The sequence below is a fragment of the Conger conger genome, chromosome 7, assembly GCF_963514075.1.
Source record: "Conger conger chromosome 7, fConCon1.1, whole genome shotgun sequence".
NCBI lineage: Eukaryota > Metazoa > Chordata > Actinopteri > Anguilliformes > Congridae > Conger > Conger conger.
In genome coordinates, this window is record NC_083766.1 from 14,433,486 (window position 1) to 14,494,433 (window position 60,948).

Below are 60,948 nucleotides of genomic sequence, written 5' to 3' on the forward strand. Positions count from 1 at the left end.
ATTATTTGCCCCTCCGGTGCAGTACTTGGTGAATCCATAACAGCATGAAGTTTCCCGGTAATGCTTGACAAGGTTATGAAACATAATTGGAAGGATTTTGCACCATTCCTCTTTGCAGACCCTTTCCAGACCCTAAACATTCTAGGGTTTGCGCTTATCAACTGCCCTCTTCAGTTCAGCCCACAGGTTATCGATTGGATTGAGGTCATTGCAAAGTCAGAGATGGCCATTGCATTGACTTTGTTGTCACGGAACCGTTTTCGCACCATTCTCTGCAAACTCTAGAGACTGTCAAAGTCACTTAGATCACATTTCTTCTCCATTTTGATATTTGGTCTGAAAAACAGCTGAACCTCTTGACCACATCAGCATGCTTTTATGCATTTAGTTGCTGCCACATGATTAACTGATTAAATATTTGCATTAGCAAACTGGTGTACAAATCTACCTAATAAAGTGCTCAGTGAGTGTATGTATCACTATTATTTCTACAGTCTATGGTTTTCGACAAGAGAACTGGATGTTTTTTGTTTTTCTGCACCATTCTGTGTAAACTCTATAAACTGTTGTGCGTGAAAATCCCAGCAGACCCTGTCAAGCACCAATAGTCATTTCACGGTCAAAGTCACTTAGATCACATTTCATCCCCATTCTGGTGTTAGGTCTGCTTTTGCGCATTGAGTTGAAGCCACATGATTGGCTGATTAGATAAAAGGGCTGGTGTACAGCTATACCTAATAAAGTGGTCACTGCGTGCATGTACAAGCCAATGAGGAGGACCTCTTATGAGTGATAGCTGGTTGTAAAAAGTCAACCTACACACCCTGGTTATGTCATAATTTACAGCACTCCACACATCGATGTTGTCCATACAGAGGCACGCACACTGAAGCTGTCACATGTTTTCTCAGATTGCTTAGCGCTGTTGACTACGTGGATATAAAAATAATCCCTCCTGTGTGCACAACCCAAAATGGACAGGGAACCGTCCACAGGTATCCTGAAGATTCAACATTGCCTGAGGTGTCAAGACACTGATGTGCACCAGATAACTCTTGCATGTCTACACATGCATGCGTGACAACAGTAAACGGGTATAACTAGGACCTTCTGAATTGGCATGTACTGTATGTCAGAGATTACTCTGCATGGAAAGCATGTTCAACATCCCACAGATCTTTACATGACTGGAACATGACTCCACAGAGAAAATATCCATCCTTGTGACATGCCCTGTTGTGACGGAACAGTGGGGATTCATTAAGCAAACATAGTTTCATTAATCATACATTATCTGTGACACACTGTTTAGAACTATTCGTTTTCTACGGCGATCATATCTTTTTCTATTGATTCAAAAATGTATGTGACTGTAGTTACATTCTTGATGGGATTTGTGAAATCGATGTCCAATATTTTTAAAAACTTAGAGGTGGGAAAATTGCCAAAATATGCATAGGACTAAATATGAAGAAAGTAGGGTAAATATCAAGAAAGTGAACTTGCTCATGGCTGAAACTGATGTATTTCAGTGGGCTGTACCTTGGGAGTCATACACTTTAAATGCATACAGATAACATTAACTAATCTTTAAATCATCTTGTTGGCGCAGCCCCCATGTCCCAAGCCATATGCCCAATACATCAAATGATCCAAACAGCATGCAAATTCACGACAAAATGCCTTATGTTTTTATAGTTTAGCACTGAATATCTCAAAACTACTTTATATTTGTACACAAACTTGATGTCAACTTGTGTACAAAGTATGGTAAAGATATTGACAGCCATTCAAATTCCAATTTGAGTTTTCCCAAAACTGCAGCCAGATGTCCTCAAGTGTCCCAAAATCTATCCAAATGCAAAACATTTGCATATCTTTTTGTACAGATACATAAATGATCATAAAAACTTATTTTTTCTATTAAAACAGATACAAAATGTAAAGAAAATTAACCTTCACATGTTTAATTCACATTTCACTTACATGAGTGTGTTTTTATAATGCTCTCCAAAGTGTTCAAAAAGCTATTCAAAAAGGATTATTCAACCTAATGCTTTCTAACAAATCTGCATCACATTTAAAATGGAACTTTCTTTCAAAGTTAGGTTAACCACAGCCCTGCTGGCACCGTTTGGTCAGTATCTGTAGCAAGTCCAAATCCTGTAATTACGCATGTATGTATATTCATTCTGCAATGCGAACGCAGCAATATTCCAGAAACTGTCCGATGCCTGAATATGACACAGTACACCTTGTTGCGAACCTGCTGTTTTATTGCCCTGCATTGCAAATAAGAAACTGAAAAGAATATAAACTGCTGTTCTAGCAGAGTCTTTTTAACAGTTTGGCATTGCCGTTTCGCGGTTTTATCACAGTTTTTTGTATATTATAAATATGAATGCAACAATAATTTCAGACATTGACGACTCAACCACAAGGGGCCAGAGTGGATAGGGTTAATAAGCTATGAATTAATAAACTCATTCCCTAATTTACGTATGTAGTAGTAAGCAAGCAAGCTGTTTCAGACATGGCCATAGACAAGGCTGGTTATCTAGCTTGGTAGTGTGTTAGCTACAGAGAAAAAGAATGGGAGTGGGACAGAAAGTTTATTTTTCAGATATTGAATGCGAATGACTGCTTACCAATTTAACTAACTAATTAGACTAACTAATTCATTATTAATTAGATTGCGGGAGACCTAGTTAAATAATAACCAACCACTTTATCTAAGCTAGGAGCTATCTGCTGATATTTTGGAAGAAACATTTTGGAGGCCACCTTTTTTTTTTTACTTATTACAAATGTGTAAATGACTCATTCCAGATTCTAGAATGCTAGAGATGCTATGTCCATCAATGTCATTCATTGAGGTGACACCTTTAGCATGTAGATCACAGATATTGTCTAGTTTTTGTACAGGTCAAACAGGAACAAAATTGGTATCAATCTTATGATCTGACTTTGGGTAAGATAGCGAAAAACTGAATTTCCCAAGAAGTTGGACTATTCCTTTCAGAATGAGCTTTTATCATACAAACATGTTGTAGCCTATCTGCTATCATGTGGAACAAACTAATTAAAGATCACACATAGCAATGCAACATTAAAACTGACAAGAGTATGGCTCGGTATCCATCTGCAGACTCATCTGAATCCATCCATATTTAATCCAGACCAGACTATCGAAACCTTTTGCAGCAATGCCCAACAATTCCAGAGCATGCTGGAAGATTCAATTTGGTCCATGATGTGACTTTGATCACTACTGGAATTTTGCTGAATCGTGCAATATGACACAGGGTATCTCCTGCATGTGGCAACTGATGAGTTATGGGCAGAAGACAGCTCTGCTTGTTTCTTTATCTAAAGATACGTTCTTAGGTTTGGTATCTACACGCCATTGATATCAGATATCATACCTCTGGTAGAAAGCATTACTTGATCCAATCTATTTTTGAAGACCCCGACTTTCTGGATAAAAGCCAACACCCAACTACTGCTTCAGAGTAATGAGCATCTGGTGGTGTATGACACAAATTTCTGAACTACTACAAGGCTGTAGGAAAACTGTTACTCACCTAATTGTAATGCACTAATCAGCATCAGACTCTGGGATTTGTGACTGCACAACTGAATGTAGCATGTGGCACAACACATCATTCAGACAGACAGTCTTCTGTGGTGGGGAGTACAGCAATGTGCAACAGAAAGTGCTAAGTGCTGAAAAGCACAAAATTGTGACCCATGCTAATACAGAAGAGACCAGATGTGATCTTCCTGTGACCTTATTTTGGACATTTATGCAAAACAAAAGCCAGATTCATAAAGGCAGGCTCCAGTCCAAATCATAAAAACATTCTCTACTTTCTCCCGTCTCACCCTCAGGCAATTAGAGCATCTCAATAGGCCCACACAGTTTTTTTCTGCATAACAACACTGGCTTTGTGAGTTCATTCAAGTTAGCTCAATACAATTACATATTGAGAATACTTGTGCTAAATTGTCAAAGCATTCAGTATAGCACACCGCAAATGCATCATTGGAAAATTATGTATTTAAATACCTTGTTATGCAAGGTATTTTAAAAGTAAGACGCATTGCACAGAAATTCATGTTGATAAATTAAATAATCATAAATATGTCCCTATCCCTTAATGATACTGTATGCTATTTTAACATAATATTTGAAAATCCTTCATTTGAAAACCGGACCAATGTCTCCCCCTAGTGGGGGAATTGCCATTAGTTTATCCTTACTTCAATTTAACTAAATACACAGTCAAAATGCAGAATAACAATGCTTAAATAAGAAATACATAGTTACTGATAAATAATAAGATGCGCTTTACATTAAAATAATGAGAACTCTCTACATCTCTACACATTGATCTATTGTATTATGTAATTTAATGTATGTGTTTAATTTTATGTAAAAACATAATGTACAACCTTTTTTAAAAGAACAAAATGTGTATTCACAATTTACAGCACAATACCTTGGTTGTTGCTTTGATTTGTGTTCTGCACTGAATGTAATTGATTTCTAACCTTTTAAGATGGTATCTTCATTAGGAGGAAACGATGCTATCGTATGTTATGAATGTAATTCCCGTAGTCTTGTATTTCTATGCTAATAATATCTCAACATGAAAATCAACAGCACTGATGGACATCACAGATGGCACATACATTCTAAAAAGGTTCATTTTGCCTCTTCTTAGTAGAAAGAATTAGACTATTTGCTCTGTACTTATTATCAGCATGAAATACGTTGAACTTTGAAAAAAAAAAAAACCATGACTATAAAACAGTTCCCCTTATTTTCTTCCCATTCACAAGGCCAATGCCCTTCCCTTCTCTAGTCCATTTCCAGAGGTCCTGGCCTCTTTACAGAAATTTGACAGAGTTAACAGAGCGTGACTCTATGCCCATTACTGTCAATCGGTGGCTCTCATCCAACCTTTTTTTAAGTCCTGAAGTCCTCTGGAGAGAGAGAGAGCAGCATGCTTTGTGAGTGTGATATCACAGCCTTTCCAGGCCACTCAACCTAATAGCTCAGAAGTGGCTTGCATATTGAACTGTCAGACAAATATCTGACCACGTCGGGGTCTTTTTAACCCCAAAGACTCTAGCTTTTTTCGGTATGCCCTGACCAATGAAAGAGTGACATGAAGCAAACAATAGTTTGCTTGTTGGAGTTGGAATCAAACAGACACCACCAAATACTGCCTAGTGCATAGCCTCATATAAGCAAATGAATCATGATTATGATTCATTTTACAATAATTCAGCAAATTGAATAATTATTTATAGTCCACCTGGATGATCCCCAAGCCTTTTGGGATAATGGTCTATGGACAGATAAGTCAAAAGTGGAAAAAAAAATCATACCAACAGTTAAACATGGTGGCAGTAGTGTGCTGGTGTGGGGATGTTTTGCGGTCTCGGGACTTTATTGATCATTATTGAAGGAACCAAATTCTGCTCTGTACCAGAAAATTATTAAAGGAGAATCTGTGAGCTGAAGCTGATATGTAATTGGGTTATGCAAGCAAGTCTTCCTACATATGAGTAACTGGAAATAAACAGAATTAAAGTTCTGGAGCGCCGTAGTCAAATTCCTGTTTTGGAAACCACTTTGCTTGGCTAAAACAGACAATCACAACTTTTTCTAGCCACACTATTGCAATTATTACTTTAGCCACACTATAATCAATTAAAGTCAATAGACTGAGAATTATTAATATTCTTAAGTTCATTGTTTGATAAGTTCACTCATTACAACATTAAAGAAAGAAACTGTGATATATGAATACATACTTATTTCGTAAATATCACCTCACCGGCCCAGGGCTAAATTAGAGGACTTCCTTTGAAGGACTTCCAAGGAATCTCTTGTTTCTCAAGCCTCTCGAGTATTCTCGGGTGAATATTTCTCAGGAAGACCGTGAAAACACCTTTGGCCCCAATATAGAGGGCAGTTTCATTGATATGACCCCATTTTGTATCAGTGAACATCTAAATATAGTCTCAAAATATTTTACTATTATTCAGTACGCTTATAAACAAGGAACATGTCATGGTTGCCTCGCTTCTTTTGGTATTAACTCTTGGGATTACGAGAGGGCGTGCAGCCAGTATCGCTGATTGCACGAGGAGTTAGTAATCGCAAACAGGTGTTAGTGATCTATATAAACCGGGTCTTTTCTAAACCCGGTACTCTGTGTTACATTTCACGTTCTTTCTTTCACAAAACCGTTAATGAGAGCAAGTCGAGAACTGGAACCATTTTAAAATTAAAAGGATTCCTGCACTTTCCCCTAATGAGGGCTGATGTAGATTTTGGGGAACCTGTTTAGGGGTTTCTATCTTAGGGTCTCGCTGCCTAGCACTTTGGCAGTTTGATCACTCCTTCCGCAATATACATGGTATCGCGGTAGTGGAAAGACGGGAATGTTTCCAAGTAAAACGAATCCCGATCCTTCCTGTTGATCGGTAACAATGTTTACGGAGTTGTGTTCTTTGCCATGTTTGGGTGGTTACTAGCTTGGAGACTCACCGCCTGACATTTCCGCCGGTTGGTCTCTCTACCTGAGATTTGTTTTAGCCTCGTGTATCAGCTGTTTCCCTTCAGGGTTAGTTGTAGGTGGAGTCTGCCTTGCGCATTTTTGTTTTGTTTTGACATTTTATTTTGTCATTTATCCGTCAAAGTAGGCTACAAGCCCGCGGGAGAACTGCGTTACTTATTCAATTACTGACGCAGAACCACCCTTTAATTTGCGCTAGCGTTTTCGCCCTGGGCTGGGGTTATTTATCCTGACTGTCGCTGCGCTAATACTGCTTGTATGTATTTTCGGTGTTCACCTTGGACTTCTCTGTTATAATAAAGAGCTGGGGGCAAGAGCCTTATTCGGTTAGAAGTTTGTTGTTATTTTTAGGTTATTAACGCAGCCACATATACAATGGGCTGTTCTGTCACGGTTAGTTGAGTGGGTTAACCATTTCCTCACCGGTAGAAGTACGGGAAGGTGGCTTTATGCAATTATTTTAGTTGCAAGTTGGTTACGAAGCTATGGTAGCGTTATGCAGAGACTGCACTCTTAAAATCAACACCGCACAGTGGGTAGGGCGATGATGCCACAAATGAAGGCGGTGCTGTGGGTAGAGGCACTCTGAACACATTACTGTTCCCTGCGCTATGTTTGGGGCTGTATGTGCCTCTGACTACGCACAATGCTGTGCGTAGCACATCAGCCACTCTGAGCACACTGTCGGTTAGAACATCCTACTTACTCAGTGCTGTGTGTAGAATTGTAAGCAACACAGCGTTGCACCGTCTGTAGTGCTGTATGCCATACGGTTAGCGACGTAGGCGCGGCCCGTATCTTTGGACTTGGATAGGGGGTTGTACCCTTCTCACCTCGTTTTGGTAGCTCTCTCACTGCTAGCAGGGCTAGAGGTGGAGTTCGCTGGGTGCGACCTGCACAGCTTTCGTCGTGACCGGTCATGTCACCAAGTTAGGTAAATGTTAGCTGGAGGTCTGGTTTCCGCTCCAGGACGGGTTGCCCTTGAACAGACAGTTGCGTTATCTACCTGTTGTAACTTGCCTCGGATGTGCGCTCCTGGGATTACTAGAGGAGCGCGAGGCGGACGGTTATTTGGTTGATCTTGGCCGTGTGTCTGAAGTCATCCGCTTTATTTATCTTTCTTATTCTCGTTCCCTTGTTTTCAGGGTAGCTTTATGTTGTGGAACCGTTTACTTATATTATTGCACTTTACTACTAGTGGTTACCTCACGGTCTGAGTAACTTAAGCATCCCCTTCACGGTCGCACTTGGTCCTTGTACCGCACTCTTTCACGTTTCACAAAAGCACCCCTTCACGGTCGCGCTTGGTCCTGATGGAGGTTGCGTATTCGACAACTTAAATCAATGGACCTCAATCAATATATTGTATACACGATGTTGCTATTATGATTATTGTACTTGTATATAGCAGGCAAAATGCCGCATTTTACGCGTTACAAGTCCATAATATAATTTAAATTCCATGAGTCCTTTTAGTCTCCAAATGTCCTTTTTGGAAAGCTGCCTAGACATAGCTTAGAAAAAACAATGCAGAATGCTCAATTTCGGAAATATTGCCATCAAATTTGAAAGGGGATTTGCCCATTGTATTGTATACAAACGTGCCAGGCACCGCCACTAAAACAAAATATTTTCAGTGAGCAAAAAATCTTCCACTTGCACTGTGTTTGAGCTTCTATAATTTTGTTTTAGAAATGAGTAATTCTGACTCAAAAACAAACAACAAATGATTATACCTGTAGTCAAAAAGGGTCAATAATACACCCACTGATCACTATATTAGGTAGACCAGCTTGTTAATGCAAATAATGAATCAGCCAATCATGTGGCGGCAACAAAATGCAAACAAAAACATCCAGCAAGCAGCAGTTCTGCGGGCAGAAATGCATTGTTAGAGAGGTAAGAGGAGGCCAGACTGGTCGAAGCTGACAGTCACGCAAATAACCATGTATTACAACAGTGGTATACAGAAGAGCATCTCTGAACACACAATACGTCCAGCCTCTTAAGTGGATAGGCTACAACAGCAGAAGACTAATTTTATTTTGGCTATGTCATTTTCAAGCTTGTGTCAAGAAAAGGGGTGATACTTAATGGGTTAAAGAATCAAGTAGTAAGAGGCAATCTAGTAGTAGGTTTCAGCCTGCAATGTAATGAGTACAGATGGTTTTGATATCCTCTCTCCATTCAGTGCCTGAATTAAGTGACAATGCTTCTAAGTGAACAAGTTTTGTGTTTGTTTGTAATAAATTACTATCTATAAACAATGTGGTACATTAATTTAGCCTGTCACCATGTGTATTTCATTTTCCACATTAATAAATAAGTTTCTGATTCATTAATGTGTTTTAAATTATTATTATTTTTTTATTGTGTACCATTCTTCAGGCCCTAAATAAATCAACATATTAGTAATAGTAGTAGTAGTATCAGCCTTTGATATGTGATGGGTTTTTCATTTCAGGTTGCTGGTGACCTTGTAGTACCTCTCACTACCACAGAGTGGAGATACTGCATTGCACCACATTTTGAATGTTTCACTCTCTATCCTGTGCAATCTAAAAAGATACAGCAGCAATTGCCAATGTACAAGCAGCTGTTCTGCCAACCATGTATTTATTCTGACATCAATAAGATGGAGCAGGGAATGAAATTGAAAACATTTTGAATACGTCTGTTTTTACATTTTACCGTTTTTCTAGTGACATTTTGCAGACTGATCTTACATGTTTGATTTGCTATTAAGATGGACGAAAATCGGTCAAATATGATCACTTTAAGAAAAGAAAGACAAGGAATTGTGCAGTGTTAGAACCCCTAGTGAAAAAAGTTAGGTCATCAAAATCAACTTGACTCAAACTCTTTAATTAACTCTAAATCTTGCAAACCTTTATCCCCACAGTAACTAACTCGAAGCCAAATCTTAATTCTTAATAAAAAACAAAGAACAACCAGAAATACAAGGAAATATGTAATTTATTCACTGAAAATATATAATAGAAAAGGCAATATTGCTAGATCACAATAATGAAAAAAGGTCATCGAATGCCTTGAAAGTTCCTTGAAATACCCCTAATCTTGCCTTAACCTGCTTGCTGTTTTCCCTACTCTATGTGAACTCTAACCCCAATTCTAAGCTTAGCCCTAATTCTCACATAGAAATTATCTCAAAGAAATTACTAATAAAAAACAACTTGGATCAAAAACAGTCTAAATATACTGCATTCAAAATAAACAGAAATGTGTTTGAAGTTATTTTACTGAAAATACTGTAAAAGGCTATTTTGTTAGGCCCCAATACTGAACAAATCGGTCATCCAAATACAGTACTAACCCTTTGCTCCTAAACATAGCCAGTGCTATAATATTTACACACAGTATCCCCCATTTACCTGAAGTTTTATCCTAACTTGAGGTATTCCAACAATATTTACAGTTTTAGTGTTTTAGAAAAAAAATGCAATTCATTCTTCTGATTTTGAAAGCTAAAGGATTTCATTTCCATTTTTTCCTACTTCAAGTCACTTCTCCTATATCTTGCCGAACATATAACATTTACAACTGTTAGACTGACATTTTGTAAATCCCCAAGCAGAACAAGTGTGTAGGTCCATTCAATCCATTTCTTCTCTTGAGTCTATACAGTATATATTTCAAATACAGTTCATATTTCAGTCCTGTTGCATTGTGAATGTATTCTTTCCAGTGAACTTTCTAAAACAATTTTTTTTAAGAAAGCTGAGCAAATATAAAGTTGGCTTGTTTGAGTTTGCATTTGTTATGGTACTTTACCAAATCACGCAAGTTCCCATTGCATGTAGCATGTTTTAGGGTGTGAAGGATTTTGGTATTCATGGCATTTTTACTGAGGCCTCTCTAGTTTAATCCTTCATATTTTCCCACACTAAAGCAAACATTGCAAAACTAAACAAATTTTACTGTTGATGCAAGGCATATGTGAGTTATTGCAAAGACCTAATTTCCCATCAACACACAGAAATTGACATTTTACTCAGTGATGTTGCTCCTATTTTCCAGGGCTCCCTTGTAAGCCATGACTACTTAAAATGAAATTAAATGATTAGCATTGGTTATAGACTTCAATAACATTTTATTGGTGCCAATAGGAACTTATTCGACAATATAGTCTATACACTAGGATAACTCAGTTTGCATTCTTTTGGACTCTTACCCTGCCCATACGCAAAATGTATTCAGTGAGATGCACTTTATAATTTATTCTTAGCAAACCACTTAGGTTTTCGTTTACACAGTCAATTATAAAGGGGAAGGTCATGCCACGACTGCAGGTATATGTTAATACAAAATGTTCTAGCCCAATTCCTTGCTTTACATTTAAATCATTGCTTTCTACCTCTCTACATAATAAATATAAATCAACTCAACTGATCAATAGGTACTGTAGGCAGCATACATTTTCAATTTTGAGTAGCTTTTACACATGCACTGCATATTAGTATTCAGCGTGTGTGTGTGTGTGTGTTAAAAATACATTAGCACATGACATTTCATCAAAATATTTATTAAATCAAGCTGAAAATGAAGTAAAACAAGAATAGAGGGTTAGAGTGGACCCATCTGTGCTTAAATTCTGCAGTTCTGTACAGGTTCTTTGTCCTGGGAGGAGGAACTAATTGAGAGTGAGTGCACAAACCAACAGTATGTGTAAAGCTAGCTGTAGTCCTCAAAGGTTTGCACAGAAAGTCATTTAAAATGAAGCCAGATTTCCTTGGAATGATGATTTCTCCTTAACGCTCCTCACGCACTGCTCCGGTCATCGATAGGCATTTATTTAAATTGATTGTCGATTAGCGTTCCTTTCATTTTCGCTTTCTTTGCTTCCAGTTCAGCCTGTTGATGACAAGAAACATAAGAACATAAGAAGCTCAAGAATTGCATTCCTCTGCTTATTAAGTTGTATAAAACTTTCCTTTTCATTGAGCCAAGTTTTTGTTTGATTATTTAGCCTGAGAAAAATATTGTGAACAAAGAAATCTGTAAAAAGAAACGCAACAGGTGAGGGGTTGAGATGGCAAGGCTATCTACAAATTACTTGCAAATGCATACAAACTCAAAGCGTATGCCACTTATGGTTTCGAAAGACTTGTGGGACTAGCGAAGCAGTTTAATGCTACCTGCATGCTCATTTGCCATAGGTTCATTTCTTCCAAAAGCATCTTCCAGTGAGTGGAAAATGTTATACATATATGCTGGCAAAAATTCCATGCTAATCAAATGAAAAGAATGCGGTCTTCAGGGCAAAATGTCTTATTCAAGATATTAACTTACAACTGTAAAGGCAATACCTCTAAGTGGATATTGTTTATTTACCATTTAAACCAATATGTTCACAATAATTCTTCAAAAAATATTCTCACCCACCACTGGTGAACACCTCATATACATATATAGATACAATAAAGCATTCAATCGTGTAAAATGAAGGGTCGCATAATTGGCAGGTTAACGAAAAGTAACATTTTTCAGGCAATCAGTTACTGTGCGAAGAGGGGGGGGGGAGGGAGTTTTCGCTCATGACTTGTGTTAAAAGACCAAACTCAAAATACACCTACGTCAGATAAATGTACTTCCTTCATTCCATTATAAGAAATGCATGAAGCTTATGAAGCTTATGACGGTTAGTTGACTTTATACACACACACATATATGAACAGAAGTTAGACATGTAGGAAATAGACTGGTAATTAAAGCTTAAGTCTAATTCTGGGTCCATTACAGAACCTCGGATAAGAAACATCTGTCAATGTATTTTATCATTTAGAATGAAAAAGATGAGGAAACAGGAGTCAAGCAATGATCACATTGTCCAAATTTGTGTCATTACAGGGTTTTACTGTATTAAATTTTCCATGATCACAAAGTAGAACTATTTATAATGATGTCTGACACTTCCAGTTAGGCAAGGTTGTAGCAAATTAAGTACATTATGAAATTGTGAATGATTATGATGAACGTAATCATTCTGAATACGAAAGATCATATTGGGAATAGTAAAGATGAAAGGTCACATTGTAAACAAATCACATTGCGAGCACGAGGAGATCACATTGTGAATGTGAGCTGAGATCACATCGTGAATGTTTGAACATGGAGATCGTATTGTGAATGTGTGCAGCACGTGGAGCTTGTCGTGAATGTGAGCAGAGATCATGTTTGAACATGGAGATCATGTCGTGAATGTGAGCGGAGATCACGTCGTGAATGTATGAACATGGAGATCGCATTGTGAATGTGAGCAGCATGTGGAGATGTTGTGAATGCATTCAGATGAAACCTCACCAGCTCTTGCAGTCTCTTCTTGCTCATGCCCTTCCTTTCAAGCTGCTTCTCAATTACTTTCGCATTCTGGGCATACGAGTCAGCAACTTCTCTCTGTAGGAATAACAACATGGACCCAAGTTATAAACAATCTCACTAATGCACAGATTTGTGCCCAACCTTGAAATGTGAATCGGACCAACCTCATAACTAATGTATCCCACAGTGTAAAAAAATAGGACACAAAATGGTGATTAAAAACCCAACCTACATTTCAAGATTGAAGTGTCACTTTTTCTATATGTGTATGCATGAAAATAAACAAAAACTAAACAAAAACAGACAGTAAGATAAGAAATGAATCATGATCATGAATCAAGTGATCGAACATACCGCCTCAATCTCCTCCTCTTCCTCATCAATGGTGGAAACGGTGACAGAACTGAACTTTCCCATGTCTTTGGTTCTCTTTGTCATCATCACCTAGGAGGGATTAAAACAGTTTCTAATTAGAAAGAGGCAAATTGTTCATTACAATCCATGCACCTTTAAGTTGGACAAAGAACAACATTCAAATTAGGGAATATTGAGCCACAGATGTTTTCCTTTTGTAACTCAACCTTTCTTCTTCTTTTTTTTTCTCATCATTGCATTCTGGCTTTATCATACTAGCCTGTTGAGATCTGATGTACAGAATGCCTTTAAGAAGAACCTGAACTCCTTCAGAAATGTCCAGGTTTGATACTTCAGAAGTCAGATACCTGCTGATTACAGTCCAGCAGGAATCCAGCAGTTTTAACAGTCAACACCCACGTTTAAATGAATGTCCAGCACTGTACAGAATACCAAACAAGTGTATCAACACTGCACTTAACCAACAGAATGTACATTTGATTTAATTTGGTAATTATTATCAAAGATATGAATGATCAATTAAATATCCAAATTCAGTGATAGGCAGAGTAACCTGTTGTATTTTTTTTCTCGCCACTGTTCGAGGGTTTTTCCTCCTACTAGGGAGTGGTTTACCTCATATGCTATTTAGGGGCTTAGGACTGATATTTCCCATTTTTCTTCCATTCTGTTTACTACGTAAAGCGTCTGTGAAAAGCACAATACAAATAAAACTGAATTGAATTGAATTAAGCCTAGCAGACACAAATCTCAGCTAAATCCTACATGCCCAGCAGATTACTTGGATACAAACGTTTCAGGACAAACCTGTTGTAGGTCTGGTCATGTGGCAAAAGCGGTAGGTCACCTTATCTTTATCGAAGCCGTGAGCACATAATGTCATGCCATCATGGGCCACCTAGCTGTTTATAGATCACTCTTAAATGATGACACATCTCCTGAGTCATATTCAACATTTGCTGGGGAAGATCCCAGCAAAATAAACATTTAGCCAACAGTACAGCCATTATCAGAACGGCAGTCAATTCCCTGCCTTGTGCAAATGTTAGCAGAGCTGCTTTTTTCATTCAAAAAGGCAGCCTTATGGTCCATAGATGAACATGCATCTATGAACCATACTGCACAACCTACGTTTGGCATCTCTGCATGCAAGCATTTATATTTCCAACTACACTGTGATTCTCGATTCAACAGATTTAATTTTTTTATTATTATTTTAATAAAAATGCTGTGTTTTTTAGGGGTCCAACCACAAAGTGTTGGAACCCTAGAACAGAATGGGCAAATCAAAAATTATAACTGAATGGTAAATCGTGCAGTGAATGTGAAACTAGGCCGATATATTCACTACTCGGTAGCACATTTACAGAATAAAGAGTTTTTTGGACTATAAGTAACTCAAGTTTTCCAAATAATAATACTCATTAACTCATTTGAAAGACATTTTCCACTTCACAAATTCTGAAAGACTTAAAGTAATCTAAATCCTCTACATGCTTAAAATCCTGCAATAAGTTACATTCTTTTATCAACCAGTACATGGTGTTGCACATTTAAAATTCATTCTTTAGTTAAGGTATAATCCTCAATTTCTAATGCACAATGTGGAGGCAAACAGGTTCTTTGCCTCTGTGGAGCGCATTACAATTATTTAACTGCACACCTCGGTGTGGATTATTCCGTTTATACAATGGTCACTTGTCAAAAAACAACAAGCATTTACTTATTTTTGTTAATTCAACTTAGAGGTACCATTTCCCTGGGTCAGACCAGTATATCTGGAAAACAACCACTGCCTCCCATGGAAACATTACTTCACAATTGAAAAAGAAAGTTGAACTACTGATCAATGCACATTTTGCCACCTCTCAACTCCGGTAAATGAGTGCTATTTTTACTATTCTACCAGGTATCTATTTAAAAATTGATCCCAGAAAAATCCATGATTTTTGCAAAGAGAATTATATCAACATATTGTCTCAGAGGTTTCATCTACAGTATGTAAATGTCTTCCTCATAAATAGGCCATTAGTAGAATGAAAAATTAGGCTAATCTGTGAGCGTATAGAATGCGGCCTCTTTCCAAAATTGCCATCGGTGATATGGTGTGCAGTTCTTAATTGGTGAACAACGGACCATAAATTAAAAAGGGCAAAACTGTTTAATATCTGGTGCATCTATGGCTGCACGGCAGGTTGTTTGTGGGGGGAAGGGGGGCAATTTTAGCACCACAATGTTGCCACGATATTCACCTATCTTGAGATCATTTTTATTGACATCGACAAGCCCTAGTACAAACCATATTCAACAAATTCTACAGATTTGTTCTTGTTTGGAAATTAAGTTCAAGAAATGTATCAAGGAGAAGGGACATACCCTGACTTTTTTGGGAGCCTCTTGCTTTTGGCTGTACACACTGGTATTCCCAAATCCCTGGCCAAACTTCACCACAGCACCATCCACAATGAACGTAACGGGCGTGTTTTTCAACTGATGCTGGTAGAAGAGAAGTAGACCACACCTGCAGGTAAAAACATGAAAATATGCAATACAATGAATACAGTGTTCTGGAAATGTGCAGAATGAATCTACTCTAATGTTAGCATGAAAAATAAAGATATTTTAAGAAAGTAGCAGTATAAAAAAATAATAATAATTTAATTTAAAAATTAAAAAAAGAACAGCAACGGCAGCATTTATGCTATAATGGCAAAATCTGAAGAGATTGGTCTATTATCACTATTGTAACATTTGATTGGTTACATTTTATTCATGTGAATCAACTATGATTCTTTGGCAATATTGTTTCATTACTGTCATGCCAATTAAGCTCTCTATTTTATTTACTTGTTTTATGAAGCATCCCAATCACTCAAGCTGCAACTGCAAGCATGGATGTATAAGCACAAGAGTGTTTGTGTGCGCACGCGCACGCACACAGACACACACATATATATATGAGAGCAATGTTGTTTCCTAGGTTTCAGAAATTATGAAAAAAATTGAGGGACTGAATGGTCTGCTATGCTCATTAATAACTTATAGAATAATGCCAAAAACAAACAAAAAAATCAATGATCTTTGTTCATCGGAAACCTGATCTTGGCAATGGTAAATGTATGCATAATATCTGTTACTCAAATGGAGACTAATTAATTAAGTGAATAATTTGAATCGCATACAGTATCGTGCTGAATGAGTATACTTCCACATCAAAATGGTGAAATGTTTTTTCACCCTATTTTAATGTCTTAGGATAACTGATAGTGGGTCCCACTGATTTTCATCCCATTGGAATCACACTCGGATGCTCAACAAGCACAGAGATTAAATTCTAGATGGTTGGGTGAGCATTCATCACCTCGTAGTATATTGAACTAATGTGAAAATATACGGTTGTTTTCTGGAGAGCTGGATCACGTAAAAACAATAAAATCTATGCCAAGAGTCCAACTTAAAGAGTTTTGGAACAGTCGCAATAAAATACCATAGTAGAAATGCAAAGTCATTGGGACAAATAAAATTATCTTGAACGCATACAGACATATGAATTGGGATGTATTTGCAAAAAGAAGGAAAAGAGAAGAAGCTACTTACTTTCCACATTTCTTTCTAAACTGCCGCTCAATTCCATCTGGTCTGCACACAGAGCAAGAAACTCAATGTTATACACAGTACAGTATTCTTTTATAAATAACTTGTCAGAGTACACTTCATAGCATCGCCTGACCATAACCCCCACAAATCAAGTTAAGTGACAGTGGCAAGGAAATCTCCCGGGATAGCATCTAGGAAGAAACTTTGGGAGAAACCAGGCTCAAGAGGGGTTGCCCACCCTGCCCTGGCCAGTTCAAACTCAATTAACAGATCTCCAGAACAAAAGTAGATGCATTTTTTCTGAGATGAGATGAATTCTACATAGAGAATAATCCATAGATGCGAATTGACAAAGATTTAGGGCTTTTCTTTACAAAGTTATGGACTTCAAAAAAAGAAAATAATTTTGTGCCACAACAGGTTTTTCATTGTGACACCCTGCATATTTTAAATGACTCTCTCTGGGAAAATTTAAATGGGAGTATGAATTTCTGAACTTTCTGAGCTTTTCTCTCTTATAATTGTCTATCAACACACAGAAAAAGAAAAAAATCCAAGAGGTGCTGTGGTGCAACCTCCTGGAGTTGCCTTGGAATGGCCCTAGTCCATTCACCTTCAAGCTAGTGTATGCACTTGACTCAGTGATTATTTAAATGGCATGTACCTTTTGAGATAAACATTCTCATCCTCTTCTACATTACAAAATTTGTGAGCATGCTTGGCTGCATCAATTACTCTTGATTTGTCCCGTGGTCTCATGGGAAGCTTTTCCAGTTGGCAGTCTGGAATAAAGCCACATTTTAGTTGTAACATGGGGGGGGAAAAAAAAAAATAGCTGACTGTGAACAATGGTAATAGCATATCCGCATTCCGAAAAATAGACAGTAAGTTAGTAACTGATCACACACATCCATTTACATCTTGTCTTTTTATGACCTATTGATTCTCAGCAGAGGTTAATTTTGCATCTGGCACAATTAGGCTAGCTGAAATAATTGTGTTAAATTACACGTTATTATGTCAGTTTAAGCATTTGAAGCTTATGTCAATAAGACTTGCAGAGCACAGAGAAATGTAATCCCAATAAATTTTTATTTACCGTTCTATGAAGCAGTATAATTTCAATCACTTCATTAGAATACAATAACAGGCATGAAATAATCGTCTTGATAGTCAGTCAAAACATAATGAGCAAGTTATATTTTAAAACATTTTAACTTTGAACGTTTGACCATCGCTAGGGTTAGCTAGTCCACAGCTTTTAAATTAAAATGTATACTGATACTTAATTAATTGTCAATTTCCCAAATACTCTCGAAGCTGATCTTAAGTGACACAAGTAGTTAGCTAAAGGCAACTAGTTCAATGACAAGCTGGCTTATTAAAAAGCATATAGACCATTAGAAACACATAATTCAGTCGGAAAACTGAACCATAATGTGGACTACAGTTGGTTGATTTGTAAGACAGTGCTCGGGAAACAGTAGCTAGCATTAGCACTGTTAGCTTTTAGGTCAGATCCGATAGCATATCAAACAGTTAAATGTTATTCACGATGAATGTACCATATTCATCGAGAACAATTTGTTGACAATCAATAACTAGCGTACTAGCTAGCTGGTGCTGGCATTCATTATATAAATAAAAGAGCAAAAGCGTTAGCTCATTAGCTAACTCACCTAACACGAGCACCATCTGGCCACAAAGACAGTAATAAACGTGAAGAGGTTTTTCTCCGTCATCGTATTCCTCCCGATCTCGAGTGTCCGAACAGACAACACTTCGCGACACTACTTTCGGCATTTTCTCTCAGAAATGAAACTTTAATTAAATGAAAACTTCGTTTGGGAAAGCCTGCCTAGGTCGCTACCTAAGTGTCCCAGCCTAAACCAAACATTTCCCTGTGTCGATGGATGATGACGTAGTTTCTATTTACGCTCTATGGGTGGGAGGGGCCCAGGCAGTGAAGCAGTCGGAAGAATGGCTGCTGAGTGCAAACGCTTTTTGCCCATTAACTTCAATGTAAAAACTGAAGCTGATTTAACAAGCAAAGAACAGCTGACGTTAATCGTTCCATTTCTTTGAACGATACATTACATTATGTGTAGCCTAGTAGTTAATCTAGTCTCCAATCTCTGTGCCGCATGGGGATAGACTACCTGGCAGAAAAAAAGCCAAAGTCCCGGGCCCTGAGAACCCCGATGACTGCCTTGCTAGGGAGGTAAACCCTGCTGAAAAAAACTGCTCAAGCTATGTTTTGAAACAGCTGGTAGCTGGTATTTCAAGCTGGTCATCGCTAGATTTAACACCAGGGAAACGTTCTGCCTGCAATATAATCATGGGTTCTTAGTCTCCTTCTATTTCCGGCAGACTAGACGCCCAAAGGCATATTACTGCCTCTTTTCTTGCCTTTTCTTGTTACCAAATATAACATTTTGTATTTTCCACTGACATTTTAAATCCACATTTTCCTGCCCAACCTATCCTATTCTACTGCGTCTTGTGTTTGTCAATTATCTAAATCACAAACATAAAACCAAAAGTAATCTCTGGGCTCACTTTTAACAGATAATTTAACAAGGAAATATAGACAATTATTAACATTAGAATAGATTAAACCATTACATTGTTTCAAAAGTACACTGACAGTTCAACAATATTACACTTTTACGTTAAGTTTATGTGACTGATTCTGTTTACGAGTGCCTGCACTGCACCAAAATAAATGGGACCTTTAAAAATTATCTACCCCCATTGAAGGTATTGATAAACATTTTATTATGAGAACCTCACCATGAAATGTGATGTTAATCGATCGTTATTTATTCATAGTTGTTCATAGTTTGTTCATGGTTTGCTAAAAACAGCTGCTAGCATCCTGAGGGTCTTCTATAGCCATTTCAGAAGTAAAAGGGCACCAAAGAAATGAGCGCTGACTACCTTTTTTAAAATAACCCAAGAAGGGATTTGTTTGCGAAATTAAAATGTTGTTGAAATTGTAGCCACCCCCTGTGTTGACATCATTTCATCAATTCCGATTGATTGTTCATTTTGCAAAATAGGCCCTCTGAAGTGCTTTCTGACATGGATAGACTGGTAAACCTCGTATGAACAAGAAGATTTTTACATGTACCCAATCCCATTGAGATTAATTCAAATGCAAAGAGTTTTAATATTGCTTGTAGGACAAGACAAAATTAAGATATCCAGACTCTGATGGTGTTGATAGGTCACAGATATCAGGAAATCATGGCATGCAAAGGATATGCAACCAGATACAAAACATGACTCTTTTATTTTACTTGTAAACCTGTTAACCTGTTTCAAACATTGAAATGGGGGACTACATACAAAATGTATACGTACATAATGTATACAAACCAAAATGTATATACATAAAATATATATATAAAAGCTCTGAGTCTGCGCTTTGACCATTTGTGAATTGTTTGATTAAAGCATAGAAAATAAAATATGAAATCAGAAAAAGCAAGGTGATTCCAAACTTTTGAGCAGTAGTGTAAGTCTTCATCAAGAACTTCTCTACAGTGTGGTTAAGCTTTTTTTATTCAAATTGGTGTTTTTTAAATGACAGTGCACCTTGTTCATTTTGAGTCCAGCAGAATGCCATCTGCTGGTCGCTGTTCGCTGGGCTATGAAATATATTCTGCTGGCTATATCACCAGTAAAAGTAGTTTGAGCAACAACATTGTTACATGCAGATCTGCAGCCAAGATTTTGTATACGATATGGTATAAAGCATTTCAGTTTTATGAATGGGTTGTTGAGTGATTGAGAAGGGGGCCCCCTCCAACAAGTGCGATTATATGGAAGTGATTACACATGAAAAATAAACTTCCATCAAAATAATTAAGTGTAATAAAAAAACAAAAAACAGTATCACATACGGTATGAAGGGCTGAAAGTATTAAAATTGGAATATCTCCCAAAAAACACCCACAAAACTGTGACCATATTTTGTGTGCATTACATTGGGAAATTGTAACATATTTGGTTGATCTTTGGCTGATAATGAGAAGGAATTAAATGATAGAAAATTATTTGTATTACCTTTTAGAATGTATGCATTTTTTTGTATTCTTGTGTTATGTCTTATCATAGTCTGTAATTTAGTTTTTGTCTCTATTTGTTTGTGTATTAGGGTAGAGTAGACTATACAGTGTGTAACTATAGCTTGGTCCATTTGTGGGATATGGGAGGGGAGCCCACACAAATGGGAGTGTTTATTATGAATAAAATATTAATAAAATTAATTGAAAAATTCCATGTGGGGCACAGCTCAGTAGCATAAATACATTTCCAGCTAGAAAGATGTCTCTTGATAACTGCCCCACCCTGGCTCCGCAAGTATCCTCCACTGCCAGAACCTGCAGGTTCTTTCTGTATAATATACGCCGTATCCGTCATCTCCTGACTGAGAAAGCCACCCAGCTCCTAGTCCAGGCGCTCGTCATTTCCCGCCTGGATTACTGCAACTCCCTCCTAGCCGGTCTCCCAGCGTGTGCCATCAAGCCCCTCCAGCTGGTCCAGAATGCTGCAGCCCGCCTGATCACCAGTCAGCCCATGCAATGCATCCATAAATTGAAGAACAACCACTTCTCTGGTGTTCTCCCGGTGATGAGCTGTGTTCTGCTGCCATCTGTCTTCCGGGACGCCTCTTGACAGTAGCTACACTGCAAACCGTAGAAATATGCAATACGTATTTCAGGGTGTTGGCATGTGTGTAGCAACTGAATTTGTACGCTATATGGATGTCCTGCTGCTGATTTGTGTGTGTTAGTGCATCTGTTCAAGCTGCTAGATGCCACACAAAGTTTTGCAATAAGTGAATGGCATCAGTGGAATGACACATGAAATAATGTAATGAAGAAAGGAAAATGATGGATGGCTGTATGCCATTTCTCTTCCACCTGGGGATTAAATTGTCTGAGAAGACTGAGGTATTCCATTTGGCTAATGTCATTTAAAGCCATTGAGGTAACAAATGCTAACATACAGAGAATGACTACAATAGAACATACCGTAGGCATTAGTTACAAGGCATCGTGTGTCACTACATAAGAGTCCACACTGTACTGTGTGTGGTGCGTATGCAGGCGTGCGTGTATGTGTGTGTGTGTGTGTGTGTGTGTGTGTGTGCTTGCATAAGTGCAAGTAACTGTTTGCCTGTGTGCTCAAGAGATCAGAAAGGCAGAAGCTTGTGGAACCAGCGAGAGCAGCACCTCTGCCTTCCCAGCAATCTTTGATCTGGAATTAACAGAAGGCTGCAATGATGGCTTATCTCCTTGTTCTCACATATCTAGCAGCTAAGATTACCATCATAGGTGAGTCATTTCCTTTCATATTTTCTTATACAGTTATTTTATAATTCTGCAATATGTTCTTGTACTACATGTGTCCCTTTAATTGCATTTGTTTCCAAATGAAGCAGAATAATTAAAATGACTAATTCCTTATGTGATATGCTAACCATTTCTGTTCATGAGTACAAAGTAATTTAAAAAAGAACAAAGTGATTAATATGCAATAAAATAGAGTGTTTCCTATCATATTTTGGGACAATGGTAGGAATAGTATACCCATCAATGCTAAATAATTTAGTAATTGGTAAGATTTAATAACTGAGTTAAATGGGAAATGTACACTGCTGTGTGTTGTTTAAATAGCTTATAGCACTGGACATGTTGTATTTTCCAATTGACTCATGAACTTATAATATTAAGATTCTGAAATTGCATATAGTATGACAGATGCTTTTTCTTCTTTCCACTATATGAAAAAGGAGAAAAGGCTATTCACACCATGTGAAAACAAAAACGAAAAAACATTTACAACCTACAGTAAATTGTGTGGCCCACAGATGGTTGTAGCCATTAACAACCACATACAATGTTTCCGCCTGCAGTTTCATTTTGTTACAAATGTTGGATTTACAAAAGATAAAAACATTTAATGATTCAAATTGCAGTCAATTAGCAGTCAATCGGGGAATGCAACAAGCAAAACTGTTTGTATCTATTTTTTTTTTTTTTTTTTTTTTCAAAAATAATACTGGCAGATTTTAAACAGTTTTGTGAAACAAACAAAGCTGGCTGGATGAGTCAAATGTTAACCATCAGCAGGGACAAGTGCGCTGAAAGACCCGAGAGAGAAGTACACTTCCAAGTGCGAAGAATGACCACAGAGATAAGAACTTGGACCTTGTAGATTAATCTGATGAGACAAATGAAAGTAGCAATGAAACTGTCTCAGCAAACACAATCCTAGTAATAAAATAAGTATACACTTATGCAGGAACTAAAATAACAGCTTACATAGCCAAATGAATGTCGCAATAAAACCATCTTAGCAAACACAACCCTTGTGAGAATAAAACATAGTCAATTAAAGTAATGAATGATATGTGTATAAGCACCAGCTACAGTCACAGACTGCAGTTGTATCCTAAATGTATTACTGTGATCCAGTGCAGTACAGGAGTTCATAGAGTGGTCACAAAACTAAAATTAAGGTAATTGGTTGGAACAAAACCAGCATGTAGGTCGGCCCTCCAGGACCGGAGTTGTGCATCCCTGCTGTATATGCTTTTCCAATAATGTGGTGCTCATTGTGATAAAAAAATGTATAAAGCAGCACTTATACTTATGATCCGAAGCCTAATTTACTGAAAGTAATAAGGCTTCTATGTTGCTGAATGAATTATGCAACTGCACATCAAAATAGAAGACTTGCTTTTTTGAGCTTATCAAATGTACTATATGTGTAATTACTGCATACCTATTTGAAAAACAGAGATATTTTTAGAATGTGGGAGGAACTGGAGGAAGTGCCCTCATATCAATATTAATAAATATGAATATGAATACAATGTTATGTAATTCATGCATTTATGCATGATGTAGAGAAGTTTGCAACATATATGCAAAAATGAATTAATATCAATTCACATGTCGATCAAGTTCTCACCGTTTATTTCATCGTGTAGAAATTACAGCAATTTGTATTCAGGAGCTTGCTTCAACATCTCATCTGAAACATGGTGTCTGCTACAGCACAGTGTCCCCATCACTGCATTGGGGCATTGGGATGTATTTGACCAGTGAAAAGATTGTGTCCTACTGGCCCACCAACACCACTTCCAGCCTCGACATAGTTTTCCCCAGAGGACTCCCATCCTGAGAGTTCTCTCTTCAACATACAGTTGCAAGAAAACGTTTGTGAACCTTTTGGGATTGCCTGGATTTCTGCTTTGATTACTCATAAACTGTGTCTTCCACCAGTCAGCTATGGGACGCTCCACGGCTCATCAGCTCTTTCGCCAGCGTCAAGAGGGCAGCTTTGTATCAGCGTATTCTTCAGATTTTTTACTTTGGTGAACTCCAGGGACTGGAGTAACACAGCCCTCCGCAACATATGTGTTCACAGGCTTTCTGAGCGATTAAATATCAAACTTTTATTTGAACTTGGCCATCAGCCATCTTGTCTGAATTAAAAAATAAAATTATTACATTTTGAGGGCACTAGAAATATCCTACAATGCACTGTAAAATCTAGTGAACAACTGTGGTCACAAGAAAGGATGGATATGAGTGGACACGAACCACAATGCTTTGCGGCACTATTTGTTAGCTAGCTAAGATGCTATAACGTCTTATAGACATTAACGTTATTTTTAACAAACAAGTAGGTTACATCCATTCTATCAACTACAAGTGCTGGTTTGTGGTTATATGCAGCATCCTGTAGCCTATGTAATGACCCTGATCGTCTGTAAAAGACATCGTCTGCTGTTCAAATTCACTGTTCATTTAGTAAACTACCCCCAACTCTGTCAAAGGCTCTGACCCCGACGTCATCCCGGGTCCCATCCAAGGCAAGAATATCTCACCAGACTGTCCCTGGAGTCATCCCCAGCTCCGTCCCAGACTCTTTCCCTGACGCCTTCCTGGGCCCTGTCCAGGTCTCTGTCTCTGGATCCATCCCAGAATCCTGCCCTGGCTCCGTTTAAAACCTTGAGCTCAGAATCCTGCGTCTGCGTCTGCTCAGTCCCACGTCCAGTCTTCGGCACAAGTGCCATCTCCAGCTCCCCCACCGGATTGGCTCCATCCCAGGTCTCGTCTTTGGCACCAGCGTTGACGCTGCCTGAGGACCCGTCTCCAGCCCCTGCATTGGCTCTGTCCAGGGCTCTGTCTCCTGATCCATTCCAGGCTCCTGTTCCAGCACCATCCCAGGTTCTGTCCCAGGCCCCCTGAGGTCTAAGGTCTCATCTCAGGCTCTGAATCTGTCCCCTGCACTGCTTCCGCACCAGGACCAGTCTACGGCCCTAGTGCCCTCTCTGACTCAGGTCCCGTCTCTGGGCCCTGTGTTGTCTCTGCCTCAAGACCCGTATCTGGCCCCTGCGTTGGCTCTGCTCAAGGATCCGTGTCCAGCTCCTGCTCTGCTCAGACTTCAGATTCTGGTCCCTGCACAATCTCAGACTCCGGGCCCCTCAAGGTCCAGCACACTGAAGCCCCTGGGTCATCCAAGATTCCATGGTCGACTGAAGTCCCGCAGTTGCCCAAAGCCCTGTCGTCCCCTGAAGCACCGTGGTAGCTTGAAGCCCCATGATCTCCTGAAACTTGATGGTCGCCTGTAGCCCCTTAGGCACATGAAGTCCCGTGGTCAGCTGAAGCCCCGTGGGTCCATGAAGCTCCATGTTCGCCTGAAGCCCCGTGTTCACCTCAAGTCCTTCGGCACCTGAAGTTCCACAGTCACCTGATGCCCCGTGGTTGCCTGAAATCCCGCAGTCACCAGAAACCCCTTGGGCACCTGAAGCTCCATAGTCCTGATTGTTCCTGTGCCTCTGTTCTCTGTGTTGTCCCTGGTTTCCCTTGTTCCTCCCACCCTCCTTGATGTTATTGGTGTTATCATAGCCCAAAGCACTACGTACAATTTCATCCAAAATCTCTCCGTGATGACGTAAATGGGGGTGTGGTCAAGCGACCACGCAGTCAGTATCAGTATGTTTTGGAATGCCTGTTATCAACCTCTTCCTGGATTTTCTGTCTTAGATTGTGTTTCTGTACCATTGCCATCTTTTTGGTCTGACTGCCTAGTTTTGGACTTTGGACTCAGTATTATCTTCTATGTACCTGATCTCCCCAGATATACCGGCTTGCTGGATTTAAACCACTGCCTGCCCTTATTAAAGCCGTCTTCACTTTATCCCTGAGTCTGTGCTTGGTTCTTCTGCCCCAACCTGACAAGTCATGCCACAATGTTTTTTTTGGACAGCGGTGGTTTCCTTTGTGGTGTCCTTCCATGAAAACTATTCTTGTTCACTGTTTTTCTGGCTGTTGCAGTTAGCAGAATCTTCTGGAGGTATTTTGCTGCTACCTGCTGGATTCCCTTTCACCTCTTTCAACATTGTACTCCTTGGGAGAGTAGCAACTGTCCTGAATTCTCTCTATTTGTATTGATCGATGAACACTCAGGTCTTTAGCAATGCTTTTGTAGCCTTTTCCAGCATCATGTATCTCTACAATGCGTCTTCTAAGGTCTTGGGAAAGTTGTTAGGATCGATGCATGGTTCACACTAACCGATCTTTCTTGATTAGTAGTTAGTAACTAGGCTTTGTGTCCCTTTATTTAAAGGATAAGGCACCTGTGCAATCATTACACATATATTACAGGAATGGAATTTGGCAGATGCTCTTATTCAGAGCGACGTACAGTTGATTAGACGAAGTAGGAGACAATCCTCCCCTGGAGCAATGCAGAGTTAAGGGCCTAGCTCAAGGGCCCAACGGCTGTGGGGATCTTATTGTGGCTACACTGGGGTTCGAACCACCGACCTTGTGGGTCCAAGTATTGTACGTTAACCACTACACAACAGGCCACCCCACAACCTATCTCATCTTAATTGAAATACATCACTCCAATGAGTTGTCATTTTGAGTCATTAACACAGAGGTTTGCTTAATTTTTAAGTACAACTGTTTGTGTGTTATTAGTTCAGTTGGATTGTATTTATCTATAATTTTGACTTAGAAGAAAATTCGACCACATTTTATGAGTAATCAAAGCGGAAATCCAGGTAATGCCAAAGGGTTCACAAACTATTTATTGCAAGTGTATGAAACGCATGTTCAATTGGATTCAGATTCGGTGAATGAATTGGTGAATTAATTGGCCAGTCAAGAATTTTAAAATAAGTGATTTAAGGGAACTTGGCACATTCACCAATTCTTCCTTAGGTAGGAACATTTACGAGGTCCCAAACTGTTGTACGAGGCATGGAAAAAGAGCATTGCAGTGCATATCAGTGCAGCTAGGGATGGGGATCATTAAGATATTATCGATTCAATGCAATTATTGATTCTGCTTATTGATTCGATTTTGATTCGATTTGTTTGAAAAAAGTATGTTTTGGAGGCTGACTAGTGGTTTGCATCTTGCAGTGTAGCCTCTGTTGTTCTATTTGTAGTCTTTGCGATTACTGAGCTCACCAGTGCTCTTTTCCTTCTTAATGTTCCAAAGACTTTGATTTTGGTAAGCATATAGTTTGGCCTGTGACAATTCATTTTCTTATTTCTCAGCCATCATGACTTTCATTGGCACAATTATGGTCCTTGTGTTGATGAATGCCAATAGCATACTCCAAAGGCAATCAAAAGCATAGAATCAAGACCAGACACTGAAAGCTATATTACCTGTACCTGTGCAAAGGAAGCAAATTAACACACCTGACTAATCATAAACACATGTGAAGCCATTTGTCCTAAATATTATGGTGCCCTGAAATGGAGGGACTATGTATGAAAGCACTGTAATTTCTACAAGGTGAAAGCAAATGTATAAAAATACCTTTTCATAAAAACTGAGAATCTGCACTTTAACCATATGTGAATCTTTGTCCCAAACATTATGGAGCTCACTGTATAAATCTCTTAATAAACATAATTAATTTGCAGTAATGTTTGTGGGTCATCCTGTAAGGCACTGCTCTAGTGCATGGATGGGCTACACGGTCTGGTACTGAATCTGGTAAATACCCGATCTGACTCGCATCTCCCAGGTATGGGAGGGTTTTGGTTGGCTGGGGTGTTTGCCGCACCTGCAACTCATGCTGTGAAGTTGAAGTGTAGGATGCATATTAATATGAATACATTGTCTATACATCCTGAATAAATCACATAACAATTTGCAAAGAAAGCTATTCTATATTTTCATTGTTTTCATACTTTACATTTCTGAAAAAAATATTTTCTGGTTGTGAAACGGTGTTAACTGGATTAACATTCAGAAATAATAGCATGCTGTTAATATAGTTACATTTTAGCTAACATAAAGAAAGTGCATGGTTTACATTCTGTAGCATTCATAATGGTGTTGCCAAAATGGGAACATCAGGGTAAATACAGTCAATTCTCTCATTAATCTAATAATACCCTGTATAACAGTACTTATTGAGGTAATGTCATAAAAATGGTTTGTGAAAGTAAGATGTGTGTGTCTGCTGCCATGCCTATTTCCATCCTCCTGGTGCAGGGTAAGTCCTGCCAGCCCATGTGACTGCAGAGAGAGGTCTTGCGGCTGTGAGGTCACGCGAGTGGTGGCAGAAATGTCAAAGTTGTTGAGGATTGCTTCCATCAGTCATGTGACCTGACAGCATCATGACCTGTGACATCCTGGAAGAAAGCCGGTGGCATCACCAGTGAGAAGCCATTTTGGATCGTCAGCAGAGAGGTCCTTATCAGAGAAACAAAGTGGTTATGGAAATGCCTTCACATATCTTAAAAAGAAATCCCCCTTCTCCAATTTCTCTGGTACAATATTTGGAAAAACATTGCTTCATATCAGCGGGGACTTGCTTGACAATACAGAGACTTTGATAACATTGCTTTCAGTAAGAAAGAACATTGGTCTGCATTTATCTTGTGCCTTTATCCAAAGCACTGTACAGTTGATAATTTTCATTCACCCATTCACACATTCACACATACACTGACACATGCGATCAGCAGCCATGCAAGGCACAAACCAGCTCATCAGGAGCAAATGGGGGTTCGGTGTCTTGTTCAGGGAGGGATCGAACCAGCAACCCTCCGACTGCCGGACGTCTGCTATTACCTCCTGAGCCAATGTTGCCCTGGTTACTTCAAACATCAAAGTCAACACATCAACGACCACAGTGTGGGATTTACTTTTTTTATGATACAGGCCTGTGGGAAAAAAGTAAATATGGTGTCCTGGCCAAATATTTACAGTGGGAGTGCTTGTGTGTTCCGTCGTATCTCACTTCATCCAGAACATCCGCAGCGCAGAGAACAGCCATTATGAAAGAGTGTTGTAGCCATTCACTGTACAGAAACCATTTTAATGCTTCTCCCGAAATTAGATACTACTACATTGCCTAAAGGAGAAATTGTGTGACTGTGAGGTGCCATGGAAAATATACTGGAGATTGGGACAATTGGTTAGAAACAGACAATGAAGAAAATGGATAGGACGAGAGGATTTTCCATTGAAAATAGTCAAAATGTGTGGGGGCGTCTATTTGAACTATTTAACTATTTTAAAAGCATAATCCTGTGACTTCAATATCTTGCTTGAGAGTTGACATAATTCACTTTTCATATAATATTTTACTGTGCATCATATCTAGGACATGCATACAAATATCTTAAAATATCATAAATGTGCCCGTTACACATTGTGCCTTTGTATATCATTTTGAAATCCAGCAAATCAACACCTCAGGGGCTATAACGTTGCACGTCTGTTGTGCCTGTATTTGATTGATTGATTTCTTGTTTCTAATTACAAAAAATAACCAACTGTAAAGACCTGTGATATATTACATATGATGAATGATAGGATAGTTATCTTGAGGGAATTGTAAAATTATTTTATTCCATAGTTTGATAAATATTTGTTCTCTAAATGATAAATATATCCTATTCCCTAACGTCTGCTTTCTATGTAGATAGTCATTTATATATTTTTTATATACAAGTTTGATTGCAGATTTGCAGTTACAATTCAGTATGTTTGTGGATGCATACATCATGTCATGCTATTCCATGTATTCCACAACACTGAAGATGAACCAGGTTTACATGGCATATTTGTAAAATAATATAGTAATGTCAGTACTAGCACATGGAGAATTTTAGCCTGTAATTGGAGCAATTGTGAATTATGGAATGAGATGAATGACCACACATACCATTGTCTCATAATCACACAAACATTTGCATTTATTTTTTGTATACCAATCATAATCTTGCCTGGCTGGCAACAGTATATGTATAAATGGTGCCCTCCGTCATTAGTCACAATATTACGACAAATTTGTAGCAATAGCATTTGTATAAATGATCACACTGTTTATAATTGCTACAATTACTGTTTGTTTTATTCAGCCATCTTTGGTCTTCTTTATCAAGGGTATGAATAATTTTGAGGACACTGTAGAGGCAAACAAATACGACTTCATGACATCCCGGCCATCACCCATTAACAATCAACTACCATTACCACTTATGAGACTCTCCATGGCTGCATTAATACCACCAATTCTTCATGCATTTTCAGCTATGACCTGACTAACAAGGGGGATTCATTTTAATGAACGGATGCTTATGATATAAGTAGCTTCTACTTCCACTGCTAAGAAGGGGTTACATTGAAGTTCCCATGGTCCTGTGCAGTTGGGGCCCTACATAATCTTCACAGCAAGGTGACATCAAGTGGCCACAGAGCTCATCATTTTGACCACTATTTATACCTCCAAATATTGCTTGGTATTAAATTATTTAATACATAGTATTTTAAAATGTTAAAACAGATTAGGAGTTTGTGGGATGAACATTGTGGTCACCCTGCATGATTTACAGTTGCATGTGGTCCCTGGCCATGCTAAAGGCAGCATTAATGATTACTGATTTAAAATCAAATGTTCGAATATACTTTGTAGGATTTTGCTCTCTGCAGCCCAAATCACAACACTTAGACTGCATCTCTTTACAGAGACATCTACTGAAAGGCTGTATCCACTGGGTATTTGTCCCCTGGGTCAGTTTCCCTGTGGAAACCTCTCAGTGTGTTTGCCCCAGCCACGCCACTGCAATGGTGTGCAGGATTGTCCCAATGGAGCAGATGAGGAGAACTGTGGTGAGTGCTCGCCCTGGAAAGCTGATCACCTTAATATGTACAGAAGAGTTGCTTATTAATCATTCATTCTTTTGGATATTAAATGTATAATGTTCAACTGAGTTTCATAATATTTCAATATTGAGGAATACGGGCAACACATTTTCCAAAGAGGCAATTTATTATAATTTTTTTAATTATATGAGATGCTACAGTTTAAGTGAATTTTAAAAGGCAAAAGGGGAAGTGTGTAGGGTACAGTATATGGACCAGAAAGATTGCATTGATGTTTTCGAAGATGCTTTGTCAAACAGACTTGAGTGGATGTAAAGGGTGATGGTCGATGAGTAATTTATCTGCAGTATCTCAAACAGACATGGTTTAAAGATAGCTACTACTGTTTAGCCTTTGCCAATAAACTCTGAGTACCATCATCCAACCTAAATGGAACAGGGACTTAGAGCCCACAAAAGCATTACAGAGAAACTGTCACCAGCCAATGCAATAACTTTTTTTCTACAAAGCCCAATGGAAAAAATATATGCTTGTTAAAAAGTTGTGTTGTGTTCTTTATTTTAACGACAACAGACCTTGTTGAATGCGTGATGTAGCAATTGGCTGGAGAGATAAATATATTTTTTCAAAAATGCTGGGTGCACCTTGATATACAACTCGAGGTTGCCCTTACATTTCCAAACCCCCATAACTTTAACCATTGTAACCTACAATAAAACGTGAAACGTTTGAAGTTATGAATATATCTAGTTTACTGTATTTTTTAGATTCCAGTTTTGTGGAAGTTAATGGACTGTTCTTGAAAATTAAGCCTGTATTAAAAAATATGAGCTGCCTACTACAAGAAAGGTAGTGAAAGCATATGTTGCAAAATGATTTTCTTGAAATAAAGAAATAAAGAATGAATCAACTGATTTAAAACTATTTTAAACACAATTTTAACAAGCACCGCTGCTGAGATACAGTACTAACTCGTCTCTGGTCGTAACCAATGAGGGTCCTTGCTTTAATTCCCACTTTCATGCCAAAGCTGAGCTGTGTCCATCCTGGGTAATTCCCAGATCGAGAGCAGGGTCGCGGTCCCACGACAGATACGGATGACTCTTTTACACCAACAGCAAACATTCCCAGGTCGTTGCTTTTCTGTGTGAAAGGGGTATTAAAATATATTTTCTTTTGTGACTAAATGAACGCAGGGGAAAGTACACAAGTACACAAGTCTTTAAGGGCAAATGTTGAATGAATCCAGGATTGTGATCAAAATTGGAATTGTTAACTCTTGATTGTATTCAAATGCACACACACACACACACACACACACACACACACACACACAAACACTAACAGCCCCACAGACTGACTGAATTTGAATTTGAATCTGAATTTCTTCTATTCCTTCTGACAGTTGATAATAGTGGATGGCCTCACCTATTTGATGCTTTTCTGAAGACAAACATTCAAGAGTCAAAGGAATGCTGTGAGTACAACAATTAGCTGGAAGATATTTTATTTTCCGTGCAGCTTCTAATCTTAAATCGTGCCATTTAATAATAGATATTTTTAAAATTATTATTAGTTATTCTTATTTTTATGATGATGATTATTATAATTTATGATTATTATTATCATCTGCCTAACACATGAGGCAGCATGCATCATATTGTTGTCTGTGTGAAATCTGAGGTTGCATGCATCCTAGGAAATAGTTCTAGCTAAAAATCATATTAAACACATTGTTTTTAAAAGACAAATTGGGAAATATATACATACAGTGCATCCATATTCTGGGGCCTCTTCCACATAGCAGGGTTACTGAGTTAGCCAGATAACTGCACTGAGTAAAACCCAGACCCCACCAAAACGCAGTTCCAGGTTATACTTTGCGCAGTTTCTGGCTAACTGCTTTGTGGAACAGGGCCCTTGATCATAACCTCACTGTACAAGCTGCTTTGAAATGAAGTAAAGTGTTGTTTTCAGGCACAACCTCTTAGATGCCCCAATACCAGCCACTGTACAACTGACAGGTCATGAATAAAACTAAATAATATCTGAAGAATAGATCAATAGATGTGTACATTTTTTAATTTCTTATGTAGATTTTGTTGACTGATTGCTAAAGCATGATACTGACTACTGACTGCTTCTAGTGCTATCAATGTGTTGCAGTGTTGGACATATTTCCAGTACGGTGCCACTGCACGGGCAGGAGAGTGAACTGTAACAACAAAGACCTCTTGGCTGTGCCTGCTGTGTCTAATAATGTCACCGCTCTGTAAGTATGAGATGCCCTCTTCCTTAGTTTTCATCACTTACTGTAGTTTCATAATGAATGAAGAGAAATTGGATATGCCACAACACATAAGTATAAATTAATCAATATCAGTTGATGGGATGCTCAATCACAGCATTGTGAAGCTGCATGAATAGCTCATATGATACCATGGCCAATACAAATGACTATAGCTAACTATAGCCTATAGCCAACAAAAGCATGCACATTCACCCTGTAGTAGTCAAATTTGTGGTATCCAGAAAAATACATGAATTATGCAGGATGGTAGCTAGTTACAGCTATTAACTACCTAGCGAATGATACTCAGCTCATATGAGCAGAGAAGTGGATCGGGATCTTGGGCAGCCTGTAGCGTAGTGGTTAAGGTACATGACCGGGCTACGCAAGGTTGGTGGTTCGATCCCCGGTGTAGCCACAATAAGATCCGCACAGCCCTAGGGCAAGGCCCTTAACCCAGCATTGCTCCAGGGGAGGATTGTCTCCTACTTAGTCTAATGAACTGCAGGTCACTCTGGATAAGAGTGTCTGCCAAATGCCATTAATGTAATGTAATGGATCTTATACTCCAGCCATAAGTTGTTACTTTGTATAATAACATTGCCAAACATAATCAAATTCTTAGCTAATAATGGCAACTACCTAATGTTACTGAAAGCTGTCCAGCCATTGGACTCCCTAGAGACCCTTTCTTTCACTAACCCAGCAGCTGTTCAGCCAATCATTCATGGGTCCTCTGCGCGCTAGCCTATAACTAAAACATAGTGACGGTAGCATTGAAGCTACCTAATGGCTTGACTTGCTTTTTAATGGTGTCTTTGATAATGCTACCATGAGCACAACACAGATGAGCTTATTGTTTTCACCTTGGAAGTTCGAACCTTTACAAATGAAAATGTTCACCTTTTCCTGAGATTCAAACTATTTTATTACCAAACAAAAAAGTGACTGCCCTACTGCACTGACTAAACATTACCAAGCTTATCAATTTTTTTTCAGCTGAAGCATTTGTCTTTACTGTGCACCGTGGTTTAACTGCTGACGTCCAAAGCTCACATGTAAAAAGCTTCATCAGTGGAACTGGAACATTCAAGTTTGGCAAAGTGAAGGTGCTGAGTCTGGGTGGCACATTCTGTTAAGATTGTGGCTGGCAGCCCTGCCTGGGAACGTGCAATTGGCCCAAGTATAGCCCAGGGAGAGTTTCAGACAGACAGGATGACAGTTTCTCATTACACACCAGCGAGTCTAGAGTCTATCAAATCCTTTGTTTGTCATCTCTGCTAAAATACTTTCTAGCATTGGAAATGGAACTCACAACATCTCTTCATAGAGGGGAGCATTATTACAATATCTCATTAGTGAAAGAGTGCAAAAAAGTTAGCCTGTTGAAATCTCTATTTGCATGTACTGTAAATTCTTTGTCATATTTTCCAGTTGGCAAACTATATGTTTTATAGTAGTTGTTCTTTGTATTGCCTGTAGGGTGACATAACATTTTTCAGAGTTAATTTAAAGTTCATTTTTAATTTGATTAGATATTTCAGGAGACGGCCTTAATCACCTTGAGCACCAATAGTTGAGCACCTAATTTATATATCCTATCCTATTTGGATGAAGAATTTTTCTTTATCTCAAGCTCCATGCTACCATGAAAACGTTGTGTTTAAGAAGTCAGTACTGAAGTGCGGGTGTGCAGATTTCAACTAGCCTAATGATCCCCTCAACAGTTCTGTTGCGAAACCATATAAAAATAAACAGAACCATTTTGAGGATGTTCTATCATTTAAAGCTACAGTACCAGGCAAAATCATGAAAATCATAGCCATCCTTGGCCCTGTCCATGGAGAAAGAGATAGCCCACCCCTGCTTCTCCACCCACCTCATTCTCACACTTCATGTGCATTTCAGTGTTTCTGTCTACGGCTCCTCTGCAAGCAGGATCACAGGATCACAGACTCAATACAATAAAAATGTCAGCTCCAAGTAAAACAATGGAAACTTTAGCAGAGCTCACTGATAACGCAGTAAAAACATTTTACATATAGTCACCAAGTTCAGTCGCAAACTGAAGTTTTGATTTTGCTAAGTTCACTAGCTAGTCAAAAGTAGTGGTTCTCAATAGAGGGTCCATGGCATAAAAAGGGGCCTTGGGATGATAGACACACACACATTTCTTCCCCATTCTGACATTTGGTCTGATAAACAGCTGAACCTCTTGACCACGTCTGCATGCTTTTATGCATTTACTTGCTGCCACATGATTGGCTGATTAAATATTTGCGTGAACAATTAGGTGTACAGGTCTACCTAATAACGTGATCACTGAGTGTACCTGTATGTAGGCCATAGGTGCAGATTTTTGTTGAGATGCTTACGGCTGACAAAGCCCATCCCTGGGCTAACATTAGAGCCAACTGTGCTTCGCCCCATGCGGCTGCCAGCCGCAGTGAGCACTGGCACAGTCCAGGGGTGCGTTTCCAGATAACGGTGTCTCTTAGTGCTTTACGAAGACTCTCTAAGGTATACCTTACTAAAGTTGTTTACTTTTCTACGTGTGTTCCCCGAACTATCACTTAGGCGGTTGCGTAAGGGATAGCTTCTACGTGAGACGTTACTAGGCCCATCGACTCACTCTAAGATCGATTATGCACTCCATGCAGCGACTGTTTAACTGCGTTATGAGAGAAAGTAGTGTTATTTATGGATAAAACACTGAATTTTTTTTACATAAGATATGGCGGGAAAAAATAAGCGGTCCCACATTATTTTCCAGTTTTAGGACTACGGTGTCCAACAAAACCAAGAACTATGGTTAAACATCGCTCCAGCACACACAGAGAGTGGGAAATCGTCAGTTAATGAATATCATTTAAAAGGCAATTAGGCAACATGTTCAATAAAGTGCAACATGTATCCTTCATAATTTACAATTGTATTATTTGCATGAAAACAGTGCCATTAATGTGGTATTTTAGTAATATTATTAGCCAACTGCAACTGTAGAATTATTAGTGTACATATTGCTTAACAGATTGAGATGTAACTAAGAGCTGATTTCATAGGCTTGCGGTCATAACAGTGGTGGCCACTAGCGGAGTGAGCTGACACCATCGCTAAGGTATAGCTAAGAGTGGTCCAGACCAACCTTACGAAAGTACGATGTACAGAAGGTATACTTAGCTAAGAACAGGTACAGCTTAAGGTACAACTGATGAATGACGTAGCGTTAAGAAGGCTTTGGGAAACGCACCTCAGATTCTTTACCAGACTGAGAGGCTCTTCCATCTATTAGAGCATGACCGCAACAGAATGCGCCACCCAACAGTCTATTTTTCTAATGATAAATTAATGTTATTTTGTATCCCTTTAGTGAGCTGAATGGTAATCGGATCATTTCTCTTCCCTCCGACCTGTTCATCAGATACACAAATCTGGAAAGACTGTGAGTGTTCCTCTGTGTACAACAAAGTTTGTGTATGTGTGTGTGTATGCATGCTTGTGCATGTCATTTTCCACATTCCAAGAATAATCACATAGCACAAAAGATTAGCATTCAAACCTAAGAAGATGTGGGTGTGACACATTAATTGGAATAAATACTTTCAAATAACTTTTAAAAGCAATTTTAAGCAATTTGTATTACTTATGGATATGATTACAGGAGATGTGCTTCAGAGCATGTGTGCAGTGAGCTACATAATGTTTTGGGACAAAAATATTGTTTGGGATGATTCACAAAGTAGCACTTTTTATTTAACACATTTTATTCTGGTGTTGCTCTGCCAAGCCTGTACTGCAGCTTCTGCTTGTTTTATGGACTTACATGTTCTCTTCAGCAAATGAAATGCATGTTCAGTCGGATTCAGTTTGACTTGACCACCGTGTTTCACAGTTCACAGATGAGGGAGGGTGCATTGGACCTGGTGCAGCACCTTAGCATGTATGTGCTTTTACAACCACATTCTACATGGTGTATAGCATATGTATAAAAATACCTTTTAATAAAAGCCGCAAATCTGCACTTCTGAATTGCTTGTTTGGCAATTTAAAACTGTGTAAAAAGCAAGTAGAAAGCAAGATCAAGAAGAAAATATGTATTTGTTTCAAACATTATGTAGCTCACTGTAAATGCTATTGTGCTGTCATCTTAGGTTATGAAAATTCTACTTGCACATATTCAGTTATGATTTAATTGAAATAAGTAACACTCAACCACCTGATACAATACCTGCATGTGAAAACAGTAAGCTCAGTCTGGGCCTCCTTTGAATTTAAAAGTGCACTTATATATTATCAAGGCCTCTGTGTGATCCAGGCTGGATTCAACAGCTCTTAGGATACTGAACAGAAGGATTCTCAATAGTGTTGCTACCTTTTAAAAATTGCTGGATTTTTTAAATGATAGTGTTTGTGGTGCCAGGGAACTAATTTGCAATTCACTTATTGGGCCATAGAGAACTTCAAAAGTCCAGGCCTGGTCTAGAGATAATAAACGGAGGGACAGATTTTGGGTTGTCGGCTGTGTGTGTGTGCATATGTGTCTCTGTGAGTGTGTCAGCGAGTGTGTGCGTGTGTGTGTGTGTCTCAATGGGGGTGGCCTAGCAGGCCTCATGCTGACATCCAGCTATACAATCCCAAACTTTACAACAGACCTGGCCTTTTTACTTTTTGGTTTGAATTGGAAGTTAGCATCTTCCTGCACCTTGATCTGGTCTACTTTTCATCACTGGTCTTTTGGAATGTCTGGCTGTCTTCAGGTTTCTTGTGCATTTTAGGAGGAAACAAGCTGTTGTCTGTGTCTGTAACCTTCATTGCTTTAAGGTAGATGAACCACATCTGTAGATTAGACATGCATATCTTGTGTAACTAAATAAATCTCTTAATTTTCACCTGGTTGCAAGTTGAGCATTTTGATAATGGTTGATCCAACAGGTTGCTCTGCCTATCACTGAATTTGGTGATGTAATTGATAATTCACATCTTTGATCATAATAACCAAATTAAATCAAATAAACATATTTTACATGTTGGTTAAGTGAGGTGTTTTAACTGTTGACACACTTGTATTCAATATTCAGAGTGCTGGACATTTGAGTGAGGGTGTTGACAGTCAAAACTGCTGGATTCAGGAATTTAATAGGTGACAAAACAAACTTCCCCAACAGTTGTTTCACCCAGAAAGCACTTAGATTCATTGCCACATCTATAATTTGGGAAAAAATTAAAAAAGTACTCAGGTTGTAGCCTGGGTCACTGCACATCTTGACTTTACCATGACTGATAACATGTATTCTCTGTGGAAGATGGTGCCCTTTATGGGCAGAACCAACAGCCACTATTTCATTTGATCAGCCATCTCATTACTCTTAAAAACGCAAGTGCACAACATAGAAAACGGACTATCGGCAGGCAGGCAGCAGACTTCCTTAGCTGATATCAGGTTAGGAATACAGACAGAACTCAGGTGGCCTGCCCTGTCTGGGAAATCGGTCCAGCTGCATTAATCCATTGTTTGCTAACTGCATTTAAAATGGATGCCAGTTTGAAAGCTGTAGGTGAGCTAAGCAACAGTCTAACTTCAGAGGCCTGAAAAATGTTTGGGAACCTACTTCCAAAACATTTCTGCCCTGTACATGAAAATACACACTCCATAATATTCTGTAATCATCTGCAAGTAAATTGCGAGACCAAATTCAAAATGACCTGAATTCAGGGATTATTTTTTTCTCTCTGAACATCCAGTATGGATTGTGGTTGTAACAATTTCCTTCACAAGAAAGATTCTGGAGGGCGTTCATTTTAGCGGTCAACTCTAGGCCTAGTTGAGATGGAATTATTATGATGGTGCCCAATTAATATCAGTTTTAATATAAAGGTTGGATGGTTGACCTGTAACAGCAGAAAACAAAGATCTAAGGGGGGAACTTCACTGCTGCAACAACTCTCTGCGTGCCCCCTGTAGGACTGGGTTGCACTTGCTGTAGGCTACTTCAGTTCAACTGTAGCTTAGTTCTAACTTAAATTCCCACGAATACTCTGATTTACAAAAATAAAAGCGGTGACAGCGCGGAGATAAGCTACAACATAATTAACAACTAGTCCTAAATAGTAGGGGTGATCCGAGTATCCGTTTCAGATGAGTACTCGTAACGACTTTTTTCAGAATACGAATGTTGTAATTGGATTCATTATCCGTCTGAGAATTGGCCTGCTTTATATATTTATTTTTTACATTGGCTACAGTAGCTGCACATCAGTGATAAATGCGTAACATAAAGTTAACACTGTTTCGTGATAGGCTAGTTCCTCCCTGGTTTCTCCCCCTTAGATCAGTAAAACTATTGCCTGCTGTTATTTTCCTCACTTGTCTCTTGCACGTAGCCTATGGGGAAGACATGACCCATTGTAAACACACAGCCATGTGCTTCAAACAAGCTACGGAACAAAGCTATCTTTAGACATAAATGATCCAGGATTAAAAATGCCTACGTTATTTGTAAGGACAGAGGATGTGGTCACGATTTTGTGGACATTATTTTAGCTAGCGGTAAGGTAGTATATTTTTTTTAGTAGTACACAGCTTTTTTCTGGTGGTGATTCTTGTTATTTAGTTATTCACTTTTAAATGTGTTCACAAACCAGGTAGCTAGGTACTGGGATTGCGCTGTGACACGTGATTTGTTGGAAATTTTTCAAGTTGATGCAGTGGATTTAATTGATTTTACTGTAGCTAGCTAGTGAGCTTGCTTGTTATCTTCTACCGATTTTTCTGGTGAGATTACCTGTGATCCGAAGTGCTCTGAACACACTTTAATGTGTGAGGATGTCTGAAAATCCTTAATGTCTAGCCGTTCTTTGTCTGCCTTTAACTAATTAATGCTTACGTTTCCGGTTCTTCGTGTCATTTGAAATAACCTATTAACCTAACCCAAACATTTCAAAACATTAATGGCGGCACTTTGTATGGAGTAAGCTTTCTATATGGGTCAGACTTATTGCATTCCCTGGTCGGGATTGTTAAATAAATCTATTGTACTTGTAAGTACATTAGGCTGACTGTAGTGTGGGTGATGGATAGACATCATCCGATAGCAAGGTATGGGGTAGATTTGTTCCGTTATTTACTTATTTTGAAACGTACCAGTGTATTGAATTGGGTGTATTGCCTCCATTACCTCTGTATGTGGTTGCTGGTACACAAGTTTTTGTAATTTACGGTATGCTATTTGAGTGATTTTTATCTGCATTATTTTATGTAACGAACTGTCATGTGTTGCTTAAGAGTATAGTGCTTTAGGAAAACGTGGGTGTGTGTTTAAAGAGGCGAGTGTGACAGCAACAAGGATAGTGGTTCTGATGGGAATGGGAAGGCTCAGACAAAAGTGTGCATTGTAAAATTGTTCACGCACATACACACACCGTTTTATATAGACGGTTTCGGTTTTTAATTAATGTTAAGATTAACCAGATAAAGATGTAATAGAGATTTACCTGCATAACAGTCTTGGTTTCAATGTACTGCAAATTGCAATGAAGTAAGGGGGACTGTTTAAACGACACCACTTCCATGTTATGTCACGCCCACTTCCAAGTACGAGTAACGAGTTACAGTAACAGATAATTTAATTGGCTTACTCGTATACTAATGACTTTACACCCAAATCAGTTAGGATATAACCACAGTTAGGTATCATGGTGCCTCAACTTTTGTTGGCTGACTTTGTAAAGTACCTCACTAGTTTGAATTTTACACTTGGGAAAACTGGTCCTTGGGATACATTTTTTTCTGGAGTAAGATCTTGCCTATTGCAAATCCACCTTGCTCTTCTTTCTGTTGACAACTTTAGGGTTTCTTCTCTGTGATGCATGGTAATAATGTTAGGCAAACCAGTTTAATTTGAGCAACCATGAACTGCACAGAAATGAACGATAATGAGCTGCCCTGAGATTTTCCAGCACAGTGGAAGAGTCAAGGTCACATGATTTGTGACATGTATTAAGAACAATCGTGTGTAATCCCAGCACTTGAAATTAATTATCTTGGCCCATTCCAAGAATCATGCTTATTACCATAGCTTTATTCACATGATGCACTCTCCGAATGAGAATTAGAGATAAGTGGGATTTAAATGAGTGCCTAAATAGAATTCATCCTTTTCAAATACACTATGCTGCATGAGAACTATGGCCCAGTGCATCAATTTTAATATTGAATACAGCAGTATTTCCTTTGACTGGACAGCCTGCTTTTCTTAGCATTTGCATGAAATTTGCATGTGTGGAGAACTTATTCAGGATTTTTTTATTTCTTTATTTTTTTAATTTTATGTACAGCGCTGCCGTACAGTAAACAGCAAACAGACTTTATCTCACCTTATATGGTTGCCTGCCTCCTGATAAGTGGTTTCTAAAATTTTGTATGTCATTGTCTTTTCAGTCACTTGCAAAACAACAGCATCAAAAGTATATCTAACCGAGCATTTTCAGGGCTGTACAAACTAAGAAAACTGTAAGTATTAAATCTATGTTTTCAATGAAAATCTTGGAAAGTTCTAATCCTTGGTTGAAAGTTATTATTTTTCCTTTGCAAAAGTTATTTGGTTTCAGTTTGTGGCAGTACATTCACACCAGTGTCAATGTCTTATACCACATCTCTCATTTCCCTTTGATGTGTTACCCTCTTAAAATGTACTGTGATTAGATTTCTCAGTCAGAACCGGATTACCAAACTGAAAACTGGAATTTTCAGGGACCTTCGGAACCTAGAATGGCTGTGAGTCAACTACTCTCAATTCCTTTCACCAGCATATTCACAGAAGTGGCATTCTAAGAATGTAAAACTGACTCATGTCTTGAAAACCAAACATGAAGAAATTGGCAAATAATATGTATTGAAATTTACAAGATGCAAACACATTTGCTAAAGGGGGGAAAAGGAGACCACAGCAAAATGTAGAGTGTGTATTAGCATGCAATAATGATGACATAATTGGAGAAATTGAGTTTCATTTGGAAAGAAAAACATACAATGACTTACAAGTTACTTACAATGACTTTTTGTACGCAATGTGATTGACCTTTGCTGCCCTGGCAGGTATCAATACTTGTATGTGCGCGCACACACACACACACACACACACACACACACATTGCATGAACAAATTTGCCAGGCTTATCTCTCTCTTGGTTTCATGAATTTTTCAATTGTATATCTTATGTTGTAGAATTCTGGATGAAAACAGAATTGCATCAATCAGACAGAAATCATTTGAAGGACTAAAATCATTATTTTTTTTGTAAGTATGACAACAAAATTATCAGCGTGAAAACTGCATGAATATCTGTGCGTGTGTTTGTGAAATGATTTGTTATTTACAATAACATTCTTTCATATGCAAATGGTATTTAATTTGGCTTTAGGTCCCTACTGAATAATTCACTAAAACACATCCCAAGGAAATCCTTCTGCTTGGAGATGCCAAGGTTAAACTGGCTGTGAGTATGAAACAAAATGCATCTCTTGAATATAATGTTCATTATAAAAATCAAAAGACACAAAGCCATTAAATAATGACAAGTGACATTAGATTGGGAAGTGCAATTCAATATTGATAGACAATGCAGAGCAATTCTCATGAGCATGGTAGTGCCTGTGGCGCAAGCTAGTTTTAAACATCAATTCCAGGATGTATTATTTAAGAAAGAAAAGCATGATAAGATAAAATGGAAAAATGTTGATAATTCATTTCTGATTGTTGAATTAAATGTGTTTTTTTATTTTGTATGTGGTTGAAAACTGATTACTCTTCACTACACTTGTGAAAGCAAATGAAAGTAAATACCTAAATGTATTTAACTTTAAAAAGTGAGAATATATTCACAGGGAATTGGAAGGCAACAGGATTGCATCATTAAAAGGCTCCAACTTTCAAGAATGTACTGCTCTGACAGTCCTGTAAGTTTACCCCCATCTGCTTTGAGTCGTCAACCAACAAATAACAAATTATTGTTGCATTCATATTTATATCATACAAAAAACTCTATTCATGGTATTGTAAACGCTTACGGTTTACAACCCTGACCTCATCATATTCTAACAATCCTTGATACCATTTCTCTACATCAAAGAATCATGTTCCATGTTATGAGAACAAAAATATATTCAGAAGTTGCATGAATAAACACATTTTTCACTTCACTTCCACTGATTCCAGTTATCAGTCTCCCAAACCTAAAACAGTGAGAGTGCAGGGAGATTAAATTTGTGGATGGAGTTGGATTGACACTATGGTGAAGAGTCAGGTATCTTCATTCATGCATATTGTCCTTTTCTCTCCTCAGACTGCCCTTTTACTTTCAAAGGGTATTCTAAGACCTCAGACTTGAGACACAGATTCTGCACACAGTGAAAAAAATATTTAAGATGTTTTATCTCTATTTCAGAGCACTTCGAAGGAATGAAATACAATCAATTGAGGTGGGGTCATTTTCTTCAATGCAGAAACTAATAGACTTGTGAGTACAGGCCTATTTTACCAGTTTACTACATTCTGTGGTACCGTATTTTTAATATGACAGAGCAGCCAAAATGGTTTGTTTTGCATGTTCAACTCTTTGACCCTTACACACAATTTCCATTTGTTCTCCAAATATTTTTTCAGTAACCGTTTCTATTGTTTTCACATATTTTATTTTACATTTGTATTTGAATACATTGATAAATTCAAATGATCTTGCATAATGAAGCCTAAATCTTTACGTGAAGATCTTTTTTTATCTGCTGGGATTAGTTCATGCAGATGTTTTTTTTAACTCAGATTGTTATTTCTTTGAGATGATGGCTATAATCTGTGATGTGAAAAAAAAGCAGCTGTTTTAAGGAAGAGAACTGCGTATGTTTATTCTCTCCCGAATTAACAATGGGGCTTGCACATGAATGCGGTGGTTGCAGATAATAGGACATTCCCTGTTCAGCCCCACAGCTAAATTCATAAAATATAAATAAATAAGTTAAGGAGTGTGCAGTATGTGCACAGTATGGCTTATTGTATTCTCATTTGCATTGTAATTACAACTGAAATTCATTCAAAACTGCATTTAATTTCATTCTCAGGGACCTGTCTTTGAACCGAATTAAGGAGCTATCCCCATCTTTATTTATAAATCTACAAAATCTCAAGCAGTTGTAAGTATTGTTCAGATTTTACAATGAGTTGCACCTAACAAACATTTTGACATGATTTCAATTATTTAAATAATTATTTTTGACAGGTCAGTGTTGTTTACACGTAAAAGTATGTATTGGTACATGAGTAAAAAACGTTCATTTTATCGCAGTTAAATTCTGGCTTTTAATTGGTTTCCATATTATCGGCTTCAATGGCCGATGATAAGATGATACTTAATTTTAAATTGATCATTACAAACAATTATATTCATTTCTGAATGGTCAATACCATTAGGCATAGGTAATTATTCTCAATTTATAGTTGATTTGATTCATTAAATTGTACATCTGTACAAATTGTGCATCCATAGATCATATTAACTTGTTAAACCCTTCATTTTATCAGCCAGAATTCAAGTAGCAGTAAAGATCTAAAAACACGGTATCATGATCTACGCAGATTCTACAGTGGAGGGGGCTGAAACTTTGAATACCTGCAAGCACAAAAGAAAAACTATAACGTCTGGGTGAATACTCTATTCTGATTGGCTGGAAACTGTTGTATTGCTAAATTATATGAAACACAAATACAAATCTCCCATCCACTAAAAGATCTAAACTGGCCTTAGAAGGCTACCAGGCATGGAGCAGCCTTATACACTGAGCTTTGGAACACTTAATCTGCCGGCTGCAATCAAGAGTCCGAATAGTGCACATTGCATATTCTATCCTTTTCTAATAGAATAAACTATACAATGAAGGGAACACCGTGAAATAAAAGACAATTAACCATTTCCATCCCAAACCAATATGAAGTAGCTCCTCCCAAATCGCAAGGGGTTTTAGCTTTTATTGAGAAAATTGAGAAAGTTGCGAAATTGTAGTAGGGTTTTAATAGGGGCGCAAAACAATAGCATAGCAGTCATTTTGATTGGTTGAAAAGGTATAAGATTGGGAGTGCCATATGGTACTCTTGGTATTATACGGTAGTTACATTTGAGTGGACACTCTTGGGACTCAAAGGGTTAATAAAGACAGATTTTTTTTACATTTTTATACACATTGTTAATCGCCCTTGGTTTCAAGGCGATAATTTCTGTTTCCTGCTCATTAGCAAGGATCAGCTTAAATAATGATTGATTCACAGAAAATGTAGTTCAACTTTGTATCAAATAATTTCTTTTCCATTTTACTTGCATAAGCAGGATTTCAACAATAATATATATATAAATATATATATATATATATATATATAAATATATATATATATATATATATATATATATATATATATATATATATATATATCGGACACTTGTTCTGTGTTTCTCATGATACAGTGCCCCATTACTAATGCACCTCAAGAGAGGAGGTATTTACATTGTCAGCCAGACACTGGGGGGAAAAAAGCATTTTAGGATTCATTCTAAAACTGATTTTGTCACAGACTTCAATTTCTGGACTCAGCTAAGATGTCCATTAATATTGAAACATCTGCACATAAATGTGAAAATTTTTGTGGGGACATGGCTTCTAAGTGGGATGAGGCTATGGTGGGACTGCTAGAAGCGATTATCTCACTCAATCATTGACTAGATTCCTTCATTGATGAGACAGAAAACTTACTTAAGTAATTATTTAATATTGAAGTACTGTATGGTTTCTGTCGTACAATGTAATTTATTTGCATATTTATATGCATAATCAGTTAAAAACTAAAATTCATCCCACTTGGTGTACCGTAGAGATGCTGTGTGTGGCACAGCAAACTTTATTTTCACCTCTCAGTTAGGTGTGCAGTCAATCTCAGTTCAAGAAACTTTAACCACTGTCTTTTCTCTCAGACCTTGTTTAGAAAATATTGGCCGCACTCTCTATAAAACAGAGCGTGTAGCCAATAATTATTTGTTTGTTTATCAAGATGTTTTGGATCATAAGGAACTGAACTTCAGTTGAACCCAGTTGAATTTGAGTAGGCTATGCTTGCTTCCAAGTCTGTACTTTTCTATGACTTGTCCAGATGAAGCCAGTGACATTTACAAAACCTTCTTGTGCTAAAGTTGAAGTCCTAATGATGAATGAGAGTGAGGTGGCACACCTCATGTTCAGCATTGATTTCATGCGAGTTCATCTTTTTTAGGAACATCTCGAGCAACCCGATTGCTCACATCTCTGATGATCAGTTCGACAGCTTTGTCAATTTGCAGTCACTGTAAGTAGTCTGATATTTGTCATACAACGATTACTCACTGGCATGAGCTATAGCAGTGGGAAGGTTAAATGGACTATGCAACAGCATTTATTTCCATTAACTTGACATCTCATGGTGATATACTAAGGGATATGGTTAATAAAAAAGAATGGTGCTTGAATTAATGAAGGTTGAAATTAAAGTTTGCAATACAGATTAATCAAAATTTAATAATGTAAGGCTCAGGCTCAATACTAAATGGAAGTGTGGTTCGGACATTATCTAACTGAGGCACGACCGTGAATACTAATTTATTTAAACACTATTTTCTCGACTGAGGAACCATATACTTTTTACAGTATTGTTGCTTTTTGAAATACCATTAGCACTAGAATAGGTTTTGGGGCTACTATCCTGCTGGTTAATTTATCATTCATATTCACAAATATAGTACCATCTGTAGTAGATAGGCCCAGATGGAATCTGAAGACTTTTTGGGGGTTCTGTAGTGAATGACTACTGTACTGTAGTCATTCACTACATTAATCAACGTGTTCTGAGCAAATTTGGCCACGGAAAATGTTTTAATTCAAGCTGAGAGGACCACAGTGTTACAGGAAGTAAAAAAAAAAAACAGATGTAATCAGAATTCAACATTTTTTTTTCAGTTACCAAGAATTGCAAAAGTATGAAAATTTAAAATATTGCTATAAAACTATAATTGAACTTGAAAACTGACAGAAAAAATGTTCATAGATCAGCCATGAACATATTAAGAATAAATGGAGATGGAAGTTACAAACGGCTGGCAGTTTAACACTAGAAAGGCTATCGGACGTTTTTGACAGATGAAATCAAAATGAACTTTTTCCTCCATTTAGTCAATTCTTCAAGACCATATGAAAATGTTTTAAAGTCCATCCATTAACCCACTTATCCTGAACAGGGTCACAGGGGGGCTGGAGCCTATCCCAGCATACATTGGGTGAATGTCTTAAAGTATATATTCCAAAAACATTCTAACATTGTAATACTTGTGTATTTTCACACCAAAGTTTTTTTCCATTAACCTCCTGGAAAACAAGATTTTACAAGATTTGGCGTCATTGTGTACCAGCGGGCGTGTATTTAGATTAAATTCATGTCAATTTTCTCTTTCCCTCCGATCAATGTCCTTTCACGCAGCGGCGCGTATTTTTCCCCCCAGAGCCATAGGCTACAGCTCTCTTTCCCCCTCCTCATTTAACAGCAGTCAGATCGACTGCTCACCCTCCAGAAATTCCCCCCGAAAGAGCCGTTTCACTGACGTATACGTCACATCATGGAAGCTAGTGCTGCTCTAACTTCTGTTCACTGTGTCTTTAATATTAAAATTGCTCCAATACAGTGAATGCAATATGCTCCTCTTCTTCATGTATTTCTTATATCATTTGCTGGGATTTGCTGATTTGCTCATTTTTTATACCAGAACTACATCCAATGTTAAAAGAAACCTGATTACAAGTGAAACATTTATTTGTTTTGGTAATACCTTTTTAGGTTATATTCTACAGTAATTCATCAGAGTGTATCACAGAATTGTACAGTACTTTACCTTGAAAGATTTGTCACTCATGGAAATAAGCTTGACTGTGTTTGTGGCTATCAGCTATACGTCATATCTGGTTTCAGAAAAACACGTCACTTCCGGTTTCCGAATACGTGTCACTTCCGGTTTCATAAAATTGCGTCTTTTCTGGTTTCATAAAATTATGTCATTTCCGGTTTCAGAAAATATGTAACTTCGGGTTTCATAAAACTACGCCACTTCCGGATTCAGAACATTACGTAACTTCCAGTTTAATAAAATTACGTCACTTCCGGTTTCAGAAAATGCAGAAGAGCATCTCCGAACACACATCGCATCAAACCTCTAAGCGGATAGAGCAGCAGAAGACTTAATAAGTCTAAAAATGAATAAATACTAAAGTCTAATAAATACTAAATAAAGTGCTCACTGAGTGTATATTAAAATCCATTGTAAACATTAGAGTTGCAGTATCTTACATGCATTAACTGTGTTATGTGTGTGTGTGTGTACATATATTGTATCTACGTTTCATTACATACCTGAAATACAACATAATTACATTTTACTGCCAATTACAACACTATTACAAGTCACATTTTAGTATACACTACAAACATTGCATTAGTTTGCCCATACCCATAATGACTTTGGGCTTTCCTACAGCCAGACATGTACTCAAGAAATTCAAGTTAAGTGATCTGCACCCATCATATTTCAGTGGAAATATTAAAAGTGGAATTATGACTGTGTTTCATGATAATTCATTAATATTTAATGCCTTCATATGTACATATTTGCAACACAGCAGCAAATTCCTTCCTGAAAATCAACCATGAATGAAACGTATGGCTTCCAAGACCAGTCCAGACCACTATGCGATGCTACAACATAGCATAAGCCCATGTTACAGTACTCTGAGCCAGTCATAATTCACCTGGTCCTAGATATCTTATTGGCTGTGCTTTTGCAAAGATGAACACACAGCAATTTTGTGTGTTACTGCTAATCTCCTGCTTAGCCGCTCCAAATTGACAGTAAGGCTGGATGATGAAGTAAAAGAGAATGGCCACAGGTGGAAACACAGCACAGAACATTAGTGCATTATTCACATAATCTTGGATTGGTATTCCAATGTGATATTGTTGCTTGGATACAATGGATATTTTAAACTAAATTTTGGTGTTTACTTCGCCCTTGCCACCTACGTAATTTTGGCATAATGGCACATTATCTCGAATGCACTCATTGATTGAATGAGTGCACTATATAAGTTGATAGGCTACAGCAGTAGAAGTCTAAAAAAGATACCTAATAAAGTGTTCAGTGAGTGTATGTAGTAATACAGGCCAACTGTTAATTTTACTACAGTTCAATGGAATGTCTATTGTTACAACTAATTCACATGATGCAGCAGCACATATACACGATGAAAGCAAGCACAGTTTAACATTCCCAACCAAAACAATATCTTCATACGCAGTGTGACACCCCCGGATTGTGAGATGTGGCGATTGTGACCGGCTATTTATTAGGTTATGTTATAGAGCGAGAGAGACGGCGAGTTCAGACATCAGACAAACGTATTAGGAAGCAAGCATCTTTACCCTTCCCCCTCACGGTTTATAGCGAAAAATGATTAATCAAAATTAGAAATAAATTCCTATGAAGCCAAAACACAGCAAAAGCATTTCAGCTGCATGTTTCCAGCCAGGTTGCTTTACTTTGACGTTCAGTGTCACAGACTCGCTTGCTCTCTATGTGCTCCGGTCTCAGTTGGACATTGGAGAAGAGCATATGTTATTTGTGAGCACAACCCACATACGTGTATGAGTAGATTTGGCTGAAACCGCTGGATCGAGCGCCATAAGGCACTTCTAGTACCGTAGAATTGGAAATGTTATCAACTGTTTCGCGTACTTTCGGTGGAGCACCAATAAATAACTTAGAAACAGAAATAGCGAGCCACCGGCTGAGTGCCACTGTGTTGGAGTTCCACCCGGAGATCGCCTCTTTGCGACTACGTGTCGCTGGGGGAAAGCTCTGACTGTTGTTTGTGCTTATGCACCAAACGGCAGTTCAGAATATCTGGCCTCCTTTCCAGGATGCTGCCCAGTGACTCCATAGTTCTGCTGGGCGACTTCAACGCTCACGTGGGCAACGACGGAGAAACCGGAAAGGGGGTGATTGGGAGGAATGGCCTGCCTGATATTAACCCGAGCGGTGTGTGCTGGTCATGGATTGTCCATAACGAACACCATGTTTGAGCATAGGGTAGCTCATAAGTTTACTTGGTACCAGATGCACCCCTTGGCGGGGTTGCTGTGTCCTCATCCTCGGCACAAAGTCAAGCACGTTTCCAGTGGGTGTGGGACTCTGCCAAGGTTGCCCCTTGTCACCGGTCCTGTTTGTGATATTCATGAACAGGATCTCAAGGTGGAGCCGAGGTGAGGAGAGTGTCTGGTTTGGTGACCTCAGAATTGTGTCTCTGCTTTTTGCGGACGACGTGGTTCTGCTGGCTTCATCGGACCGTGACCTTCAGCACGCATTGGAGCGGTTTGCAGCCGAGTGTGAAGCGGCTGGGATGAGAGTCAGCCATGGTTCTCTGCCGGAAAACGGTGGATTGCTCCCTCCGGGTTGAGAAAGAGCCATTGCCCCAAGTGAAGGAGTTCAAGTATCTCGGGGTCTTGTTCACGACTAAGGGTAGAAGGGATCGGCGCAGCATCAGCAGTAATGCGGGTGTTGCACCGGACCGTCGTGGTGAAGAGGGAGTTGAGCCGGAAGGCGAAGCTCTCTGAGCTCTCTTTACCGGTCGATCTACATCCCAACCCTCACCTATGGTCACGAGCTTTGGGTAGTGACCGAAAGAACGAGATCGCGAATACAAGCGGCCGAAATGAGCTTCCTCCGTAGGGTGGCTGGGCTCAGCCTTAGAGATAGGGTGTGGAGATTGGACATCCGGAGGGAGGTCAGAGTAGAGCCCCTGCTCCTTCGCATCGAGATCAGGATGCCTCCTGGGCGCCTCCCTTTGGAGGTTTTCCGGGCTCGTCCAACTGGGCGGAGACCCCGAGGTAGACCCAGAAACCGCTGGAGAGATTATATATCTCTCCTGGCCTGGGAACGCCTCGGGATCCCCCAGGAGGAGCTGGAATGCGTTGCTGGGAAGAGGGAAGCCTGGAATACCCAGCTTAGCCTACTGCCACTGTCACTCCGGATAAGCGGGTGAAAATGGATGGATGGATAGACGTTCGAATTCCGTGCGGGCCTAGTAATAGGCTACTTATAGGCTATACAGAGGATACATTGTTATACAATTTTTCCATTTCTGTTCCTGTTTTCCAGTTCCTGTTGCATGTTGAAGTTCAGCAGTATTTATTGGTGTCTATTTCCATCCCGATTATGTGAAAGTATTTTTTTTCTTGAGAATTGTTTTCTGATGTGTTGGAATAAATACTTGTACTCAAATACTGAATGGATGACAAGGTACAGAGTGCACTCGACAAAGATAAGTTTACCAAATGAAATGAGTGAATAAGATTTCAAAAAGTGTTATCACTGACCAGCACTGGAAATTCAGCTTCAGGGTCATCAAATTCAGCGGTATAGTAATTAGACAGATGGCATAAACAAAACACAGTTTCAATTGTTTCATGTGGTGGCCTAAGGTGCAAATACTGTACCTTCTCCACAAAGGCCAGCTCATAAATTGAATCCTCGGAAATTGAAGTGCTTCAGCGTACAGGGAAAATTCAGCAAAAATATTTTTTAACCTTATCTGTGCTGAATCAAGAAATAAACCACAGGAAGTACTGGTGTTTCAGTGGAAACACTCTGTTCCTCTCTGTTGGTTAATTGATGTGGATGTAGGATATAAGAACATTTCAATGGATGCTCTTTATGAATACAGTATCCTGATGACATTATTTATTAATACAATACTCTGAAGCACAGACATATGAAGTCATAATGTACTTGATTTTGTTGTGGCCATGCCAGAGATTTATTCTAAAAATGATATAATGTTAATTTTGTTGTTACGATATAACTTAAGAGTTTGAGAGAGTCATACTTTACATCGCCTCAGCCTCTTTGAGTTCATCTTGATGATGGGGCATAAATAAGGCATATTTTGAACAGTGATTGGGGTATACAATGCACATACATCAAGCAATGTATGTCTGGGACCTTACTTGGAGAATGTGGATTAAAGCCTTTCAGAAAATCACTTATATTTAAAATAAATGTATTTGTTTCCTCCCAGGGGAATGGAGGACATTGAAATCCCAAATATCAGCATCCGGATGTTTCGTTCACTCAGCAAACTCTCCCATATGTGAGTCTGGCTATGCACTTAGAGAGAAATATTGCCGTATAGAGGGAATTGTTCTTGCAGCTCACAGGTTGCAGGTATGAGTGTCAGTTAAAGCACTCCTCTTGTGTCCTTGAGCAAGGTACTTCAATTGCTTCAGTAAATATCAAGCTGAACAAATGTATTTTATGTTGTGGATAAGTGTCAGTGATTCCTAAATGTACACACACAGCAGATTCCCTCAGTTCAGATTCAGAGACCTTCAGACTCTGAAAGAAGATGTTCAAGTTTAAGAACTTTACTTTGATATCATTCTTGGACATTTTGAAATGGTTAACATGCTGTAAAGTTTGGCGGAACTGCAATCTATCTTCCCAGGAATACCACCAAATCACAAGAAATCTAGAATTCTACCAAACTCTATACATCCCATATCATGCCATTATTTTATAACTTTAACATGCATTTTTAAAAGTAATTTCAGGTTATCAGTGTTTGATGGCCCTTTTGTATCACATCTTCTTTGCAACATCTAATGGCTTTTCCTGAAGGTTGACTGCAGTACATATTCCACATGTCCAGTCTGTACAGCTACTGTATGTAATTTACACCAAGCACAAGTAAATGCTGTAGTTTCACTGCTTGTCAAACATGAGATATTATGTCTTATTATGTTGATTAAGGTCCAGCTTGGACTTCTAATGGTGTATATGTTAACAGTGTATGAGGTGTAATGCAGATGACCTGGCCTTGAACCTCTGTTCCTCACTTAGATATTTTAAAAAGTTTGAATACTGCGGATATTCTCCCAATGTGCGGAGCTGTAAGCCTAACACAGACGGGATCTCCTCCTTTGAGAACCTCCTGGCCAACATAATCCTCCGCGTATTTGTGTGGGTGGTGGCCTTCATCATCTGCTTTGGCAACATCTTCGTCATCTGCCTCCGCTCGTGCATTGTGTCTGAGAACCGACACCACACCATGGCCATCCAATCGCTGTGCTGTGAGTGAAATACAACTCTTCTCAGGAGGAGGCATTTTAACTCAATTTATAGACCCTGGTGTAGAATCCCGCTATGGCCAGCTTGAAATGACCAGCCACCATCTGTTTCAAAACCTTGCTTGAGCTGTTTTTTTCAGCAGGGGACACATTGCCCTGGTGAAGCTGTTTCTTGGTAATTATTATACCCCCATGGGAGACCATGTAAGACTATGTTTAATTAGACTAGATATTGACTTTTTACTGAACTAGCGATTGACTTAGAATGGAGGAGAGTCAGATTTAAAGATTTGTCACCAAAGAATGATGAAATACAGTAATGTTTCTGAAAGAACCCAGCGTGCAGAGCATGAACATGAAAATGTTTAATAATAAGAACAAACCATTCAGCCTCTAGGATTTTCATGTAGTATGCTCCCTTGGGAGTCTAGCAATGTGGATTAGACTATCAAGCCTGGACTAGAACATCCTGAGAGTCTGTATCTCTTCTGTTTCACCTGGCAGGCTGTTTCATGGATTTTTAAATCCTGGTATCTGCTAAAATAGGCTGAAAGTACTAAAATTTGACCTTTTTTTGTGGTCCATTTAGTTAACCATTTTACATTTTAAAACTTCAATCAGTCTTATTCTTAGTCTCCTTCTTGATGTACTTGTGTCTGAAAGTTTATTCATAATGTTTTAAATTGCATTTGATTAGTGCATTGTTAATTAGGGTACACAATAAAATAGATGATTTGTCAACACACATACTGTATCTGAATACAGTTTAATTTTGTAAAAATCAATAGACTACAGTCAATACAATGGCAGGTATAAAGTATATAAGGCATAACTATACCTATACCTTTTCCAAGATCTTATACCTGTACAACATATCTTTTTTTTTTTTTTGAGTATATCCAGAACTGGCATTGTGTAACATTAATAAAAGTGTAATGACACAATTTCTAGATTCTATTTTGTCTAGATGTATTTTGGTCAACAATTTTAATGTTGTTTTTTCAAATTGGACACATTTTATTTTCTCCTTTAAAGCAATAATTTCTTATTCATGTCAATGTGCCACATCATCAACTGAATCCATCATCAGGTGCAGACTGCTTGATGGGAGTGTACCTGTTCTTCATCGGCGCCTTTGACATCAAGTACTGTGGGGAGTACAACAGACACGCCCAGTTGTGGATGGAAAGCCTTCAGTGTCAACTGATTGGCTGTCTTGCCATACTGTCCACAGAGGTTTCTGTCATGCTGCTGACATACATGACACTGCAGAAGTGCCTGTGCATCGTGTTCCCCTTCCGAAATTACCAGCCGGGGAGGAAACAGACCCTCTTCTTTCTCATCTTCATCTGGATCTTGGGGTTCATGATTGCCATCATTCCATTCTGGGACAAGCAAACATTTGGAAACTACTACGGAAGGAATGGTGTCTGTTTCCCGCTCCATTCAGACTTGATGGAGAAGCCAGGTGCCAGAAGATACTCAACAGGAATATTTCTTGGTAAGATTGCTATTGGTCCTGGGGAATTTGAAAGCCTAGATAGGTGTTATTATATCTGACTATTTGACAATATTGCCCTTGGAGGTATGATGTGATTGTTACATGGATGTTGTATCAGCACTGTGAAATTGCTATTTTATGACAATTATATTTTAGTGGGAAAAGGTCTTGCTTGCACAGTTTCTGGAATATTAATAACACATTTAGGGGAGGAAGTGTAGCTTGTTGTATGTGTATGTGCTCTGAATTGTAATGTTGCACATGCTTATGGTCTTTGCTATGTGCATTGATGAGTTTATTCTGTCTTTTAGGCCTGAATCTTTTCGCTTTCGTCGTGATTGTCTTATCCTACACCAGCATGTTTTATTCAGTGATGAAAACTTCCAAGACAGCTAGGCAAAGGATTTTTGATCGAGAGGTGACCATAGCGAAGAGGTTTTTCTTCATTGTCTTCACTGATGCCCTGTGCTGGATACCAATATTCCTGTTTAAGACTCTGTCCCTGCTACAAGTGGAATTCACAGGTAAGGAATAATCACAGGTTTCTAAGTCAAAGGAGCACATTTCTTTTTACTCTTTGCAAGGATATATACTGTACATTATGCAGGTAAATGAGGAAAAACAGGCAAGACATTTGGGATATTTGCTGTAATGAGCATGACATTCAACAGTTTACATAATATAATGTTATGCAGCCATTTATATTGCATTGGGAGAATATGAATGTTCAAATACTGTATGCAGTGCTATGATGGTGTGCAGAGGTGGAACTAAGATCGGCAGCAGTCCTAACACATGTACCCTTGGAGGTGTTGGTAAGCCTCTAGAGGGCACTTATTGTTCCATACAAAATAGAAAAGTGTCCATGACAGAGTAGAGGTGTTAACCCTGGTGTTAAAACTGGCTCTCTTCATCTGGCCTAATCACCCCATATATTTGACTAGTTTCACAATCCCTTGTGTTCCCTACCCACATTGATTCCCCAGGTCATCATTACAAATGGGAATTGAGTCTTCAGTCGACCTACCTTGTCAAAAACATTACAAATAAAATAGACACAATAGTACATATTTGTTTGATATAGATACCACTGAACATGTTCAGTGTTCGGACATAGAAACTGAACTTCAAGGACCAAATAACAGTAACACATTTGTAAAAATAAGTAGTCTCAGTATTGTGAATTCACGTTCTTCTCCTGTCTAACTGCCCTGCTGTTCAACCCCTCCTACATCCTCCCCCCTCCACACGCACCAGGTACAATCATTTTGTGGGTGGTGATCTTCATCCTGCCTATCAACAGTGCCCTCAACCCCATCCTCTACACCATCACCACCAGCTCCTTTCGGGAACGCATCAAGCTCTGTCTGCAAATGAAATGGCGGCAAGTTGGGCTGAAAGAGACCCCGCGGAGTGTCTCTACCGTCTACACGCAGGCCAGAGCTCCCAAGCAATGAGCTCCATGATCTGGCAGGGGCCACTCGGTGTCAGGTGGAAAAGATGAAGTCACCGCCTTGGCTTGGCAATCGGCTGGAGGGATCATACACTCTGTCCCTTCCCCCAGAGCTCCCGGCTGCCAGTCTACTCTTTACTAGAATGAGCTGTTCAGCTGTAGTGCCGAAAGACATCCGGGCTGACTGGTGAACATTAAAAAAACTTGTGGCCGTATGGCAACCAAAGGAGGACAAACAACTTGCCGTTTGTGCAGGCTATAATCATCCTTTGAAATGAACTGCCTCTTGTGGTGCATCGATCCAATTTACTGGTTTGGAACAGCCCCTGCATCAACAGCATTATCTTAGTGTGCAGTGGCAATGTGTGCGCGACTGTTGTTGCCACAAAACATCACAGATAAACAGTTGGATCCAATGAAGACCACGCAAAGCATTTTGAGGAAAGGAATGCATTCTTGAAAGAGTAATTGGAATCTTCATTCATCCTGAAGAAGACTAATGCCATAATAATTCATGTTCATGGTTGAACTGGCTTGTATGGTGAGTCAAAGGGAGCAATTCAGAAGGGTCAGTGTCACTACCCGTAGAGAATTGAAGAACAAAGTAAGTCCATATACTGTACTTTCAATGGCACATACACACATACAACATCTCTGATGATAACATCAATGAAATATATGAAGAGTTGAAAAGGCATGGACTAGAAACAAACCCAGTGAGCAAAATCTGGAATCTAGAGGGGTGGAAATCTAGGTTGAAAGAGGCTTTGAAATAAAAGGGTCATAGCTTTGGTTTTGCCCAGATGCGGCCTCTTAGTCAACGAGAACTTGAAATCAAATTTCACGTGAATGCCTAGATGACTTTTCACAACAAAAATGTTGACTGGAAGGCTAACTTAAAGGGTGATTACACCCTAGATCAAACGTTTTTTAGCTGTAAATGTGTTTGTATGCCGCAAAACATGCCATTATTTCAACATTTATGAAATGATATCATTTTGGCTTAAAATATTTGGTCAAAAAGAATCCTGTTGCATTTTGTTTTTATTTTTCTTGCACTTTGAGCTGCAGTCTGCATGAAAGGGGCTATACAAATAAAGCTATTATTAATTATTATTATTATACACTCACTGAGCACTTTATGAGGTATTTCTTAGTTATTTCTTTGCCTAATTGGTCTTCTGATGCTGTAGCCTATCCACTTAGTTGTGTCAAACCTCTAAGATGCTCAGATATGCTCCTCTGCATACCACTGTTGTAATGTGTGGTTATTTGCATTACTCTCACCTTCCTGTCAGCTTTGACCAGTCTGGCCCTTTTCTTCTGACCTTTCTCATGCTTTTTACTAGCTTAAGGGCTTGTTTTCAAAGTCTGCAAGCCAGCCTTTACGGATCAATACAAAACGAATACACTGCCGGCACTTGATTGGTTAGATACTACTTTATGCAAATGAGATGTACACACGTACAGTGCATCCGGAAAGTATTCACAACGCTTCACTTTTCCCACATTTTCTTATGTTACAGCCGTAATTCCAAAATGGAATAAATTCATTTTTTTCCTCAAAATTCTACATACAACACCCCATAATGACAACATGAGAGAAGTTTATTTGAAATTTTTGAAAATTTATTAAAAATTAAAAATCACATGTACATAAGTATTCACAGCCTTTGCTCAATACTTTGTTGATGCACCTTTGGCAGCAATTACAGCCTCAAGTCTTTTTGAATATGATGCCACAAGCTTGGCACACCTATCTTTGGGCAGTTTCACCCATTCCTCTTTGCAGCACCTCTCAAGCTCCATCAGGTTGGATGGGGAGCGTCGGTGCACAGCCATTTTCAGATCTCCAGAGATGTTCAATCAGATTCAAGTCTGGGCTCTGGCTGGGCCACTCAAGGACAGTTGTCCTGAAGCCACTCCTTTGATATCTTGGCTGTGTGCTTAGGGTCGTTGTCCTGCTGAAAGATGAACCGTCGCCCCAGTCTGAGGTCAAGAGCGCTCTGGAGCAGGTTTTCATCCAGGATGTCTCTGTACATTGCTGCATTCATGCTTCACTGTAGGGATGGTATTGGCCAGGTGATGAGCGGTGCCTGGTTTCCTCCAAACATTGACGCCTGGCATTCACGCCAAAGAGTTCAATCTTTGTCTCATCAGACCAGAGAATTTTGTTTCTTATGGTCTGAGAGTCCTTCAGGTGCCTTTTGGCAAACTCCAGGCGGGCTGCCATGTGCCTTTTACTAAGGAGTGGCTTCCGTCTGGCCACTCTACCGTACAGGCCTGATTGGTGGATCGCTGTAGCTGTAGAAACATCTCAAGGTTGATCAGTGGAAACAGGATGCACCTGAGCTCAATTTTGAGCTTAATGGCAAAGGTGATTTCTTAGTTTTTTATTTTGAATATATTTGCTAAAATCTCAAAAAAACTTTTTTCACGTTGTCATTATGGGGTATTGTGTGTAGAATTTGGAGGAAAAAAATGAATTTAATCAATTTTGGAATAAGGCTGTAACATAACAAAATGTGGAAAAAGTGAAGCGCTGTGAATACTTTCCGGATGCACTGTACATAGCCCACTAAATTGTGTAGAAGGTGGAGCCAGGCTGAAACAGTGAGTGCAATTACTCTTCATAATTTATTCATGACCATCATGTGCACTCCTTACACTAACAGAACCATGCAATTAATTAAAATAGTTTGCATTACAAACCTGAAACATTACATTACATTACATTATTGGCATTTGGCAGACGCTCTTATCCAGAGCGACATACAGTTAGACTAAGCAAGAGACAATCCTCCCCTGGAGCAATGCAGGGTTAAGGGCCTTGCTCAAGGGCCCAACGGCTGTGCAGATCTTATTGTGGCTACACCGGGATTAGAACCACTGACCTTGCGTGTCCCAGTCATTTACCTTAACGACTACGCTACAGGCTGCCCGAAACACAAACAAAGGCATAAAATGCACATGTAGCATGGTTAGCTCAGCTAGTTCGCTAGTAAGCACGAATGGTGCAGTGAAAGCGAAGGCTGGTAGCAGGTTATCGCGGCAACACTCCCCGATGACGTAACCCTCAAATTCAAAAGAACGTTGTTGCCCTTGGCTAGAGGCGAGTTTGTCTTTAGCTGACTGGTAACGCGTTCGTTCAACAAATAATTTGGACAAGTGAGAGGCTGGGGTTCAAATCCCACCTCACACTTGGTGTCAGGGTTTCTCAACTCATTTTCCAGTCAGTACCTCTTTTTGGCTCACACGTATACAGGTGCAGTCTAATTACCAAACCAATTTTCCATTATTGGTATTCTATTTAAGGCTCAGTGTCCCTCCATTTTGTGCTTGAGTGTTGCATTTCGCTTCAGACACTGAGCCAGTTAGAGGTAGCCTGGAAGACTGAATTTCTTTATATTTTAAAGGCGTGTTGCCCTGTATTTGGGTAGCTGTATCAGTTCTCGAATATTCTCTCCACCTCTTTCTAACGCCCTCCGGTAGGTGAGGAGCTAGATTTGGATAATTACTTGGGGTTCAATTGCAAGAACCCTGCTCCAGTGATTCTGTAGAGATAGAGATAGTGACTCTTCCATGTTCAGGAGTACCTCTTCGGTCTAAATAGACTCTTCTACCAGGTTTTCGGTACTGTTTTAGTTGGCTTTCGCCAGGGGCTTTCTGTCCTTTTTTGTTTTCCCTTTATCCTCTAGTGCTTCCCCTAAATTATATTAGGGAGACCCCTAGATTGGTTCTCACATGTCCTTTAACCCTTTTCACTAAACCTCTAAGATAAAGCAGCTTAATTTAAACCCAAAATCTATTTTGCATGAAGAAACAATCTGTCACTCATCACAAACTTTGTCATCAAATTTCAAGTTGAAAAAAGATCATTTAGGGGGTTTTCTCTGTGGGTAAAAATAGTGGCGGGTCATTTTTTAACCTTAAGACAACACATGGGTTAAGATTCCCTTTTTGGTCGCCTCCGTCTCCACTCCCTCACACTTGGGTGTATGAATGGATGCACATTTCATATGCAATGTATGATACTGAAAACCTTCATTTTAAAGACAATTACAAGTGTGGTGCAAATTAGCAACTATTAGCATTTTCATTTAGTTCTGCATTCTATATTACTCTGTCAACTATCAGTTATCTATCTGTTCTTAATGTTGCTGATGTGCATTGCTCTAGTCCAATATGTTACACCATGCTTCATTGCTAATCCCCAGTAACCACGCACCCAAGAAATTGTAGCGGGCTTTGGTTATTATTGCTTCATTATCTCTGTCAGTGCTACTGTATGATTTAGTCAAAAGTGCAGAAGTCAGAAGTGTGCATTTGCTTTTGTCAATGAATTCATGAAACGGATAGCTTCATAAAACATTTGACAAAACTATCCAAAATGG

General features: G+C 38.8%; 2 protein-coding genes across 2 annotated transcripts; one reads left to right on the forward strand and one right to left on the reverse strand.

Moving 5' to 3' along the window:
* Positions 1-11,120: 11,120 nt before the first annotated feature.
* Positions 11,121-18,840, reverse strand: steep1 (STING1 ER exit protein 1). Its single transcript, XM_061249210.1, has 7 exons — positions 18,584-18,840; positions 17,569-17,686; positions 16,905-16,946; positions 15,684-15,828; positions 13,287-13,376; positions 12,915-13,007; positions 11,121-11,465 (listed from the first exon to the last, which is right to left on the reverse strand). The coding sequence occupies exons 1-7, from the start codon at positions 18,705-18,707 to the stop codon at positions 11,403-11,405; spliced, it is 675 nt and encodes a 224-aa protein (XP_061105194.1). The 5' UTR covers positions 18,708-18,840; the 3' UTR covers positions 11,121-11,402.
* A 9,569-nt stretch (positions 18,841-28,409) lies between these two features.
* Positions 28,410-57,510, forward strand: rxfp2l (relaxin family peptide receptor 2, like). The gene is made up of 18 exons (XM_061248019.1): positions 28,410-28,455; positions 30,939-31,082; positions 32,482-32,553; positions 33,243-33,348; positions 36,737-36,808; positions 41,804-41,875; positions 42,068-42,139; positions 42,591-42,662; positions 42,787-42,861; positions 43,250-43,321; positions 43,810-43,881; positions 44,480-44,551; positions 46,674-46,745; positions 52,553-52,624; positions 53,374-53,603; positions 54,691-55,101; positions 55,413-55,625; positions 56,359-57,510. Exons 1-18 carry the CDS (start codon positions 28,410-28,412, stop codon positions 56,556-56,558), a joined length of 2,145 nt encoding a protein of 714 aa, XP_061104003.1. The 3' UTR covers positions 56,559-57,510.
* The last annotated feature ends 3,438 nt before the right edge of the window (positions 57,511-60,948 follow it).

Bases quoted from the DNA above. Each gene is read 5' to 3' on its own strand.
- rxfp2l (XM_061248019.1), top strand. From the start codon at position 28,410: ATGTGTGTGTCTGCTGCCATGCCTATTTCCATCCTCCTGGTGCAGG. The intron at 31,083-32,481 runs GTGAGTGCTCGC...TCCTTCTGACAG, and splicing joins AGCAGATGAGGAGAACTGTG to TTGATAATAGTGGATGGCCT. The intron at 55,626-56,358 runs GTAAGGAATAAT...CACACGCACCAG, and splicing joins GCTACAAGTGGAATTCACAG to GTACAATCATTTTGTGGGTG.
- steep1 (XM_061249210.1), bottom strand. From the start codon at position 18,707: ATGCCGAAAGTAGTGTCGCGAAGTGTTGTCTGTTCGGACACTCGAGAT. The intron at 16,947-17,568 runs GTACATGCCATT...CTCTGTGTGCAG, and splicing joins GAGAATGTTTATCTCAAAAG to ACCAGATGGAATTGAGCGGC. The intron at 13,377-15,683 runs GTATGTCCCTTC...AATCCCTCCTAG, and splicing joins AGGCTCCCAAAAAAGTCAGG to GTGATGATGACAAAGAGAAC.